Genomic DNA, 69,113 nt, shown 5'->3' on the forward strand with positions numbered 1-69,113 from the left:
ACATTCTATGAGAAACTTCCTGGATTTAATGATGTTTGCTGAACATGGATCACAGGTAGCCTCCACAGATAGAGAGAGAGTGATTCACCAGTGGACTCTCCACACACAGAGGCAAAAACAAACAGCAACACTAGTTGTCGCTGATCTGTAGCGCCCCCTTCTGGATGAGATGACTTGTGAAAATGTTCAACATGTTCACATTCAGGAAGAAGTGGTAGATAATGGATGAATGCTCACATTCCTTCTCTTGCAAGAGCATTGTGGTCAAGTGTCAACTAAGTGCCACTTCTCAAAAATGTGTATTTAATGTTTTTATAGTTTGTGAAATGATCATGTGGATAAAAGACATGACCTGCTGGCTGGCCACTGCTGAGCTTAGCAAATGTTTGGAGGTGAGAAAGCACTACAGTCCTCTATGGCCAGTTTCTGCCGCCTGGTGCCTCCACAGCAGAGAAATGGTACAATTAAAAATGAAGTCTTTTTTTAAAGTGTTGTTTCTAGTTGACATTGTCGCTGGATACACATCAGATGGAGAATTGGCAATGTTTTTCGGATATCTTCCAATCATGTTTTCCGCCATGTTTCCAATCATTTTTTCCTTATTTGGATAGAACACACTTTTCTTCTTATCCTTGCAGCAATTATGTCAAGTTGGCGCAGTGGCAACTTTTTCCATTTTATGGGTATTAGAATGGTGGGCGTCTTTCTAAGTATTCTGTTTTTTCTTTACAATATCAGCATCTATTGCTTTTTGATCATGATGTAAAGCTTTATCACACCCTTGAGTGACTTTAATCACTTTCAACAAAATTAAATGTAATATAATAATCATATGCTGTTGAGCCCTGCTATCTTACAGCTGTATATATTGGCATATATTTATTGATTTGAATTCAGTTGTTTGTGCTTGAAAACTCTGTCAAATGGATCTGTCACTACCTGCTCCTCTGCTGAGGTGGAGAATTCCACTCACTCTGCCACGCCCCTCCACCACCCCCATCTGATCAGCTTTTATCATTTTTACCTGTTTCTCCCTTTTAGGCCTAATTAAGAAATTTCTGGACATTCATGCCTTGCCAGATTGTTATTGCTCCATGCCTGACTCTCCAGCACTTTGTTTGATCGGACTTATCAGTTTTGACCCTGCCTGCCTTGGACTTTTCCACCACGTCTCTGCCCTAGTAAATCTGACAACCTTCTGTCCCCGATTAAGAGTTTTGCCATGTGTGGACTTTTGCACACTTTTGTTCCATTTGCTGGTCCCTCCTCCAGCCTCCACCCACCCTGCTGATTGTCTGTCTTGACTCTCTCACCTGCTCTCATCTTCATTCTGCTTCATGTCTTCGTGGCCTGACAAGGCAAAATAAGACTCCTGGAGCCACGACGTTCTACACTGTAAGTGTTGCTTTTTTGGGGAAGGGAGATGGCAAATCATAACATTGTTTTTGCTCATATTTAAAAGTGTAATTTTAGAATGATGGCAATATAGCAATGCCAGGATGGACAAAACAGCCACAATATTTTGTTTTCCCTCTGTTATCAACATATAGACATACTATAGAAATGTTTACATATCAGTTTCAGCCAAAAATAACTCAGAAACAATATACTGCAGGTAATATTTTAGTGTCAGATTGACTAGGTCCTAGGATGACATGACTTCTTCCTGTGGAAAAAGTTCAAGCGGTACTGTTCTTCTGGGAAATCTTGGTTCCTGTCAGTCATATGGAAGTTCCTGTCACATTGCTTCTTGCTATTCTTTCAAATGGATTTCTGCATGTATTAAGGGAGAAGCAATTACAGGACAATAAAATTAGGCTTAAACTTACAACCAAAGTCAACTCCATCTGGTTGTACTATCTTGGTAATCCATTGTTGCTTTTAACAGTCCTATATATAAATACAATTTTTATGGATACAAACCTCCACTTAGTTTGTAAAAATATAAACAGTTGAGTGAGCATTTTCATCCAAAAATATATTTAAGTTTCTTTCTTTCTTTTTTTACTGTCATGAACTCTTGGTGTTGCAGGAGGAAAACTGTCCCATTGCAGAAATGCAGCATCAGTTGGGTGAGTATGGAACAGAGGCCAGTACCCCCTGCAGGTGCAATGTCTGAATAAATGTTAATCTCTCCCGTTTGTCATTTTCCATTTTCACAACAATGAATAAAATGGAAATTTGAATGTACTGGGCACATTTTTGAATTCTGAATTACCAGTTAATCAACAGCTGCCCCTTGATTAATCTTTTTCAAGATGTAAAAAGAATGGAATACCTTCCTTTTTCTATCTTAGAGCACAGCTGTGAACACAATTTTTTTAATGTAAACTGTGACTTATGACTTATGACTTATGTGTGTTTTGTTTTTCTTCTTTTGCAGCACAATTAATGTCAAAGAGACCAACCATGAATGACGTTTGGCCTGATGAGTGGGGTGTTTACATTTTAGACAATGAAAGTACTGCCACACGATTCATAGACAAGAAAATTAAAGAGCTTGACGCAATGGTGAGTGAATCTCTAGATTTAAGTTTAATATTAAAATGCAGTTTTCAAATGTGGGCTTTGCTTTACCAATTTAGGACAGTGAAGAACCTTTCCAGGTGCTGAATTTAGACACTCTGATCCAGATGCACCTGAAGTGGCTCTCCTACTTGCCTCGAGTCAAGCCTTTCTATGCTGTCAAGTGCAACAGCACAGAAACAGTCCTGAGGACGCTGAACGCTCTGGGAACTGGCTTTGACTGTGCAAGCAAGGTTCCCGAAAATATTTTACACAAATAAATGCTCTCTCCATTTGTCAACATTTCTTTTCAGTTTGCTTACCTGAAATATGTTTTCTTAACAGGGTGAGATCAGTCAGGTTCTGTCCCTTGGAGTAAAACCTGAAAACATCATCTATGCACATACAACAAAACCGCAGTCACACATTAAATATGCCTGCGCTCAGGGAGTTAATTTAATGACTTTTGACGATGAAGAGGAATTACAAAAAGTTTCCCGTTGTCACCCCAAGGCCAAGTAAGTGAAATAAATTGTCCAAAAACATTGTATGACAACCCTTTTTATTTGCATGTATTCAGATGATCTATTCACCTTTATTTACTGCAAGAATGGTTATTCTTTCATGATACTAAGCTACATGTTTTTTTATGGCCAAGTCTAAGCAAAAGGTGTAATATGTCACAATTGATAAATTGAATACACACAGGAAATGGGGTTTTGAATATATCATTCCAGACTAGTACTCCGGATTGCAGTGGATGACTCGTCATCCTTCTACAGACTTAGCTCAAAGTTTGGAGCAGGACTCAGCACAACTGGTAGGCTGCTGGAATGTGCTGCAGAGCTGGGCCTAGAAGTTGTTGGCGTGAGTTTTCATATTGGCTCGAAATGCAGTCAAAGTTTGGCTTTCAGACAAGCCATTGCTGATGCCCGAAGCGTTTTTGACACAGCGGTAAGTGATGTCAAGTTTTAAGTCTTAATTTCTCACTTAATGAGTTCTATTATGTATGAAATACAAGTGAAAGTGGGTAATTTGGTCTGGAGGTAGTATAAGGTATATTTGTATTTAATGTTAACCTATGTAAGAGGACATAATAGAAATGAATTAAACTCTTGCAACAAAACTAGGTCATCTTATAAATAGAAATTGCTCTTCATTACTACTGGCATCTTCTGTGTTACTTCCTTTTCTCTGTGTTCTCAAACAGAGTAGGAGTACTTTAGTCAAAGGTAACATAATTCTTTTAAGGCCTTTCATCCAAGAAGGGTTTTTCTAAAAACTAATGAGGACAATTAAAGAGTAAAGCTAATGCCATGTATTGTGTTCAAGGAAAAATATTGCTTGAATTGGTTTATATTTATTTAACATCACTTTTAAGATGTGTTATTCTTTATGAAATTGGAACAAGTCCATTGGAGTTTCACTGAAAGCTGTTGTAAGATGATGACATTTCCTTCAGAAACTGTTGGGCTTCCAGTTCAGTCTGTTGGACATTGGTGGAGGTTTCTCAGGGAAAGACTTTCCAGTGACACTTCAAGAGGTACAGAAAGATCCTGTTGATGTAGCTGGACATGGTCTTGGTCCTCGTGTCCAGGATATCTGATGAAATACCTGAAATATTTGGTGTTTTACCTTTCTAGTTTTCAGAAGTCATCAATGGAGCACTTGATGAATATTTCCCATTTGAAAGTGGAGTGCAGGTTATTGCAGAACCAGGTCGGTACTATGCGGAATCACCCTTCACACTTGCAGCCAACATCATTGCTAAAAGGATCATCATGGAGGATATGAGAACAGAGGGAGGTATGTTTTTAGTTGGCCTTTGAGCCAACCTAAACACGCTGCACATCATTATAATTGACTATACGAGTCTTCTTTTTTCTTTGCATTAGAATACAGTATATTTGTGCAGTTTAAGTTGGTCTTGTTGAATTGGCTTGCATTAAAGCCTTTATCAGTCACAAAACTATTCCCACTGTTCAGAAACATACAGTTATTGCCGCCGCATTAAAAAAGAGCCCCAATCAAGCGCTTAGACTTCAACAGCTCAGTGGGTTTTACTCTGGATATTTTCTCATCCCAAATAAAGGTGACAGTCTGCTTCCAATCTTGGACTTAGGGTGGATGAATGTGTTTTTGAAGGTTCTGCTGTTCAAGGTGTTAAATACCCAGCAGGTTCAGAATACTATGGGTTAGCAGGCACAATGATCCTGTGTCTAAGCAATGTCTGGCACACTGGGTAGTTGACACCATTTCTCAGGCCTATGCTGGCTTTAGTCTCCAAATTCCAGATGATCTGGCAACACACTCCATCAGTAGTGTTACCTCATGGGCTGCATTGAGAGGTTTCTCTGCAGCTTCCTTTTGGGCTACATCATGCATGTCTGCACAATCCTACAGGGTCACTGTAGCACCACAAGCCCCCATGAGCTCAGGAGTACTCTGTGGCTGGCGGTGTTTAAGATAGTAGGCCCTTTGTCCCTTACGACACTGATGGTGTGACTCATCTAAGGTGCAGATCGTGTTGATGGTCTGAACAAGGTTCAAATAGATCAGGAGTTATAATTGTGGATCTATGAGACCGAATGATGATCATCACCATATTTTGTTGCTCTGAACAGGCTGAGGTATTCCATGCAAGAGGAGGTGGCTTGGTCACATTGGTGCTTATGTACACAGAGGGCAAAGTCCTGTCACCGGGCACATGACTATGTTGCCATAGGTCTTGGGGATAGGCAGAAAGATGGCATCGTTCAATGTGTAGACCATAGTGACGGTCATTATTCGATCTCAAAGACCTATAATTATGTGCATAACTTACATTCATTGAACTAACCTGTGGCAAATTCCAAACATGCTAGGAATGTATACGTGGAAAACAATGTTTAAGATATTTGTTGGTTTCTCCCAAAAAAAGAAGTTCCTGAGAGACTGATGATGTACTACCTGAGTGACGGTGTGTATGGCTCCCTAAATTTTCTTCTAAGAGATGTGCAAGTTTCCCCCTACCTTCACAGAGTAAGACTAAATAATTTCTCTATGTAAAGAGTAACCACATTTGTTATCTTGTTTAATAATATTGCCTTTAATGATAACTAAATACATGCCAGTTGTGCCAAAATTTATTTAATTATTTCATTTAGGATTACACTTTTACCTCTTGAAAAAAGTCAGTTGTGATAGTACTTTTGTGTTGGTGACTCTTAAAACCCATCTATCATTCCTTGCAAGTTCTTAAAACAAAACGAAACAGCTAAATTATCACATGATTCCCTTTTTATTTCTTTGATGTGAGCAGGCTGTGGAGAGCAGTGAGAAGAGATACAGGTCAGTCATCTGGGGTCCGACCTGCGACTACATTGACAAAATCGTTGACAACTACTTGGTTCCTGAGCTACATGTTGGAGACTGGCTTCTTATTGACAACATAGGTGCTTACGGCATTTCCATAAGCACTGAATTCAATGGATTTAAAAGATCAAGTATTTACTCTGTTGTCACAAATGAGACTTGGCACACCCTCAACCTTTCCTCACAGTAACAGCTCATTGCTACAGTATCCTAAAAATGTTTCTATCGACATATTAATATAGCTATTTTCCAGATGATTTATTAATTTCTATTTTGACAGATTATAGCAGTTAGTATATTGTAACTTCATCTCTCCCCCTAAGGGCTGGTGTGGGGAGTCTCATCCTTGTCTTGATGTTTGATCCTTGATGTTTCAGATTCTTCACACTAACCTCCATCTTTTTCTTTTTTAACTAAAGTACTGATAGATATTACTTGGATAAAAATGTGTGTGGGTTAACCCTCCTTAACAGTTCACAAATAAGACTTGGCACACCGTCATCCTTTCCTCACAGTAACTGCTCATTGCTATAGTATCCTAAAAAAAAATCTATCAATATCTTAACACAGCTATGAAGGCTTTTAATTTACAGCAATTAATATATTGTACCTTTTAATTCTACATCTCTACATCTGGGAGGTTTTCTTATCCTTATATAAATGCGTGATGGTTTTAGACTCTTGTAAACATCTTGTTTGTTTTTTTACTTAGACTGGTGGTAATCACTATGTGTGGGTTAATCCAAGAGTTTTTCCAGATATGTTTGATGGCAAACATATATGATGTCTGTTGGCTGACAGAGCTATTCATCTGTTCTTCACATGATAGAAAAACATCATCTGAACGTTTGTCCGGCTCTTTTTGACTGTAACTTCATGATTCAACATTTAACTGTGAACAGACAGTTACATTAAACTTGTTTCACCTTTAACATAAAGCGTTTGTCTATTGCTAGTTCTGGTGAAATGTATTCACAATTCCACTGTATATACAATAAACTTTGAATATAAAGTAACGTTTCCAGAAACTCAGGCTAACTGCACAGACTTGCTTTGATTTCTTTGTAATGTAAAAGGGTTAAACTGCCTTTATTTGTGTCCCTTGACATCGACATTGGTTGGTATGTTTTTGTCTGTCTCTCGACAGGCTTGGTACTGCCACACGATTCATAGACAAGAAAATTAAAGCCCACTTCACAACACAACTTATAATATAACCAAGATGGGTGAGTGGGTGTAACACATATATACACTTTTTTGCATGTACCCACAAGCCTGAATTCTTGTTCATAGTGAAGACTTCATAGCTGTTCAAATTAGAGTTGCATTCATAAGAATTTGCACTCACTTTATAGACTTTTTTAGATACAGACTCACATATAAGCAAACCTAATGGGAACAATTTCTCAGACTAGTGTATATGATACAATATATATCTCAGGAAAATCAAAGGGCCAGATTCACCAATATGTTCTTAAGAATCTTCTTTCTTAAGTTGTCCTTAAGAAGTTTTTTAAGAAAACCCTACGTCGGATTCATCAACGCGTTCGTAAGCCCCAGAATTGTTCGCAGCTGTGTTCTTAGATTGATGAATGCCATCTGTTCGTAAGTTGAAAGCGCGTGCCAGGTGAGTCTAATTAACATATGATTAGCATAAGTCACCGCCCACTGATGCCCATAAAAGGAACTGCAGCAGGAACCTGTAGACAGAGCAAAAAGCAGCCAAATGCCCAAAGCGAAATGCCCAAAGCTTGCCTCTCCACGCCTGATTTCTGACGCCGTGTTGCACAATCAAGAAAGGATGGCTAACACGCTTGATAAAATTGCCTCAACCCTGATGACTATAGCCAACACGCTTAAAGAAATCAACGAGAATGTAAAAAAAAAGAAGAATGTAAAAAAAATAAACGTGTAAAAGCTGTGCTCGGATTGTGACAATAATGCATTTTATTCACAAACGGGCAATTAATCGCGCTCAAACGTGAACCGCGTGCCTGCAGTCTGGCCCCATCATTGCGTCAGGACGCACATCCTCACGGGGTTGTGGCTCTGTGTCCAAACACATCCAGCGCCCCTTTAACATGCCGATGGTGCCTTCAATGGTGGAGCGACTGCGCGCATGCATCTGATTGAATAAAACTCCTGTGGAGTCTGAGGGTTGGTCAGTGGTGTCAACAACCAGGGAGCCAGGGCATATCCTCGATCCCCTAATAAAATAAATCAATAAATTGGCATGGTTTCCAATTTGGTTGATTAATGTTAAGTCATTGGCACATTTACGTAATTTTAAAATTCTCCGTAAATCACCAAAAATAGGAAATAAACAAATAAATCAATAAATATGACAGAATTATCATTGTAATATTGAATTTTATTGAACTGCACAAGAGAAGAAAACACAACCATGCCAACATGTCGGCACTGAAATGTGCGCAAGAGTACTCCTGAGTGTTCGTAGGATTTGTTCTTACCTACGAATAAATCCAGGATAAGAAGAAATTGGTGAATGCCACAATCTTCGTAAACTGTTCGTAAATGGGACTTAAGAACAAATTTGTTCGTAAGAACGTTTCGTGAATCTGGCCCAAAGTCTGCACGATGGTCCTTTTAATGTGAGCCTGGTCCTGCTGAAGGTTTCTTCTCTCCTGTTCACTTCTCTTCATTCACATTTTAATGCTTATTCATGGACTTGAAACACAAACATTGAGATTAGGAATTTATTTATTGTATGGGAACAGATTTGCAAGTCACTGTACATCATACATTCCTTATTGACAACACAAGCCAATCAATCTCAATTTTGGTCTAAAAAAAACCCCCACTACTATTTCATTAATAGTACAGTTTAAGGTTTCTTCCCAATCTACATGGACTTTAAATATCCGAGGAAACTGTTAAGGAGGGTTAACCCACACACATTTGTTATCCAAGCATTATTTATCAGTACTTTAGTTAAAAAAGAAAAAGATGGAGGTTAGTGTGAAGAATCTGAAACATCAAGGATCAAACATCAAGACAAGGATGAGACTCCCCACACCAGCCCTTAGGGGGAGAGATGAAGTTACAATATACTAACTGCAATAATCTGTCAAAATAGATATTAATAAATCATCTGGAAATAGCTATATTAATATGTCGATAGAAACATTTTTAGGATACTGTAGCAATGAGCTGTTACTGTGAGGAAAGGTTGAGAGTGTGCCAAGTCTCATTTGTGACAACAGAGTAAATACTTGATCTTTTAAATCCATTGAATTCAGTGCTTATGGAAATGCCGTAAGCACCTATGTTGTCAATAAGAAGCCAGTCTCCAACATGTAGCTCGGTAATCAAGTAGTTGTCAACGATTTTGTCAATGTTGTGGCAGGTCGGACCCCAGATGACTGACCTGTATCTCTTCTCATCGTTGTCCACAGCCTGCTCACGTCACCAAAAACAAAAAAGTACTCTCACAAATTATTTTTCTCAGGTGGCAATACTGTAATACTAAATAAAATCCTAAATTAAGTTCGCCGGAACTAAGTCACGCATTGTTATACTTTTAAAAGCACTAATATCAAAGACAACAAATTTGAATATTTTTTACTTAGTGATTTTTTGTTATACTTACCCTGTGAAGGTAGGGTGTAACTTCATTCTTGTCTGTAAATTTCAGCACAGAATTTAGGGAGCCAAACACACCATCACTCAGGTAGTACATCATCAGTTTCTCAGGACTTTCTTTCTCTGGAAGACACCAATACATCTCTTAAAAATCATTTTCCACCCGTAGATTCCAAGTATGTTTGGACCACGTCACAGGTCAGTGCAAAACAAAACAAAATTCTCTGACATTTCCATTTTGCTGACAATGTTAGACAGTTTGTACTCAGAAATTAGGATTGCACTTATACTAGGCCTGTTCAAAGGTTTCTTATATTTAAATCTGCCATACATGTACAGTGGTGGACAAGAGAATTGGAAGATATAAAATAAGGATGAAAATATAAACCTTTTTGCATCCAAAACATGATTTCATGTCATGATGTTCATGAAATCTGCAGATGTTTGCTCTAAAGATGAAATATGTCCAATGCAAGAATGTTTTTGTTAATGGCAAAGTCAACAAAATGAAACCGTTTGTATACACTTTATTCTAATTTAATAATACAGTAATGCATATAAAAACACAATTCAACAAGACCAACTTAAACTGCACAAATATACTGTATTCTAATGCAAAAAAAAAGAAGACTTGTATAGTCAATTATAATGATGTGCAGCGTGTTTAGGTTGGCTCAAAGGCCAACTAAAAACATACCTCCCTCTGTTCTCATATCCTCCATGATGACCCTTTTAGCAATGACGTTGGCTGCAAGTGTGAAGGTTGATTCCGCATAGTACCGGCCTGGTTCTGCAATAACCTGCACTCCACTTTCAAATGGGAAATATTCATCAAGTGCTCCATTGATGACTTCTGAAAACTAAAAAGGTAAAACACCAAATATTTCAGTATTTCATCAGATATCCTGGACACGAGGACCAAGACCATGTCCAGCTACATCAACAGGATCTTTCTGTACCTCTTGAAGAGTCACTGGAAAGTCTTTCCCTGAGAAACCTCCACCAATGTCCAACAGACTGAACTGGAAGCCCAACAGTTTCTGAAGGAAATGTCATCATCTTACAACAGCTTTCAGTGAAACTCCAATGGACTTGTTCCAATTTCATAAAGAATAACACATCTTAAAAGTGATGTTAAATAAATATAAACCAATTAAATAAATATAAACCAATTCAAGCAATTTTTTTCCTTGAACACAATACATGGCATTAGCTTTACTCTTTAATTGTCCTCATTAGTTTTTAGAAAAACCCTTCTTGTTGAAAGGACTTGAATTGTTACATTTGACTAAAGTACTCCTACTCTGTTCGAGAACACAGAGAAAAGGAAGTAACACAGAAGATGCCAGTAGTAATGAAGAGCAATTTTTATTTATAAGATGACCTAGTGTTGTTGCAAGAGTTTAATTCATTTCGATCATGTCCTCTTACATAGATTAACATTAAATACAAATATACCTTATACTACCTCCAGACCAAATTACCCACTTTCACTTGTATTTCATACATAATGGAACTCATTATGTGAGAAATTAAGACTTAAAACTTGACATCACTTACCGCTGTGTCAAAAACGCTTCGGGCATCAGCAATGGCTTGTCTGAAAGCCAAACTTTGACTGCATTTCGAGCCAATATGAAAACTCACGCCAACAACTTCTAGGCCCAGCTCTGCAGCACATTCCAGCAGCCTACCAGTTGTGCTGAGTCCTGCTCCAAACTTTGAGCTAAGTCTGTAGAAGGATGACGAGTCATCCACTGCAATTCGGAGTACTAGTCTGGAATGATATATTCAAAACTCCATTTCCTGTGTGTTTTCAATTTATCAATTGTGACATATTACACCTTTTGCTTAGACTTGGCCATAAAAAAACATGTAGCTTAGTATCATGAAAGAATAACCATTCTTGCAGAAATTTAAGGTGAAGAAATCATCTGAATCTATACATATGTGTAAATAAAAAATGCCACTCTTAGTAGACACAATTTGGGACTCCCAAAGTAGACACATTGAAACTATTTCAAATGCATGCATGGGATGGGACATTCCTGTATCTTCCCTAGTGTCTCCCAAACTCTACTCTGGACCTCAGCGAAAAAGAAATAAAGAAATTATTTTGTGAAGCAGCTCATCCTTTCAATTTCAAAGAACAGTAAACTTACCTCCAGGTAGTTTATCACAAGAGAAATGTGTGTGTGTGTGTGTGTGTGTGTGTGTGTGTGTGTGTGTGTGTGTGTAACCCAGAAGGTGTAGCCCATGCTAGAGCCAGGTCAGCCCCAACAATAGAAACTCTTCCCTCATCCAGCAGCATAGGCCTCACCCCTTGAGTGTCGACAAATTTGCAAATGCAACTTTTGAAACAAAATTTTTTGTTGTTATTTTAGTTATTTTACTGATAGAAAATGTTCTTATCACCTGATATACTGGGCTTAATTTGGTACTTTGTTCTGTAGATGAAAAGATCAAGCCGGGAGATTTAGATTTACCATTTGCATTTAGATTTAATATTTATGTGGAAAATTTAATATTTACATGTAAGAATTAACTAATATATTTTTAACATGGGAAATTATATTATAATTGTCAAATAAGTAACTTAAAGTAACTTAACAAATTCACACTGCTGTTTTGAAATTGTTTTGAGGCTAAATGTGACAAAATGCTGCTCTTATTTCTTGAATGAGCCACTTTACAAATGGCACCCTGTATGTTGTTTAACAACGTTTATAGACTACACTTTATTTCACTTACTTGGCCTTGGGGTGACAACGGGAAACTTTTTGTAATTCCTCTTCATCGTCAAAAGTCATTAAATTAACTCCCTGAGCGCAGGCATATTTAATGTGTGACTGCGGTTTTGTTGTATGTGCATAGATGATGTTTTCAGGTTTTACTCCAAGGGACAGAACCTGACTGATCTCACCCTGTTAAGAAAACATATTTCAGGTAAGCAAACTGAAAAGAAATGTTGACAAATGGAGAGAGCATTTATTTGTGTAAAATATTTTCGGGAACCTTGCTTGCACAGTCAAAGCCAGTTCCCAGAGCGTTCAGCGTCCTCAGGACTGTTTCTGTGCTGTTGCACTTGACAGCATAGAAAGGCTTGACTCGAGGCAAGTAGGAGAGCCACTTCAGGTGCATCTGGATCAGAGTGTCTAAATTCAGCACCTGGAAAGGTTCTTCACTGTCCTAAATTGGTAAAGCAAAGCCCACATTTGAAAACTGCATTTTAATATTAAACTTAAATCTAGAGATTCACTCACCATTGAGTCAAGCTCTTTAATTTTCTTGTCTATGAATCGTGTGGCAGTACTTTCATTGTCTAAAATGTAAACACCACACTTATCAGGCCAAACGTCATTCATGGTTGGTCTCTTTGACATTAATTGTGCTGCAAAAGAAGAAAAACAAAACACACATAAGTAGATTAAGTCACAGTTTACATTGGAAAAAAAAACTGTGTTCACAGCTGTGCTCTAAGATAGAAAAAGGAAGGTATTCCATTCTTTTTACATCTTGAAAAAGATTAATCAAGGGGCAGCTGTTGATTAACTGTGAATTCAGAATTCAAAAATGTGCCCAGTACATTCAGATTTCCCTTATTCAGTGTTGTGAAAATCGAAAATGACAAAAGGGAGAGATTAACATTTATCCAGGTACTGCACTTGAAGTTGATGCTCTGACTAAGTACACACTATGTACTTTTTATTTCTTGATTCTTTGTTTTTCTTGAACTCAAAGCCATCAAATGTGCCAGTAGGTTCTTCTTGGTTTTTTTTCTACACATGTTCAGCTCCACTGTGCTACAACACTGATAAATATAGTAGTGCTAGAAATCATCCTGTGTTAATGTATTCCTTTTGACATTCCAGAATTTGAGCAAGTGCACATTTGTGTTTGTGCACTGGATACCCCCAAACCACTGGGTTGTTGGTGTGAGTCTCTTATTCATCTCTATCCCTTTTTATTGTCTGATTGAAAGAAGTTCCAAACTATAAACCCTCTCATCATATTTGATGGCCTGATTTTAAAACACCATGTTGGACAATGAGATTGACACTCTGCACATCTGCCATAGTGCACGTGAACCAGTGGTGCTCCACTTAAAATTGAACATGCATCTGCTTATAACAAGCTGGGGCATAATCCTTCACCAGTTGACCATTTAAAGGAGCAATGCAGCCAACAATGTCGTGCAATTCACTCATCAGGGGTACTGGCCTCTGTTCCATACTCACCCAAATGATGCTGCATGTCTGCAGTGGGACAGTTTCCCTCCTGCAACACAGAAAGTTAATGACTCAATAAAAAAGAGAGTCAAGAGTTAAAAGGACTGTAAAAAACAAAGCAAGCCTTTAACTCAATGGATTGCCCTTGGCTGTATTCTTAGCCTTATGTATATTGGGCTATGATAGGACATAAACCTCAATTTTCAGAACCATGCTATCGTTTTACCCATTTTGACTTTGCTGTCTCATTCTGTTTGTATACAAAAAGGAAATATTATTTCATAAAGAAATTCATTGTCATGCAATCGCCAGAAATAAAAGCAAAAAAAATGTGATACCTCTGATGAGGCATATTATGTGTGTTGGGTTGAAGATGGGATATGGCAGTAAGCAAATGGGATAAACCAGTCAGCTCACGCTCTCTCTTTCGCTGTTGCTAAACTACCAACATAGTGTCCTAAGAACCAAGTGACAAAGGATGAACGCACAAGCACAGGTGGGCCAACAAAAAATGTGTATGAATAGGTTAAACCACGGCACACTAAAAGATCTTAATGAAGCTAGGTCTGTGTTTACATGAATGGGGATGAATTAACTGTGTGTTATTCAGACCTATATGTGAACACTTTGTGCATATAGAAAAGGTGTACATATTTTCTTGTGCAGAATTTTTTTCTTTGTCCAGATTAAGCACATGATAACATCAGTTTCTAGTTACCACCAGCCTATTACTGCTTTACACCGAATCACTGTGTTTAAGAGCAAAGATTTACGAATAGCAGAAACACATTCAGTGTGGAAAAAATACGATGACTCCTTGACCACAGCTTAGCTAAGTTTAAACCACACAGGCGCTGGAGGTATTCTTACTTGGATGGAGTTGAGGTGGGCAAACACGTTGGAAGGCTTATGATGTCTTGAGGCGTTGAGCAACGTGGTCGCTGGGACAGGAGTAGCGTTGTTAAGGCAGTGATGCGGGGTCACGGCGTCGCCAGGTCCTGGTCTGAGCTCTGCTCACTCTCTTGGTCTTTTATTTCCCAAACCCTCCACCAGGCTGCAGTGTCATGTACCTGGTGCATTTCCATTGGTTGCGCCTCCCAAGGGGCATCAGGTTAACATGTGATTGGTCATGGGTAACACATGAGTTTGAGGTCCAAGTCTCTCATATGTGACTTTAGTAACAGATGGGTAACTCTCTCTAGTCACTGGAATAGGAACAGAATGCTCTTGAAATTGCAAGCAGACATTACAGCACCCATTACACAAATGATTCTCTCCCTCAGGAGGTGAGAATAGATGTCATAAACCCGTTCTCCTCTTCCCTAGAAAGATGGTCAATTAATTAATTTTGAAAAAGGAAAATTATGCAAGTTTAGGAATATGGAACGTCACCCACCTGGAAGCAGCTGTTTATTTGTCCAATATCAATATTTCATAAAAATTTTATGAAAATGCATTTCAAGTTATTATGCAAAAAGCCTGACAAACAGCCACCAGCTGTCACATGACTTCCTCCCTTGGCGGAGGTAACAAGCCTTTTCATGTATTCTTAGGCTGATGTTTGCTGGTATTTATGACAACTTTGCCTTAAATGCCTCCAGCAGCAGAAGCCCAGTGAGGAAGCAATCCAATCAGGAACATAACAGAGTGATGTGACAGCCCATAAGCAGGTCGCTGGCATAGTTTACAAGAATGGCAAAAACCACAAAATGGGGTAGTGTGAGATTTTTGAAATTTTTTTTACCAATTGTTTTTTACTTGTTTACTCAAATCTGGTTTTGTGGCAGGGCACATTTTCCTGCTAAAATCCTAATTTTATTTCATCTATCCTGCCATTGCTGTCCTGGCATGGGGGAGCCCACATATGACCATAATTCTAAAACCACACATTTAAATGCTTTTAAAACATGATTCACCAGCTTCCTTTCCAACAAAGCAAGACATCATGACCCAAGTTTTATAAACTTATTTTGCCTTTTTTTTTTTTTTTTTTTATCTCCAATTGATGTGATATTGCCATGAAAAAGTTATGGTACATCCATGAACCAGCATGGATGCTAAAATAGAGAGTCAAATAAACACACACCAACAGGTATGAAGAGACAGTTTTTATGAATACAACACACACTCATCCCACAGCAACTTCATCACCTTGAGTTAAATACTTCATACTACATGCACCACCTGCATGACATTGAAAGGAACAACAATATGTTCTTATGAATCTTCTTAGATTGAAGTTGTTATTAAGAAGTTTCTTAAGAAAACCCTACGTCAGATTCATCAACGCGTTCGTAAGCCCCAGAATTGTTCGCAGCTGTGTTCTTAGATTGATGAATGCCATCTGTTCGTAAGTTGAAAGCGCGTGCCAGGTGAGTTTAATTAACATACGATTAGCATAAGTCACCGCCCACTAATGCCCATAAAAGGAACTGCAGCAGGACCCTGTAGACAGAGCAAAATGCAGCAAAATGCCCAAAGCGAAATGCCCAAAGTTTGCCTCTCCACGCCTGATTTCTGACGCCATGTTGAACAATCAAGAAAGGATGGCTAACACGCTTGATAAAATTGCCTCAACCCTGATGACTATAGCCAACACGCTTAAAGAAATAAACGAGAATGTAAAAAAAATAAACGTGTAAAAGCTGAAACCGGTCTCTCTTATTTTTTTCTTTTTGAAGTGAATCAAGACTGTTAGACTGAAATTGTGACAATAATGCATTTTATTCACAAACGGGCAATTAATCGCGCTCGAACGTGAACCGCGTGCCTGCAGTCTGGCCCCATCATTGCGTCAGTCCTCTTGCGCACTGAAATGTGCGCAAGAGGACTCCCAAGTGTTCGTAGGATTTGTTCTTACCTACGCATAAATCCAGGATAAGAAGAAATTGGTGAATGCCACAATGGGCCCGATTCACCAATATGTTCTTACGAATCTTCTTAGATTCTTTCTTAAGTTGTCCTTAAGAAGTTTTTTAAGAAAACCCTACGTCGGATTCATCAACGCGTTCGTAAGCCCCAGAATTGTTCGCAGCTGTGTTCTTAGATTGATGAATGCCATCTGTTCGTAAGTTGTAAAGCGCGTGCCAGGTGAGTCTAATTAACATACGATTAGCATAAGTCACCGCCCACTAATGCCCATAAAAGGAACTGCAGCAGGACCCTGTAGACAGAGCAAAAAGCAGCCAAATGCCCAAAGCGAAATGCCCAAAGCTTGCCTCTCCACGCCTGATTTCTGACGCCGTGTTGCACAATCAAGAAAGGATGGCTAACACGCTTGATAAAATTGCCTCAACCCTGATGACTATAGCCAACACGCTTAAAGAAATCAACGAGAATGTAAAAAAACAAGAATGTAAAAAAAAAATAAACGTGTAAAAGCTGTGCTCGGATTGTGACAATAATGCATTTTATTCACAAACGGGCAATTAATCGCGCTCGAACGTGAACCGCGTGCCTGCAGTCTGGCCCCATCATTGCGTCAGGACACACATCCTCACGGGGTTGTGGCTCTGTGTCCAAACACATCCAGCGCCCCTTTAACATGCCGATGGTGCGTTCATTGGTGGAGCGACTGCGCGCATGCATCTGATTGAATAAAACTCCTGTGGAGTCTGAGGGTTGGTCAGTGGTGTCAACAACCAGGGCATATCCTCGATCCCCTAATAAAATAAATCAAGATAAAATCAAATAAAAAGACAGTTTTGGCATGGTTTCCAATTTGGTTGATTAATGTTAAGTCATTGGCACATTTACGTAATTTTAAAATTCTCCGTAAATCACCAAAAATAGGAAATAAACAAATAAATAAATAAATATGACAGAATTATCATTGTAATATTGAATTTTATTGAACTGCACAAGAGAAGAAAACCCAGCCATACCAACATGTCGGCACTGAAATGTGCGCAAGAGTACTCCTGAGTGTTCGTAGGATTTGTTCTTACCTACGAATAAATCCAGGATAAGAAGAAATTGGTGAATGCCACAATCTTCGTCAACTGTTCGTAAGTGGGACTTAAGAACAAATTTGTTCGTAAGAACGCTTCGTGAATCTGGCCCAATCTTCGTAAAATGTTCGTAAGTGGGACTTAAGAACAAATTTGTTCGTAAGAACGTTTCGTGAATCCGGCCCATTGACGTCTTAAAAGACCGGGGTTAACTCTGCGCAATGTGCCACAAAATCATTTGTGGTGATTTCAACAGCGACCTTCTAAATCTTAATAACCATAATGAGACAGAACAATTTATCAAAGCACCGTATAGTATTGGCCTACATCCCAAAATCACCAATCCAAACAGGATATCTATGGTACTCAGCTTGGGGGTTACTGCCCGTAGTGTCCCAATCACTACTGGGACCACTGTTGCCTTCATGCCCCACATTCGCTCTATCTCCTCCTTCAGCTTCTCGTGTTCCTTCTTCCTGATGTTGCTATCACTCAGGATTGCTACATCTATCACCACCACTGTCTTCTGGTGTTTATCCACCACCACTATGTCAGGCTGGTTGGCCACCACCATCTTGTGAGTCTGGATCTGGAAGTCCCACAGGATCTTGGCCTGCTCGTTCTCCACCACTTTCGTGGGTGTCTCCCACCTGGACCCTGGGACCTCCAGTCCATACTCAGTGCAGATGTTCCTGTACACTATGCCAGCCACCTGGTTATGCCTCGCCATGTATGCCTTGCCTGCCAGCATCTTGCACCCTGCTGTGATGTGTTGGACTGTCTCAGGGGCATCTCCACACAGTCTGCACCTGGGGTCTTGTCTACTATGGTAGACCCTGGCCTCTGTTGCTCTGGTGCTCAGGGCCTGTTCTTGTGCAGCCATGATTAGTGCCTCTGTGCTGTCTTTCAGCCCGGCCTTTTTCAGCCACTGGTGGTTTTTCTCAATATTTTCACTCCACCTCAATTTGTCGGTGGTGCATTCCATGCATGGGCTTGTCCTTCCATGATAGCCCCTCAGGTTCCTCCTCCTTGGTGGGCTTTTGTTGCCTGAGGTATTCACCCAGCAGTTGGTCAGTGGGGGCCATCATCTTGATATATTCTTGGAGGCTTGTTGTTTCCTCCTGGACAGTAGTTCGGACACTTACTAGTCCTCGGCCCCCTTCCTTTCACTTTGTGTACAGCCTCAGGACACTGGAGGTAGGGTGAAACCCTCCGTGCATGGTGAGGAGGTCCCTACATGCAAAAAAGGCATCTAGTACTATTTGTTCTTATTTATCTCTCACGTCTCTTGTCTTCATTTGCACTTTCATGTTCAAAATAATTTAAAAAAATCATATCTTATCTCATCACATCATATATGTGATATGTTAATAGCTACAAAACTAATATCATAATTTCCCAGTGGAACTTGTTGAATGGCAAATTAAATACTTTTCAATAAAATGGTGAACAACAATTTAATTGACTCAAAAAGATAAAAACTGATTCAGCAAATACAAAAGCATAAACTGGTACAATAAAATATGTTTGTAGATACTCTGCTGTGGCCTGCCGTCAACATTTTCTAAAATTTTAGTTCAAATCCATCCATAACTTCAAGTTAATGTGTTGACACACACAACAAAACAATGTTGCAAGCTGCCCACTGCTGGACATAATGGAATATTTTGAATTCTGAGAGCCTGATGTGACTTTGACAGCTCACTAACAAAGTAGGCAATAAAATGACGTCAGGATTTAATTGCAGATTAAAACAAGCCCAGAAACATTTCACCACATAAATGAACCGTGTTAAAATGGGACATACTGTACTGGCTTGTACTTCTACTTCTTTTTTAGAAGTAATTTATTTCATGTAATTGGTGACCCTGAATAGCTGATATTAGCCCATTGATTGCCACCAGTCCCAGTGATGGCACCCGAGTTTCATTAATGTATAAATTATCATTTTTAAGCAAATGCATAAATGCATTTGAATACTGACGTTTCATGGGAGGGTGACGATATGGCTTCCGAGTTAGTTGAAACGAACATCTTTATAACAGACTGACTGGATTAGATGATTAATTAAAACAAAAGTTCTCTAAATTATGTTCAAATGTGTCATATTTATTAAATAATGAGTACTGAAATACAGGTATAGACATACAAGTATTCTCTTGAGTAAGGAGGTAAAGCACAAGATCCTGGGTCCTCCAATCCCTGATTTAATCTTATGTACAGAAGAGCATTGCATCAGCAACCCCGTTTTCAAATGGCAAAAGGAGGAGAATGATGTAAAAGTGAATTCCTTCTACAGATTTTAAAAGCCAGACTTCACTTGAAATGATTCTTTGAATTTACCATTTCATAGTAAGCCTGAAAACAAATCGGGACCAAAGTTCAACACAGACATTGTGCTGCTCTAATAGATGGGTTGTCATTGTCTAACTGAAATATCGTTGCTTTGTTGGATTTTCATTTGAAATGACACCGTTTTGCAATAACATATTCTGTCTATTTTACATTATATGGAAACAGATGTGTAGCTGTGCTTCAGTAAAGACACTCTGAGTGGAGCAACTGTTGATTCCTCATAAGCTCATTCAACTTTGGGAGCTTTCATTAATAAACAACTGGATTTTATATCATAAAATCATTACACATTTAAGTAAGGAAATATTTTCTGTCCGTTTGTTCCTGATGTGGAGGAGGTGAAGAAGCTACTAAAGCGCTCTTCTTCACCAAGTTCAGGTTTGTGTAACTGACACTAATGGGGTTCATGGCTCAGGTTTATATGAGGACGGGGGATTAGTCCCCATGGGGGACTGCTCAGCGGCTGGAGACTCTGGCTGGGCAGCGGGACTGGCTGCAGCTGGCTCTTTCTGCACCAGCTCAGGCTCGTCCTGGCCTGCCTGTGGTGGGTGGACGAGAACCAGATCAATGAGACCAAAATCCTGCGCTTCCATAGGGCTCAGGTATCGATCCCTCTCCATTACACTCTCTTAAAAAGAATAATAAATAATGCCATTAGTATCTATAGAAAAGAAAACAAAGCACAAAAAACTCATAATAGGTCATTTTTTAATGTCTTAGTATTTTTACTATACCATAAACTGGCTAAAATATTAATTATTAAATGGTAATAAGACAGAAGTCATTGTTTTTGGGCATTCAAAGTGACCAGGATTACTCGCTGTTTTTGTGGGACTTGACAACCTGTTGATATTTAAGCCTAGGTGTCACTTTTGACTGCTTTTAAATTTGACAGAGAGCTTAGCTGCACTGTAAAAAGTCTTTTTCAATTAAGGTAACAGGCTAACGTGAAATCATATCTCTCCACCGAGGACCTAGAGAGAGTCTCACACTTTTATGACATCCAGGCTGGGCTCTTGTAGTTCTATGTGGGCTGAAGTCCTCATTGCAAAGACTGCAGCTATAGCAAAATACTGCTGCTTGGCTGCTCACTGGTACTAAAATATGACACCAGTTCTGTCCTCCCTGCACTGGCTTCCAGTCCCCCTTCTAGATTTATTTGACTCGTATTGCATAGTTTTTGCCCCCCCAGATATGTATTGCTACCTTGTCCTGTACAGCACTTTGGTGTACAGGTTATTTTTAAATGTTCTCTTTAAAATAAATGCAACTTTTGCATTTACATTAGTAGGCCATTTTTCCAAGGACATTGCAGGCACACACAAAAACATTAAAAAACACATGAGCATTGGCAATACATGTCTTAAAACGCACAAACTTATAAAAACCTACCAATTGTTTCCAGAGGCTGCCCAGTGTGTTTAGCGTAGATGTTATTAATTTGTCTCTTTAATTTCAGGATCTCTTCAGCCTGGATTGCGATATCTGTGGCCTGACCCTGCATGTACAGGAGTATTGAGAGAAAAATTGGTTGTTGTTTTTTCATCTCACACGCTTCACTTGAAATTGATCTATGAAGTCTACGTTACCCTGGCGCCCCCTGATGGCTGGTGGATCATGACACGTGCATTGGGCAGCGAATGCCTCATGCCTGCTGTTCCTGCTGCCAAGAGCAAGCTGCCCATGCTGGCTGCCTGGCCAACACACCAAGTAGAGATGGGATTTAAGATGTACTGCATGGTGTCATAGATGGCCAAACCTGCTGTCACCACACCGCCTGTGGGGAGAGAGTTTTTGTTAATGAAGTTAGGAGTTCCTGACATCTAAGAATTTGAACAAAGAAAATTAACAGAAACTTGGCAAATATTCATTTTGTGCAGCAAAAAGTTTACTCACTGACTAATTTGCATTTTTCTGTTGGCTCTGGTGCATTTGCCCTGTCTAATCCTGACTAACGCTGTCTCATAATATGACGGCCTAATGTTGATGTATTGCGCACTGAAATGCAAATATTGCACAAACCTGCTTGTTTCAAATTCCATAATCAACAAAGATTAAAAACAATTGAAAGAACAATTAAAATATCCTAAAGAGATTAATTAAGGAATTAGAGGATAAATGATCAAAACTACTATTTATGAAGAAGCTTAAAAAAAATAAACAAAAAAAAGATGTGTAGTTTTTTTTCCCCCCCAAGTACCATCTCACCAGGGCTGTTGATGTACATGTGAATGGGTTTGTTGTTACTTTCTGACTGAAGAAAGAGCAGCTGAGCAATAACCAGACTGGCTACAGAGTCATCAATCTAAGAGAGAAAAACACAATATAACAGAATATGTATGGATATACAATATAACATATGTCACTGGAATAGGAATAGAATTTTCATGAAATTCAGAGCAGACACTTACAGGACCCATTACACAAACGATTCTCTCCCTCAGGAGGCGAGAATAGATGTCATATGCCCGTTCTCCTCTCCCCTAAAAAGACAGTCATAATTAAAATAAGTAAAACAGTAATTTTATAAAAACAAACTACACAAGTTTGGGAGAGCAAATAGAGGAAAGACTTTTATGAAGAGGAGGAAGTGCAATTATTAGAATGAATGAAAACAGGCCATAAACGGATGAATGGAGCTATTATGTCAGGAGAAACCAGGGTACATACAGTATGTTCACTGTACAGTCACACTAAAATATCATTTATATACAAGACCTCTTTTTTTTTAATGTGAAACACATTTCTATATGAAAAGTGAAATGTCTGTAGGTCATTGTTCACATATTGCCTTATAGGCAGTATGGGAACAATGACATATTGACATTGTACCCTGGTTTCTCCTTTGAGCATAAGAGCTTTCCATCATGGTTCCTGCACAACGTCCACCTCAAAGTAGTAGGAGATGATATTTCGATGGGTTAAATCCAATATCTGCAAAACCATACTTGTGAATTCAGTGAGTGAGGGTTTTTCCCCCACTATATGTCTGATCTAAAAGAAAAAGCTATTGATAAAAGAGACACAGTGAACATTGTTGGATTAAGAGTGACAGTTAGGCTTATTTAATTCTCGGGTGTGTTTTGGACCTTTGTCCTTTAGATCATACATGAGAATTCCCTGATCTAATGTTTCTCAGTGCATTCCAGTAAGTCAGGTCTCACACTGTGAGAAACCCAATGGGCTTGCGGAAGGAGTTTGTAAATAGTCATAGTAAATAGAGCTTTAAATCCACGCAGCAATAGTTTTCATTGAAATACTTACTGTCTGCTCCACAACTATGGGTACAAGAGGGCTTCTCCATACAGGACTGTGGTGGATCAACCTGCTGTGTTTCAGTGTCAACCCTCCGATATGCAACACCCTCTGAAAAGATATGCAATGTTTTACTTCTGTTTGATTCAAGTTACAGAAAATATCCCCGGGAATAAGAGTTAGATACTGTGATTCAAACGTGATAAATGCTTACTTCGTTACAGAAATAATGAATTTTGAATCCATCGTGCGCAAGTGCTATTAAGTCCGAGTTTTAACTGATCAATGTAGCCTAACAACAAAGTTGATAAGAACTGATCAGACTAAGCAGGAACATTAGTTGACTGCAATCACTGTCCGTCTAGTTTTCTCCCCTATTTTCTCTTAGCTGATTAATGTCTATCATGTCTATGTTAACATAACACCACTCTTACCAAACCCGTAACCGTATGTTTTAGAGGTGATGCTGCCAAGAATTGTAAGACGCTGTTCGCAAACATGTTACACAAGTGACGCGGACTACAGTAATTCGTGTAGATAAAACGGTGACAACAGACACAAATGCGGGTTTAAACAGATTCGAACTCACTCGTAACAGCATTTTCAGTCGTATTGAGTTTACACTCTCTCACGAAATGACCCCAGACTACACCGGAAGTAATTCTAACAGCGCCACGCTTCTTCTTCGCTGATTTGATAAAAGATGCCCTAAATCTGAAGTGTACATTTCTGCCCCCTGGTGGGAGAAATAAGCACAAGCTTTAAAAATCGATTTCCAGTATTTACCCATGTTTATGAAATATCAGAGGTCTCCCCTAACTTATTTTGTACTGCCTTTTCGTAAACATTCTCACATTTAGCAGTTTCATACAAATGTTAGTTTAATTTCTTCGCACATTTATGTGAATGTATTTTCAGAATCCAAAAGACACCAAAATAGATTTCCGATATCCCGGCAAATAAGAAAAAGCAAAACCATTAATTCAGTGACTATAGTTTAAATCCGTTTCATGCAATTTAAAATAAAATCACTGTTCTACCACAATCATCCTCGCTAACGAACTTTTTCAACTTAAAAAGAAAATACTGATTTATTATTTATTAGGATTACATTTCAAATCAAATCAAATCAAATCAATCTTTATTTATATGGCACTTTTCATACGCTAGGTAGCACAAAGTGCCTCACAAAGGATAAAAACAGCAAAGAAAACAACAGAATTAAGAAAAGGACAGACACACACACATGCATACAACACACTTACACACACACCCACACACATAAGCAAGCTGAGGCAAGCTGAGACATGGCTGGGCACCGAGACCTGAGGCGAAGGAGACGCCACCTTTGGAGGCCCACCAGGCCGAGGGAGGTCACGGTCCGCGACCACAGGTGGTACCGCCACAAAGACCACCCCGACCCGGACAGACCGGAGGCTTCACACCAAAGCACAGAGCCCCCTAACCACCCAGGCCAGGGTCGACAATGGGACAGCACCTCCAGCGGTAGACCGGAAACATCTCCCAGTTTTTGTTTAAAGTCATATGTTTTGAAACTGTTACGGGGAGAAAGTATTTGCAAATCTCGAATTTGAGTAGGCTACTTTTAGGTCTGCGGATGAACGTCGGGTGGATAAAAGTGACTTTTATTTTTAACGATCCCACCGGAAGTTGTTATTCTCGAACCCTGGCGCTCTGGAGCTGGTGCGACTGGGTTCTCAGTAAACTTTCTCTCCGGAGTCAGTCATGTCCAACAACAGCGCCGCCACCAGCAGCCTAGCAATTGCCCAGAAGACCGTAAAACAGCTTCGTCTGGAGGCCAGTGTCCGGCGGATAAAGGTGGGTTTGACTTCCAACTTAAGACGCGTCATTCATCCAAATCAAAGCTGTCACCGCATGTGCGCATCACTTGTCAATCAAATATACTAACGCCCTTTACCTTGTAAAGCGGTATCCCGTGTATATCAATCAACATGTGAAAAGTGGTCGAGGTTTTGTTAAGAACATAATGCGCAATTCCAAATCATTCTTGTTTCAACTTCGGGCTTCATGACACTTAATTCTTGTAACTTCGGGTCTCCAGCTAGAAGTCATTAGAAAAGCATGTGAGTGTGATTTCGTGGTGAAACGGCAGCAAACAGAGTTTTCCTGTGCCCACAGGGCGGGCTTTGTTGATTGTGCTGCTGCTGTGTGACTGCTGGGATTGTTTGAGGATCTACTTTTAGATCAGACAGACCCGCAGCTTCAGCTGTGTTTTTCTGCGTTAACTACGAGGGTCTGTGTGTGTCACTGGTTATGTGTGGGTTTAGTTAGAATGTTCACTTTCTCTTATCTTCAACATCCAAGTCAGGTTTTTTTTGGAGCTGTATTGTACATTTACTCAACTGTGGCCTTGAGCTGAAGTCCCAATTTCCAGTTTATGATATACTTGATCCTAAATAATAAAGTGAATGTATTCTATTGTTTTTAACATCCATCACTGTATAGAGGACATTATGTGAATGTTTGTTTCCAATATGATTTTAATTGAACCCTGGATACATTGAGGGTGTCCATCATTGTCCGTCAGCACTGTGAGAAGCTGCTAGTGTCTTGCAGCATTTGTCAGAATATGAGCAGAGTATAGAAAAACAGTTCTCATTTGGTATTTAACTTCCATCTATAATTACATCATCAGTACTCTTCACGGATTTTGATCCATGAACACAAGCATTTCCTTCTATTTTTCTCTGTCTCTAACAAGACGCATCTGTCTTATTGAGGTGTTAATTAACAGTCTGATCTGACCCTCCATCACCAGTGATTTATACGCTGCTGGAAAATCTGTGTTTGCGCCCATGAAGCAGGTGACTGACCGGCATATTTCCCTCCCCTCCCTGAGTCTTCTTTGCTTTCATATTGTTGTGTGGTTCTGTGATCATCCCTTTTTAATATATTCTGTGTTCTAATTGTGGCCCCAGGATTTCCCCCATTTAGCTGAAGAGTTCATGTAAAATGTGGGATATTACACAGGTTTCCCAAGCTGCTGCAGATCTGAAGACCTTCTGTTTGCAAAATGCCCACAAAGACCCCCTGCTCACTGGGGTCCCCTCCAGTGATAACCCTTTCAGGCCTCCGAAGTCATGCGTCCTTCTCTGAGGTGAGATCAGGAAAGTCACTGTTCGTGTGCTTGAATTCCCAGAAGCCTCCAATCTATCTTTCACATTTTCAGGGCTAAGAAGGAGCAGCGCGCAAGCACCCATGTGATTGTTCCTGTCTGGAGTCCCGTCATGTGCTTCACGCCTCGAAACAACATCTTTTAGATTTGAAATTGTCCTAGATGACCCTGAACATGCAGTCAGTTTCATGATATGTGAATGTTATCCAAAAACAATTATTTGCTTTGTAATTCTGAAAGCCCCTATGCAATCACTCCTGCTCGCCTCTACTGCATTTCTAAATCATCATGCATTTATGCATTTTTAGCTAAAGATGAAGACAAAGAAAACAATTTTATATCAAGGTCAAGGCAAAGAGTCAAAGAAGTAATTTCCTAACAAGTTGTTCACTCTTTTGTCTTTGTAATTATCATGCGCTGCCTGATCACCACGTTTTTTCCCCCTTCAGCTTTGGAAATTCCCATTTCTCTTTTGACTGATTGGTAATCATGAAAATGGCTTTAACTTTTAAAGATATTTAACTGACGTGTGATGTATAAAAGGAGAGAAATTTGAAGAAAGCTGTTCCCATAAGTTCGAAAATAAGATAATTATCTTAAAGCTGTTTTTTAGAATCTGTGAATTTGTTTCTGCTGTTAAAAATAAACGATCTTTAATTACAGTTACTTTTTACGTTATTTTTAGTTAATTCGTTATTCTTTAGGTTATCTCCTTTTTTCAAAATTGCCCGATAATTGTACCTGTCGAGGTTTTTTTCCACCCCAATTAATGACTTAAACGAAATCATGACGTCAGCCGCCCGTGTTTACGCGATGGCGCCTCTGGCCACCAGGCGGCGCTGCCGCAGCGGCTTATCTCGCTGATGCCGAGCCTCCTTCCAGCATAGTGAGCAGTGGGTGGTTGGATGTGAGCGTCACCGACCTGTCTCTATTTCCACATCGAACATGGCGGTGTCGGTGTTCCCCGGCGTGCGGCTCCTGTCCATCGGAGACGCAAATGGAGACATACAGCGACACTCAGAGCAGCAGCCACTGCGGTTAGAAGTTAAGAGCACACAAGATGCCGCCCTCATCAATCTCTCCAATGGTGAGTTGAGCTTATCGTGGCGCTCGGCCTGTTTTAACTACTAGTGCTAATGCTATGCAGTGCTAACTCTCGTGCGGCTAATTTGTACCATATGTAGCGTTAGCCGCCAACAAGCTAAGCGAGCTGGGGAGACCACGTCGCCTCCCCCTGCTCAACACGAGGGAGCTCTTAAAAGTCCAAATTTCCGCCGCCGTGATGGGATGCGATAGCAGCTAATCCCAATTTAAGCCACATCTGTCGCTTTGTGCGCGATAGCAGAGAAGAGAAAGGACCCAACGCCACGAACACAGCGTATTTCGCTAGTGATAAACAGGACAGCGGAGCAACGTTAGTGTGCAGCTCTGTGATAGTTAAACAATGCCCGAAGCCGGGCAATGATGCGCCAAATGGGCACCAACACTCGTGTTACATCGCCGGCAGTAATTTAACCACAGAAAAATAAAAATAAAAACACATTTCTGTGTTTTACTTAACGCTCGCGCGTGTTCCCACGAGACGCGCATCATTTGTTTGCTGCGCGTGGAGCCTGTGATTTAGCTCACTTCGGGCTGTTGCGGAGCCGCGCGCGGCATGTTTTGTGCCCCGCCGCTGTGCAGCGTAGTCTGAAATATACCCAAACTTTGTTCCTATTTTTTTTTAGGGGGGTGGGGGGGGGGGGATCGATGCTGGGATGGTGGCCGATGCAGCTCCGCTGGGCCATTATTACTTATGCATTCATCTTTGTTCTCATTGGAACAATAGCCGGGCCCCCGCCGCCCCCTTCCCTCCTCCGTGGGGGGCAGCATCAGAGCCGCTCCGCAGCTTTTCTTATTCAATTGGACGTCCCAGCAGCGAGAGGCCTGAGCAGCACCAGCAGGAGCAGCACCAGCAGGAGCAGCAGCCTCCTTTGGGGGGGGGGGGGTTCAAAGCAAAGCCCACATCTATGAGACCACTGCTTATATTATCCCTGCAGATTAACACATCTGTGGGGCTGCAGCGTGCGTCAAAGGGGGGCAGACATTATAGGTGCAGATTGGTTTTAAAACGAGCACTTTGCTAATGGAAATCAGAAGGTGACCGCAGCGTGATGGTAAAGATGTTCCATTATATTAGCGCTGTCAGGAGAACATTCATTTATCCGTGCACGTGATGTAAGGCGCTCGCGCCACAGACGCGTTTTCTCACGGGACCAGGCCTCTGATGAAATACTAAGACTTTTTGATTTGCTCAGCTGGAAAAATGAGGCGTCTGGTTGTGAATTGTGCCTTTATTGCTCAAAACAAGACTGCTAAATATAGTTCCCTTTTATTTTAACACCACACGTTTATATGGAAACGCGTCACGCTTACAAAATTTTCAATGGTTTGAAAATGAATAATAAATGAGGTGAGTTCCCCCCCCCCCCCCCCCAGCTGAGAGTGCAGATACAGAAGCTGCGTGCACATGTGTACACTTACTGTAACAAGATCCTTCAAGTGAAGGGTGGTATTCTTTCACAGTGCAGTGGCACTTCTGCACACCACTTATTTCCTCCTCAAGGACCTCAGACACAACGGAGTGACTTTGCAGAGACACATCTGTCCAGATACTTCTGAACTACCACGGCTGGGGGGGTATTTTGGACATAAAGGACCTTTTTTAACCCCACAAATGTCAGCTGAAGGGTGGCAGTTCACATCTTGATCGTTTAGATGACATATAGAGTTTAGATGGCGGGAGAAATATTTGGGGACTTCACATTGTTGTGCATCTGCGAGTGCTGTGCACATGGCTGAAACAACCTTATCATATCAAATACTTTTGGAACGCAAAGGTCAGCATCTCTGCTGAAATCTTACCGTTTGACTGTGACTCAGTATGTTGGGATGATTCCAGAATTTCCGTATTCACCAAGGTGCCTTTTTAGCAGCACATTCTTCTGACTGTTCTGACCCGCATTCCTCCATACACACACACACACACACACACAGTGAAAGATGTGTGACATCAGCTGAACCACACTGGGGGAGGAACAGATGACTGGTGACAGGTGGCCGAGTCCACAACAACAGATGACGTGCAGCTCCACCGAAGTACATTTTTCTGTGACGTGTGAGATATTAGATGAGCGTACAGGCTGCAGCAGGTGCACGAGGTGGAGGGTGGACGTAAGGCACACTACAAATTAGATTCAACAGAATTTATGAGGGAATAGGGGGGGAAACAAGTTTTTTTTACACAAGAGCTGAAGAAAAGCAAAGCTTTTAAGGTGGATTACTGTTGTTCTACTTCCGTGTCTTTAAAAATAGTTCCAGTGCTTATTTTTACATACTGGGCAGCTTTTCTAGCTGCACCCACTATTGGAAGCAATATTTTCTTATTGTGTCTAGTGTCTTTTACATTTGTGCTGCAGAAAATCCCATGAGATCCAACCGGCTTTGTAGCAATCGCCTCACATTTCCACAGGCGTGACCCGGGCGTTTGGGAATTATTCGGCATCTGGTCACATAAACCAAACTTCATGGATGTAGTTTGCTCTCCAAGAGGCTCGTCGTGCTGCCTTGGTAGCGAAAAGAGTTTGTCAGCAGTTTTAGAGAGAAGATAATTGATTATTAAAACGGCAGGAAGTTCAGCTTCTGGGAAAAGGTCAACAAAGATAAGTGAATTTATAGATAAGAGGCTAAAAACTCATCAGAATTGCTAAAGCATCTGGAATAGGTTCTTAATTATTATCAATCTTTAGTTTTTATGCTTCCTTGCACTCCAGAGGTGAGCTTACAGTTTTAAAACCAAATTATTATGTACTCATGCAAATATTTAATGCCACGAGTTCTGCTGGTTTTATGGTACCTAACTTTTAGCGGTGTCCATTTGAGATCCCCTGGGGTGATTCCATCCACGCCGTTTACACCGTGTTAATGTCAATAACTTAAGGTTATTCTCCGGGAGCGATTTCACTCACACGATCCTGTAAAAACCCTTTCACCTCGGATCAGCTCTACATTGCCGCAGGTACGTGCTCTCGCTTCACGGTCAATCGCCTTTTATTGGCGGATTAAAAACTTTGGATACGAGTGTCGGATAAATTTACTCTGATAAGAAGGGAAGTGTAATTATAGGCGAAAGGTCGAGAAGTGTCCTTAAATAAATGGCCGGTCAGATGGTCCGGGTCATCTGTGTTTTGTCCTGATGTCACTTAAGTGTTACTGATGGTATCTCTTTAAATGAAAGGCGCTGCTCTTAATCTCTTGATGTATGCCGGATTAGCTCCACGGCCTTTGTAAGTCGTTCGGCAGTCTGTTGCTAGAAGCCGTTCCAGGCCTTTAAAAGCGTTGGCACGCCCGCGTGCACACACACTCCCTGTGTGTTAGACTCCAACTCCCACTTGTTCATCATGACAGATGTTTCATTTCTCTGCCTCGGTTTTTAAAATAACAGCTTTCTTCTCTCTAGATGATCAGAAAAGATGACTACAGCAAGTTTATTGATGTTTTGAAACCCGTGTTCCTCTTTACTGCACACGTCAGCACAAAGTCACTGTTTATTTTTGCACCGTGTGGAAACCGGCTTCCAGTCCTTGGTGTGCTCTCGTTACAGTGGTCTGTTTTATTTTACACCCTCAGTTACCCCTCCGGGCAAAAAGTTAACAAAACATAGGATTCAGTGAAATAGGAAGGAAAACGGTGAACCATTATCATTGGTATATTATTTCTGTATCTTATATATGGTAAGGGACTATTAGGTGTACAGCTTTCACTGTGATGTCACGTCAATGCTTGAGAATTGTGGGTTGAATGTAATTTGTGTCAAGCTTTGAGCTGCGTTTTTGTTTAAATCTTTGACAAAAACGCTTGGAAACGCAGGTGAAACGTCACCGTTGAAATGTGAACTCGCCACATCTGTTTTGGGGAATTTACACACATGTTTTGTGTTGTCCTAACTCTTCCCACATTCTTTATCTGTCTTTCCAGGAGAGGAGGCGAGTGTGTTCAAGTGTTCCGTTTCCAGGGAGACCGAGTGCAGCCGTGTTGGGAAGCAGTCGTTCATCATCACATTAGGCTGCAACAGCGTCCTGCTGCAGTTCTCCTCACCTGCAGGTATGTCTCACACCTCAGCACAGCGAGAGTGTAACATGCAGCGCCACAGAAGCCACAGAGACGTTCCCGTGTGCATGCACGAGCCAGTTCTGCACCCATGCTGAGTGATGCCCTTGGACAAATGGAAAGAAACCTGCTCCATATTTGACAAAATGGAAGAATTTTTCCTTCTAGGTAACACTAAAAGGTTGAGATGCTGTGCCAGTCTTTCAAATCAGATCAATCTTTATTTATATAGCGTCTTTTACAATCAAAATTGTTTCAAGGCGCTTTCCAGAATCCCAGGGCCTGACCCCAGACAAGCAACAGTGGCAAGGAAAAACTCCCCTTTAACAGGAAGAAACCTTGAGCAGGACCAAGCTCATGTAGGGGGACCCTCCTGCTGATGGGGGACTGGGTAGAGAGAGGAGAGGAGAGGAGAGGAGAGGAGAGGAGAGGAGAGGAGAGGATGGGCACAGAGTATAGAAATACATAGCAAAAATACATAATATTGAATAAGCTGCCGGTTGAGTGGGTCAGCGGGGTCAGAGGTCAGTATGCTGGTCTGAAGGCGGTGATACCTGTAAATGAATACAGAAGGGGGGGGGCAGAAAAACTACACAAGAAATAGCATCACTAGTCTACTTGATGAGGAGAGGAGAGGAGAGCATGGCCCAGTGGGGTGGTCTTTGACAGGACACTTATTTTAACTAGTAGGTTGCTCCAGCAACCTACTAGTTTTTCTTTTTCAATGGTGGCCACGAGAGCTCGATACGCTCCTGTAAAGAAATGTGCAGATTGAAACACTTGTCATATTGGGCGACGTGTTCTGCAGACAGCCTCATCACAACCAAAGCAGAGATGGTGCTTGTAGCATGCACGAGGACATGGGGGTCTCGGTGCACAGCAGACAGCTCCAGAGAATCGGCTGCGTAACTGTCAGGGTTTTGGTTATCCTGAGGTTTTCTTTCCACATGTTTCGTCCTGTGTTTGCAGCACTCGTGTTGTGAATTATACATTACAATACGTATTGCAATATTTATTATATTACACGATATATTGAGCTCAATCAGTCGCTGTTTTTTTTTGTGAGCCAGCAGGAGAGCGTTCTGTGAGCACAGTCTGTGCCTACCACACAATGTCTGGAGTGTGAAGTTGGCGCAATGAAGCAAATGATTTCATTTCTTACAAATGTTTTATGTTGTATTTATGTCCACATTTCAGTGTCCAATCTCACCCCCGTGACTACAAATAAAAACATTAATTATTCCAAGTTGAGTTAGTCAAACCTGTTGTTACGGTCCAGTCTGGTTCTCTGGTTTTAAAGTAATGGTGCAACATCAATGCATTCCGTGATGGAGACCACAGTTAGTGATCCCCGACTGTGGAGTCAATTCTGTTTTTAACTTACTTTTAACTGCGTGTTCCTAAATTCAAAGTGTGCATGTTTTTGTCTCACCAGACTTCCAGTCCTTTTATAACATCCTGAAAAACTGCCGTGGGCACCATGGTGAGCGCTCGGTCTTCAGTGACCGGACAGAAGAGTCCTCTGCTGTACAGTACTTCCAGGTGAGAGGCGCACACACACACACACGCACACACACAGAACTGGATAGAAAATCAATGGAAGTACTTTCATTAGATGTCGGAGTCATTTATATTTAGTTTTGAGATGAGCAGATTGAAATGAAGTGCAGTAAAATCTGTGTCTGCTCTGTGTGTGTGTTGATACCATGAATAATTAGTATTCGTCATTTCTTTTCCTTCTCCCCGCAGTTTTATGGCTACCTCTCCCAGCAACAGAACATGATGCAGGACTACGTTCGGACAGGAACTTACCAGCGAGCAATTCTTCAGAACCACGGTGACTTCAAGGACAAGGTAAAATTATAACCGTGCTGTTGATTATGGATATAATTTGAGTCGCGTTTAGACTTGAATAATGATCTTTAGTTGGATTTGCTTTTACCTTTCCTTGAATAAAGTTCAGCATTTTTAAAAATGTTTATAGAATAAACATGTGCAAACATGCTGTCTTATGATCACTATTCAGGCTTGTGTTCTGAGGACTCTGCAGCATCTCAGCTGTGGTTTGGGCAGAGATTTCAAATATTGTTCCCGGAATCCCCCTTAAACCCTCCTTCAGTTTGGGGGGGGGGGGGGGGGGGGTCACAGCCTTGTATGAACTCATCCCCACTTTTCCTCTATCGTGGGTTTTTAGTTTTTTTTAGTTTTCCTAACTTTACTTGCTGTTTCTTCCTCATATTGCTAACACATGGGATGACTTCATCTACCATCACTGCGTTCCCAGTGCACCAATACTTGTCTGGTTAGCCACCAGCCCTTCTATCAGTAGTTAGAATGGATCATTTCTCCCTAACAATGTGAATCCAACTTGAGCTTTTTAGCTCATTGTTTTCAGGACAGTGTAAAGCACGAAAAAAGATTGTTTAGGACCTTTGACTGCAAAAGATTTAAACTAGTTTTGTTAGTTTTGGCCAAGGTTGGCCATCAGTTTGTTTTTGTTTTTGTAATAATCCAGAAGATTTTGTTTTTTTTAATAAAAATCATGCTTGTGAAAGCTCAACACACGATTTTGGATGATAAGAAACATGCATTATTTGTGTCAGCTCTCAAAGAAATGAAAGCTGCATTAGTCAATGTTAGCAAAGTGTTTAACGGCTGGAAAAGTCATTAAAACATTATATTAACTTCTGAAATTTTATATAGAAAGTGAAGCTAAGAGTGTGTTTCCACTCATCTTTTCCAGGTGGTTCTGGATGTGGGTTGCGGCTCAGGGATCCTCTCTTTCTTCGCAGTCCAAGCTGGTGCACGGAAAGTCTATGCTGTAGAGGCTAGCACCATGGCTCAACACGCCGAGGTATACACCCTAAAAACAGTTTTAACTGAAACCTTATCTTACGCACTGCACTGACAGGTGAATTTATGGTTACTTTTTATGTCTGCATAACAACAATCCCTTTTCTCAAGAGAACAGACAAAGGAAAATGTCTAAATTTAGCAGTGAGACGGCTGACAATTTTTTAATTGGAAAGTGCTATTTTTTGATTTTATATGTATTGCTGATGGGACATTTTCAAGATAAGGAAATAAAATACCAATTTCAAGTCAAGGATCAGACGACATTTGTTGCTCGACTGGCGTGCGGACTTCCCGTCTTCAAAGGAGATGGCAGCAGCCAGATTATGGGGGAAGTCAAGCCACCGCTGCCCGCGCTCGCAGAGCCCATTTGCGTGTGAATTTCTGCTCTCTGTACCAGTTTGTGAGCCATATTCTGCATGCATTACAATTTAGTGCGCTGTGTAATGCACACGTGAGTTATGGCAGTGATCCAACTGCATAGAAATTTAGCATATGTGCTGACCCCATAGGCCAGCTCGCTGTCCACTCGCTTAAGTGGACTCAGCTGAGCTATGAGGGTGGTAGTCCAACTACAATGGACCACTCTGGGTAGTTGAGCTGTGGCGTCCAGGTGCATTTTATGTAACCGAACTATTGCAGGAGTTTGATTTACTTGCATGTAAAGACGGGTTTTGTTTGAAGCGATTGCGATCATGACGATTTCCAGGGTGACCTGATTTCCCCCTTTGACCGTAACTCTTGTTCTTTGTTTTAAGGACTGAAAATGTTCTGAAAAGCTGTCCAACCGGTTTTATTCCACTAGAGCCTCAATTGTGTCTACGTCAACCTTCATTATTGGCAGCCCTACTCATTTGCTCTATCTTGCAGGTGCTTGTGAACAGTAATCGTCTTGGAGAGCGCGTGGCCGTCATTCCAGGGAAGGTGGAGGAGGTGACGCTACCGGAGCAGGTCGATATCATCATCTCAGAGCCTATGGGCTACATGCTGTTCAACGAGCGCATGCTGGAGAGCTACCTGCATGCCAAGAAGTTCCTTAAACCCAATGGTGAGGAGGGTCACACAAGGCACTGCAACCTAGCAACCGCATTTTAAATTTTTAGGGTTTATAGTCTGCCTCAGACTTTGCTTTACATTTTTTAATGCATTGGCATTTGTGTTTTCATAATGGGTTCGTGCCTGTGTGTTTCAGGTAAAATGTTCCCAACTATCGGGGACGTCCACTTGGCCCCCTTCACAGACGAGCAGCTCTACATGGAGCAGTTCACCAAGGCAAACTTCTGGTAAGCTTTGATTCCACCCAGAACAAGCTGGCGAAAACATTTGCAGCATTGCCACAATCAAAACAAGATACACAGCCCTACACATTTAGGCCATTTCTGATTGTTCTAAGAGCTCACAGCACAGCCCACTTCCTGTAAGGTTTAAATTGCATCCCATGGAAGCTGTGGGGGGGGGGGTTGAGCTTGAATATTAACACTAATGATTCCCAGATCAATTGTGGATTAATTAATGATTCTAAATATGGTTCTCTTTGCTTCACTGCAGGTACCAGCCCTCCTTCCATGGTGTTGACCTTTCTGCCCTCCGGGGGGCAGCTGTGGATGAGTATTTCCGTCAACCAATTGTGGTACGTTGACCAGATTTTTCTTTAATGAACAGGACTCCCCATGTTCAGCATTGTTGGTAAAGCAAGCACAAGTATTAAGATAAAGAATTGTCAGTATAGCTATACACATGCATGCTTTGCTGTGACCTTAAATGTACTTTTTGGGCACTGATCAGATCTGATCTCTCTGCAGGACACATTTGATATACGTATTTTAATGGCCAAGTCAGTCAAACACACAGTTAACTTCCTGGAGACCAAAGAAGATGATCTTTACAGGTTTGGTGGTGTACTGACGATGGTCCAATACAGTTAGTGAACCATAATTGAATCTAATCTAATGAATATACCTGCTTCTGTCTGTTCCAGGATAGAGATTCCCTTTAAGTTCCACATGATGCACTCAGGTTTGGTGCATGGTCTTGCTTTCTGGTTCGATGTGGCGTTCATGGGATCAGCGTGAGTCACCAATCAAACCTATCTGCCTTTAAGAGCGAACCGAATCTGTCGTTCATTAATTGGCCTTGACAGCTCCTCACAGCAGCACTGCTCTTGCGTTACAGGATGACAATATGGCTGTCCACGGCCCCCACGGAGCCCCTCACCCACTGGTACCAGGTACGCTGTCTGCTGCAGTCTCCTCTCTTCACCAAGGCTGGGGACACGCTGTCTGGCACTGCGCTGCTGGTGGCCAACCGGAGGTATGGACTTTTAGAATGCAGTGTTATACTAGCATCTGTTTTTACTGTGATTTAATTACCTCATCCTTTATATGCAGTTATTTTTACCGCGTAGATTAGATGTCGTCTATCTGCACTTATAAATCAACAATGTCATTTTGTATTTATGGGTCTGAAACTTTATATATAATGATATAAGCATGAATGGAATGATGGACTTTCAGTGTTGTAAAATATAAGTGCTAAGTGAATAAAAAGCATTACAAAGGAAAACAATAGGGTTTCGGGACGTTTTGGGAAAAAAATCATCACTTGATTATGAGGAAATAGTGACCAGTGTGTTTTTAAAAGGCTCATTGTGCTGTAACTGATGTTTCCATGTGCAAGGCTGATCGAAGTAATTAAAAATATCTTCATTTCTGCTCATCCTCCCAACAGACAAAGCTATGACATCAGTATTGTTGCCCAGGTGGATCAGACAGGATCAAAGTCCAGTAATCTCCTGGACTTGAAGAATCCCTTTTTCAGGTGAGCATATTTTTCTGATTAAAGGTCAGTTTTGAATGTGGATTATGACACTTGAGGTAGCGACCACTGCTGTGTAATATTCACTGAGTGTGATATGCTTGCAGGTACACAGGCTCCACTCCAAATCCCCCTCCTGGCTCACACTACACCTCCCCATCTGAGAACATGTGGAACACAGGTTCTGGCTACAATATGAGTCAGGGGATGGCTGTATCAGGTGAACGCACACGTAATCATCGGTAGCTGAAATGCTCCCACGTGGCGTTAAAAGCAGCCATGTTTAGCACCAGCTCAGCACATAGGAATTTTGTCTTCAGAGACTCCCCGAGTCAAGGCGAGAGTACAGAAGGCTAAACACACAGCATCTATAGTATTACAGATGTTCCACAGCCAGTAAAGATTTCATAAGTCTATGAAAGTCTAATCCAGCCGTATTAGTTGTTATTGGAAGATGAATTAACCGTAATTCCAAAGTGGGATGGAATGTTTGCACTTGATCTCTTCAGGGAAAATTACTCAACGTCCTGATCTTCACTTTTTGTTTGAGCTTTTTTTAATTGCCAGATATCTTCTATCAGTGGGAGTCACGTTAGCATTGTCATGGAGCTGTATGCTAGGATTTATCTGGGCTGCAGGTCCCCTCTGAACCCCTCTGCATTGTTCCCCCTGTGGGTTGATAGCCAAGGCTTTGGGCGTGCGAGAAATTACCCACAATGTTTGTGTCTATGGAGGCCGCTGTGGTCTCATGGTATACTGGTCACTCGTGTGATCAGAAGGCAGTTTAAACTCTTTTCTCATTTCCTTTCATGTCAACCACATGTTACTGTTGTGTACGTTACACCCTGAGCTACAGTGTTCATAGGATGACATGGTTGGACAACTTTTAATCAAATCTGCTCACTTTTCATCCTATTTTGGTGAATGTGGATCAGAATTCCTGCAGCTTTCCTTTGTAATATTCAGTCTTTTTAATGGTGGTGATACTATTTTTTGTTTCCTTGTGTGGCTCTTTCAGGGATGCCTGCAGCTTATGACCTGAGCACAGTCATCGGCAGCGGGCAGTCAGCATCTCACAACAACCTCATCCCGCTGGGTAGGAATCACAAATACTGCTGTTATTTCATAGGTTGTGTTAGACGGGACCAAAGTTGCAATGGCTTGCAAAGTTGCAAAAATGGACCGTGGCAGCCACTACCAAAGGGAAAAATAGGAAATGTTTTGTCCATTTCCTATTTTGTCTTGACTCTTCCTTATGGTTTTCTAAATAATCGGGAATAGTTTGCCTGTGGTACAGTGGCACATAATTCTATTGCTGTCCTGCTGTTGCTCTTAGTGAACACAGGAATTGTAAACCACACTCACTCCAGGATGGGCTCCATCATGAGTACAGGAATTGTCCAAGGTAGGTCCTCCACTATAAAAAGCCAAACTCTGCTGTCCATTTATATTGAACTTTACATGCTGTAGCTCTAACCTGGCCCAAGTGCCTCAGGCGCCCTCTTGCGGTAGGATATTTGATCAACCCTCCATTATTAGGCCTAAAGGATCACTTCAGATACAGTTTTGCTGATGGCTTCTGTTATCTTATATAGTTTAAATGCCAAATCATTTTTACAGCATTTATTAACGATGTGATTTTTAAAAAAGCGGTGAAATTACAAACTCCAACTCGATTAAGTTGATTAATACAGAACATCTCTTACCTATTTCTACAACCTCAGTACCTTGGCTACCACTAAGAGTTATTTTTATCATTTATTGAGCTATGTTAATCTTTTTCTACATTGATATGCATATATAAAGCTAAGATTTTAATTTGATATTATTCCGCAACCCTGTTTGTCCCCTTCTTTCCAGGATCCACCACTGGCCAATCGGGCAGCAGCGGTTCATATTATCCGGTCACCAACCAGTTCAGCATGGGCGGCGCTGCCATTTCCATGGCCTCGCCGATGGTTATCCCCAGCAACACCGTACATTACGGCAGTTAAGACGAAGACCTTGTAAAGACCTCTTCGTCTTCCACCCACCTGCATGACAGACATCCCCTTACTGCCCCTTGCTCCAGACTTTCCCACCAGCCAAATCCAATATACCAAAACCAGTACTGTGCTGGCACTTGTCCCCTTCTTCGCCCCCCCGCTCTGTTTAATGAACAGTGGAACACTCATATCCGTCCAGACTCTTGTTTTGCTGAGGAAAGTTCCTTTACTGCTCTTTGGATCCATTGGGATTGTAACACTTTTGCAGCCAAGATGCACTGCGGTTATCATCACCCCTCCTCTTCATCATGTATCTCAGTCCCTCCAGTGCCCCTCCTCTCCCTCCTCTGAATGTTTCTTCACGCCCGTCTTTGCTGTCAGATACCAGCATCAGTCCGTTTCCTCACCTCTTCATGAGTGCAGTAGGACACTATTATTAACAGTGCTAAGTCTTGGCTCTTCATATCCGATCCAGTCTTCGAGGCCCTACTTCAGTGACTGTCTCCACTGACACCACAGGTTCACTTCACAGTGGAACAACCCCCCCCCCCCCCCCCCCCCGCCTCCCCTGCTTTCCATTAGCCAGTCTGCTGATGAACATTTTGGATTTAAGCAGAGGAAGATATATCAGAAAATCTAAGCTGCTTCATGCGTGAGCACTGTTATCGATGTATGACTCTGTCGACCTGACCCTGCTTGTTATCTAATGTTATAAGATATCGACCCTTTCACTGGTTCACCTACATGACATCATGGCAGATTCCTGGTCACCTTCTACAATGAGTCTAAAAATAGAAATTAAAAGACGCCACAATCGCATGCCTGCTGGATGTTGTGGGTTTTGATCATGTTTGCTAATATGTATTTCAGTATTGACTTTAAATCTTAAGAGGTTTATCAAATGATATTTAGGGTCACATATTGGGTATTTATAATCTTAAAAGCTAAATGACTTCTTTTTTTTTTTTTTTTTTACAGGTAATGAGATAATCTAAAAATTGACTTTAGCTGCTACATGCTTCACTCTGTTCACAAATGCGTCTGAACTTGAACCATCTGTTATTAATTTGGCAGCTTTTTTTTTTGATACTTGCTGAAAATGGCTCACGCAGATACTGGAAACAAGGCTGATCATGCTAAAACTGAGCCATTTCCTTTCATTGTTCCTATTTTCACAAAGGACTCTTGATTATCATGATCCATCTGAAGTATTTGCACAGATTTGAACACAGTTTGAAGCAAATTTACATGTAGTTAGCATAGCTTAGCTTTGCTCAACTATTAGAAGCAGCAATACCAGCTCTTCCTATTTTATAGGTGAAATTAAATCATACATTGTTCTAAAGTTGTTTTAATGAAACTTGAGTCAAAAATAAAAGAAACAAAAAATTATTTGAAGTTCGAGCAAAAAAAAAAGAAATAAGTGAAATGATGTGCTACTTAAAATAAACGATTTATACAGTAAAAAGTCCCATTTGTAGTTGGGTTTTAGTTTCAGCGTAGTTCACTGAAATGATCTGAAAGACTTAACATCAGGTGTGAAGGGTTTATACCTGTAAATGGCCTCAGATGTCAGTGTCTTGGTCACTTACAGTCTTTGTAGTCCAAATACAACATCTCATATTTTTCTCTTCTGAAGCACTTTAAGTGTGTAAAAACAAAAACAAAGCAAACGTGTACATTCATAAATCCCGGTGCCACGTGTCTCTATTGCACAGTCTTCAGCGTTTAGCCAGCCCAGACTCCAGTCTGTGCGTCCCACGCTGTGTTTTTGACACTCATTGCAGAAGGTGACAGTGCCATTTTTCTGAAGTCTTAAACAGAGTCTGTGCTGCTCCCCAGTCCACACGCAGCAGCTTCTGCCCAGTCGGTCCGCTCCAGCACGGGCTGACAACGGACATTGGACACACACCAGTTTGGACCAGTGAGCCAGGTGGCGGCCATCTGGCTGCCGGGATGCGAGTGCTGGATTTGGAGCGTCCTTGTTTACATCCACCCCACCTCCCCCATTTGAGACTGAGAGACTGTTGCAAAGAGACTTGTCGAGGTGTGGTAGGCGGTGCCACCTCCCTCACCGCTCTTCACCATTTTTGACCACCTACATATCACAGCCCCTTACACCCGGTGTCCTCGTCCCCCTGTATCTGTCAAGGAGAGAAAGACTGACATATGCATTGCTTCCAGTTATTGCACTCAGTTCATTTGGAATTTATGAGTTAGCATTGTTAAGAGAGCTGAGGGGAAAAAAATATTTCTTTGTAGGATTAATCTTTTGTTGTCTTTGTCTTTTTCTTTTCTTAAAAAAAAAAACAGTGGAAAAATAGGACAAATTAAATGTGGTGGAGCTATCCTAGACCATCATGGAACCGGCTGTTGTAGTATGTCAATTTGTTCCTCTCTAGGTTCCTAAATAGATTGTGTACACAGCAGATGTTTACCATTTGGTAGCCAGCTTTAGCGATATCCCTTCTCTGTCATGGAACTGTTGTTCTGTGTAGTCAGTAGTGGCTCCCACCTCTGTCACGTGTATGAGGAAGACTGTGTGTCATGTTCTGTCATTTCTGTGTGTTAACCAACCAGTAATAACTTCTTTCTCACTGTCTGATATTGACTCGTCTGCTCCACATTCGGTCAGAGAAATGAGAGTCCAGTGAGGCTTTATAGGCTACGTTCGATAAGATTCATTTGTGTTTTTAAAAATATTCTATCTGCAATGATGTGGAGTTCATTTTACCTTTTGAATGTTCTTACTGCAGATTCCCGGTAGTCATGTGAAAACGGATAATGGCAGAAATAACTGCCCTTCCACGGCCCTCTCCAGCTGGCGCTCTACTGGAAAAGCTGCTTTCATCTCTCTTAAAGATGATGTTTATCAGTGCAGTGAACTCGGTCTGCTGACTCCTCTGGTCCGGGAGACTGGCGTTTGTTTGAGACGCGGATGCTACAACGAGAAAGTCCAAGTGGATCCGGGCGACAAAACAACAGTGTAACTGTATTATTGGGTTAAATCAGCCAGTAAGCTCACTTTTTGAATCCTGGGTCAAGAGGTCAACGGCAGTACTGCTGACTTTGCCAATGAATGATCACAAAACAGGTTATTGAGAATTAAACCTTGTACAGAGGGGAAAAGGGCTTTAAGTAGATTAAGGAAATTAATGATATAAGCTGATTGTCTCAAAACTCAGAGAAAATGAATCGTGAGCCAGATGTTTGACTCTTGGTGCAGGTAAATGTAGATAAGGCAACATAAACCACAGTTTTTGGTTTGAGTATGACCTTTTTAATTGAACATCCTGTCCTCTGTGGTCCTGTCACCATGAAGATGACACAATAACAAACAGTCCCCAGGTCATGTGACCTGAACACTGAGTGAGGTCATTAAAGCCCAGGGACAAGAACTCGGCATCAAAAGGTGGTTTATTATTTATGTTAATGTAGCCTGAGGCTGAATGAAGGAGCATATCAATGCAGCCGGCCTGGTTTAGGGTTCTCAACGAGGTTGCGTGTAGTGTTGGAACACTTCAAATCCGCTTCCTTTTTTCAAAGGGATTCATTTGGTTTGGATCCTCAGGAGAGGCCCTGCAGCCCAACCCTGGATAAGTGGGGAATAAACTTCTCATCATAATCCACTGCTCTTGTTCAGCTTAAACAAGTATTACCGGTAAAACTAACCTACTTGACAACGTGGATAAAACTTTATATGTAGCAGAAGCAAATTTCAAGTATTTAGAGAGCAGAAAGTTAAAAGGGATTCATTCATATAAGAGCTGATATTCCTTCATAATTTAACAAATAGAGGCTGTAAAACATGACTTCTAGCTTATAGTAGGTATTTAAAGAGAGAAATATGTAGAATAACACTGGTTGAGGAGGTTTGAGTGCCAATGCTGAGTTACAGCTCCATTTTAATGGGAGGTTGTTGCTGATTTGTTTACTCTGACTACTCCCATGGATGGTTTGGATCACTGTTGAATCAGGCCAGTGACTTAAAATATCGATCTTTATTCAGTATTCATGAAATTGTAGGCTTTTTAATGCCCTGCCCAGCACAACGCAATGGCCTTCATATCCCAGGATTCATCTGATTTCCTTTTGCGGTACCGGAGGAAGTAGTGACGCAGTATTCAAAGTAAAATGCATCAATTGTGCATTTCTTAAATTTTTGCCGTGAAATCTTTTTGCAGCAATTAAAAAAAATTGAGCAGAGACGGCAAAAATGTTAGTTATCAATTTTATTTAAAATAAAAAAGCCCTCAACAGCAACATAAGTTATAAATAGTCCAAACACTCCTTCCATGAAATCACACACAAACCCAATAGATTTACAGTGTGACGCACTGACGCCGTACGAGGAGGTTTGGTGCTTCAGCAGGTGTTAGTTCAACATTATTTGACTTTTGACTGGCATCTGAAACTGATCCAGGATCAGATCTGAGCATCTGTAAATGGAGCGGCATTATCCAGGACCCTGCTCCAAGTGGCTCAACCCCAAATTTCAACCATTCCTCAGAAGATCAAATTAAATAACGAGCCTCTTTTAATGAAACACACAAACCTAAATTTCCTGACAATACACAGAGCCTGTGATCATGATCACTGGTTTAGAACACCTGGCTTTATACGGAAATAAGACAAAATAAACACCATATACCCCAACACAGTCAGAATTCTTATAGTGGAGTTTAAAGATTGCAACTATTATTACCCCCAACGTATAATGTCTGTCCAAGCTCACTTCTGATTGATGTGGCAATAATTTCAACACTTTGTAGATGTGACTTAAAGTTTTAGGGAAACCAAAATTTGCTATAAAATGGCACCTCGGCTGGGTAAAGCCGTGATGATCTCAGCTGGAACCTTCTGCCACCGTCCATCTTGTAAGGACGAGCCACGTGGTTTTGTGTTCGCGTCTCATCGATTTTGGAGCCTTTGTGATGGTGACACGAGGGGATTCGTGGTGTAAACAAAGCCATGCTACAATACAACTCCTGAAATATCACAGCGTGTGTGTACGATAGCTGCAGTGCAGAAAGTGCTACAGTCACAGTAAAGTCAGGCTCATTCAAACAGGCAAGTTCCCGACCCAGGAGTTCATCAGGAGGCTGCTGAACTCATCACATGGACACGAATCCCTCACAGCCCAACTGTGTATGGCGTTAATGAGGTGACCCCTGAATATAAGCCCTTCCTGTGGTCAGTGGCGTTTGGTCGTCAATGTTGTGTGAACTGGGGGGGATGTGGGAACCGGTCCCAATGTGGCGACCGCTGTCTGGAAGAAGTACAGCTGAAAGAGAAGGAGGCAGTTTAGTGTTCAGCTTGTGGCCTGCTGGCACGAGGCAACCCGTGGAGCTCCCTCACCCACCTTGCAGCCGATAGCCAGCAGCGTGTGCAGAAGCACGATGGTCGCAAGCGTAGCCATGGCCACCACCTTGGTGTCGTCACGGACAACGGGCCAGAAGGTGAGCACCAATACTGAGCCTGAGATCAGGATGGCAATTACGATCAGCGTCCAGTGCAACCATTCAAACGGAATTATCCACAGAACCTGCAGAGGAAGAGATTAAAAATGAGGTCTTTGGTAAAGTCCGTTTTAGTACATTAGACTTCAGTTTAAGCTAGGTTGACAGACTCACCGAGGTGGGAATGTAGATGAAGAGCGAGTATCCATAGACGCACATCGTCTCCAGAAAGGAGTAGCCTCCAATCTGCCTCTCAGCCCCTTGACGCCAGGTCAGGAAACCCCATAAACAAACTGGGACCAGCCAGGCATACAGGAAGATGACTACCGCAGCTATCGACACTGTTGGGTAGAGAAGAGCATGACTCGGCACGACCGGAACAAACCAAGAGCTGTTAATCTGAGTCGGGGTAAGACAGACCTCTGTGAAACTGTGGTCTGTAGTGGTACGAAGGGTTCCCCCTTTCACTGAGGAATGTGGACAGGTTCCCCCCGATGGCGACTGAGAAAACCAAGGTCACGCAAATCCAGAATGGACCTACGCAGATGCATATTTGATGCTGTTTGATGGGATTTTTTTTTAAATTGAAGCCATGTTATCATAGCCAGTATTGATCACAATGTGTTTTTGTAATTCCTAAGAGACACTGTGGCCTTCCCATGACAGGACGCCACGCTGAGCCACCAAGAGATCGGTACTGCTGGATGATGTTACAGGCTACCAAGCGGTCACCGCGGCGTCTCCGTGCCCTTTCCTGCCGGTCACATGTGTGCAGGATGAACCTGCTCTCATCCATCAACAGCACAGTGCATCAGGGACAGACCTGACAAATCTGATATTGTCTGACGCAGCACAGTCCTCCGCTGTGAGCAACGGTCGGACCAAAGGGCATCGAGAGCTTGGACGACTCTTCCGGTTTCTGGTTTCTAAATGAGCGTGTCAATAGCTTGAAGGTCATTTGGCTGGCTCCTGGTAACTCTGCTCTTGAGACTGTACTGAGACACAAACTCTTCAGAGGCCTCCAACTACCAGAGGTGGCTGAAGACACCTTTGTCTTATAGTTGCCAGGCTCTTAACTTTCCTTGGATTCTATTGTCAATTAAATTTGCTATAAAGGAAATTAAAACTAATATGAAACTACATTTTGTTTCTACACGGAAAGATTCATATCCTTGTTGGTGCCATATTATGACAAGATCTATGGGCAAACAGGTCTTAAAATTTGAAAACAGCCGTCTCACCATATAGATCTGGATTATTCCTAAGGTGGTGTTTAACAAAGTTTCTTCCAGGTAATGGCATCATGGAGCCCTTGACTCGGTCCAGGACCTGCGTCACATGGCCAGAAAAAGAATGGGGGTTGTTTCATTTGCAATAAATCACCAAATTCCAAGATTAAAATAAAATCCAGACTGTCATACTTGGACTGTGTCCACGTCGAAGAAAGACTGATAATACTCAAAAGTCCAAAAGCTGCCAGTTGGTTTCTGTCCTCCTAAAAGCTGGAATTATAAACACCTTTTAGTTTTAGTCCACTAAAACATCTCAACCCGGGTTACCCCGGTAATACTTTAACATACCTCTGAACTCTCCTCCTGACCCTCCTCATTGTCTGAAAGGTCCAGTCTGACATCCTGTACCCCTGGTGTAATGGGCGAGGCAGACATGGAGAGGGTTGAGGCTCCCGGGTCTGCAGACAACAGCTCTGCCGCTTCATCAAACTCTACAGTCACAGGGAGTAAGCAATGACCCAGTGAATGGAAGAGGAGCAAAACCTGGACACAGGCTTAAGAACAATCCTGTTTATTGTCCTGACTTTATTTAATGAGACAGAATGGTTTTGAACCGAGAGTGTGTGTCATAGTTCTTCCTACTCAGAATATATCTACTGTGTGCCTACAACCTTGCAAGATCTACACAATGCAAAATTGCACCACCTAATAATATACTGGACAAAATCGAAACCAATAACAAGACGTACATTTGTAAACAAATTGGGTTTAAATATTGTAGTTTTACCTTGTGATTACATCAATGCATATGCTCGCCGTCAGAGGGCGCTGTTTCTCCGATGCAGCGTGTTCAACTCAGATATCTTGTCATTCATTTCCCCTTTAGGTTACAAAACCCTAACTTTGAAACTCTCTGCCTGATTAATCCAGTAAGAGGAATTTATTAAATAAAGAATATATAAAGATTATTAGCATCGTAGCATTGACACTGGGAGACGGATTAGGTACACAAATACAAACATAAACACGGCATTTAAATTTCATTTTTTTAATTTACCTTGAAACTGTAGATCATTTGGGCCCGACATTGCTTCGGTCAACAAACGGCAACCTCATGCAACTCCTAGACGGGATGAACACTGGGAGGTAAGGTAACATCTGGTGTTTCACATAGCATGCTAGCCACGCAAGAATATAATTTCATTACAAAGAAAACCGAAGCTACGTTAGTTTGAAGTTATCGAGTCTGGGACATTACGTGGCTGTTATGTCCGTAGCATACCTGACCAGAAATTATTAGTTTTTAAACTAACATAGACCAGATATACCTGAAATGATAAAACAAACCTGCCCAAAATGCTGTACCTAAATGAAATTAAAGAAGTGCAAGTTAAGGGTCCGGGTTCTCAAATGTGTTCGAAGTCAACGTAAATGTACAGCAACCCGAAACATCTACATTTTAGTAGCTGGCGCAAAATAACAGTAATCCGCTAATGGCTTTCCTACCTGCCAAACGAAGCTGCTGTCAGAAGTGCAGTTCGCAGTGCTTCCGGTACACGTCACCCCGTAAACAAAGAAGTCACGTGAGGACTCTTTAAAAAGGTAATTTCAGTCATAAAGTTATACAGTCACTCAGTCAAATATACATGAAATTTAGCTTAATTAAAAACAAATTATATCAGTAGAATTTTGTTATCCTTTTCGCCTATTTAAGCGATAGCACTCGAACGCTTCACCGGCATGACTGTCGGAAGTTTAAAAGCTTGAAGAGGGTCACTTCCGGTCGCCATTTTGGCTCAATGTGAGTCCCTGGTTTGACAAGCGTGATGTTTCTTGCATGAAGGTGACCGTAATTGCGATTAAACTCTGCCAAAATGGCTTCGCTGCGTGTAATAAGGAGGATGCTCTGTTCAGCGGCAGAAACCGCGGCTGCTCCAGTCTCAGCCAGTAGATGGGAACGATTAAAAAACAGCAAAGCGGGTGAGGACAGTAGTAAATTGACGTTTGTAAGGTAGCCTAGCAGTTAGCAGATACACTCTTAGCTTTATGCAACTCGTATTCAGAAGAAATGTAAGACTTTAAAGAATAGACGCGATTTAAATATTTCCATCACCGACACAGTTGCCGTGCTCACTAGTGTACATTTGGATTTTTCAGCTTCAATTAATAATCGGCTTTCTATAATCAGAATAACTGGGGGATCTCAGTCAAGCAAGTAATTTCTCCTCATGTTGTATTACACATATTACAATGTATATAGGAAGTAATAATAAAAGGTTATCCGATACAATAGGTTTATGACTATAGCACCATGACTTGACCTATTGTAAGTATTAGTCGGTCCGGAATCCAGACCATCAACAAAATTGAATCAGCTCTTCCTTGACCCAATGTCAACAGTTCCTGAAAATCATTAAAATCTGTTGATAACTTTGAGATCTTAAGCATCTGTCCAACTATTTCATAAGAGCAATCTCATATACACCATTGATATTTGTATGTAATTAGGCAGGGGTTTATAATGTAATGTTAACTCACTTCCACTTCCTTCCATTTTCATCTGCATATCTAGAGGACACCATCCTCTCCTCAATCCCAGGCAAGATGGGAAATATTCCACGGCATGTTCTGGGTCTGTTAACAAGACCACATTGAGTGGGAAAAACCAACATCAGTGTACAGTACCTAAAGGGTTACTGGCCCAGAGCCTGTGGCCGAGATGGGCTTGACCCAAAACAAGGACATGGGTACTTCCCCAAGTGGGCCCATCAATTAGAGGAAGATTCCTTTGTGGTTTGGGGCAGCAGAAGGTTATGGCCATGGATGTCCCAGCCTTTGCTGTTAAAGCTGGAGACTAAGATATTAAGAGTTTTTGAAGCTACCAGACTTTTTCTTTCCTATATGAAAGTCAGCAGTTGTAGGAAAAAATACAAAACAGTTCAAATATTTTCACAAGTTTGCTGTAGAAACTTTCTAGAAATGTTGTTGAAATAATGTATCTGCATATAAATAAATGCATGCACAACTAAAATAAGTGTAAAACAATAACCTGCTGTGTCTGTAGGTGTCTGGTGTCGGGGTCTGGCTTCTGACTACAAGGAGGCTTGTCGAGAGGTGGTAGTTGGTGCATGGGAGCGGCCACTTAAAGCCACTGTGTACGCTGCTCTGCTGGGCGGAGCCTGGGCTTGTTTCCACACCAACCCCGATCGGTTTTCTTTTGAAGCAGCCCTGCTAGAACGCTCAGGCCAACTTGGACTGTTATCTCCGTGGATCCGCAGCGCATCCTCTGATGGCCACACGCAGAGTCTTCTGAAGCTTCGTAACGAAGGCCGCCTTCGCCACCTCAGTCTCGGTGTCCTTACTCTGGTTTACCACGCGGACTTTGATCCAGATGTTTCACTGTACGAAGCCCAGTGCTCCAATCTGTCAGTGCCCTGGAGAGAGTTCCCTCAGCGCGTGCTGGATGTGGGATTTGCAGGTCGCTGGTGGATTCTTAACTCGAAGATGAAGGACTATGATGTGAACGAGGGAGAATTTCAGCACCTGCCAGCTAACATGCAGGCTACCAATCCACCTAGTGTTCAAGAGGTGGAAAAGAATGAGAGGTTGCACAAAGAGTCGTGGTTGGCAGTAACAATGGAGGAAGAGGTGGAGAAAGTAAAAAATGAGGACACAACAAATACAGTCAAACAGGAAGAGACTCAAAGCTGAGATGGTAGATTTTTAATTTGACAGGATAAAAAGCGACTCGGCGGGGCTCCTCTTCCAGCTCTTTAAGACAGAACATGGACCATTTTTTTAATCTGTCAAAAACATGGACGTCATGAACCATTAAAGAAAGCAAAATAGCTTTTCAAGGATTGTTTTATTTATGTCTGGTTTCCTCTTCATACATTTCATAACATAACAACCGATGGCATCAATAAAATTGGGAAGTATCTGACACTATTGTTTTTATTGACCATGAGCTTTGACAAAATTAGAATATGGGATCTAAAATAATCAGTGCTATATTTAAATACTTTATTGATGTTTTCAAATTAGTATATTACAAAGGCTAGAATTTTTCAGGTAGTATTTTTTTTTTACAATGTGTACTTGTGTGGTCAGGTACAAAGAAAAACTGCTTTTCACCCATATTTAAATACAGTATAAGACTTAAAAGTCATTAAATATTGAAAATATCCATATTGAATATCATATCAACACAACTGCCTTGTACTGGTGGGAAAACTGGAAAAAAGTTTAATTTTTTTAATAGTTTAATTTTAATAAGTTTAACTTATTTATGTACTTATAATAACATGTTGAGTACACCAAAATGTACTGGTGTTGTATTAAACCAGCAGCGCTCCATGACATTACATCTGTCATGATACAATAGATCTTAATGTAGAAACACCCTAAAGTTACTGTGGAACAGTATTTTAATCGAGGTGATCGTGTGATAGTCACCATATTTTGGTCTTTCAGATTCTTCACTGTTGAGCTTGTTAGTATTGACGACACAGTGAGCAAGTATGACCCAGACAAACAGGACATAACGATCAAAACTGATGTCAATAATTGTACTTGCTGGATGCAACTATCAGATGTCCTTAAGATTGAGTCAGAGGGTGATCTGTTCTTCTAAGCGCTGAGAAATGTTCCATTTAAACAGTGCTGTAGATTTAAGAGTCAACCACTTGAGGGCGCTATAACACCAACGTATTCATGGTTCCTGCAAAGCAGCTTCTTGTGAGTCGCTCATAAGAATGTTATGATATTATCAGTCTAGACTACATATATTTACACGTACGGGGTAGCTCCTTTAAACCTCCTTTTCAGTTATAATAAACCACAACTGAGAAAAATACATCTAGAAGTGGAAAATATGAGGAAACTCAATGAAGGAATGCAAAACACAAACACATGTTTGTGTCTATGTAGAACAAATGTACGCGAGAAACTATGAAACTGAATCATTTTAAAGTGACTGACAGTAATTTTAAAGCTGTAAAATACTAATACAGCTAAAGGAACACTTGACACTTGGTGTGTGGGATCTTCAGTCCTTCTGATAAACTTCAGCCTTCCACCACCTGACAGACATCATTTCTAACCTGCACATTCTTTTTATGCTTACATTACATCTATACAGTCATCTATGCAGACATGTAAGACACAATTCTATATTTATGTCTACAGTATATTCAATTATGGATAATACGAGCCTAAATCACAAATTTTGCCTGCAATGATGCCACTAATGGTAAGTACAGTATATCACAGTCTGGAACCGCTGCATCAGACAAATAAGAGAATCTCCGGTAGTCAGGACTCACCTAATGTGCACGAATGTGTAAATTGTCTATTGATCCGAGTGTTGAATCAATGACACACAGACTCTCTGTGGCGTCCTGATCTCAGCTGAGGTCCTAACCCCCCATATAAAGAATAATTGGAACAAAAGATAACGTTTTCTTTATTAGAAACCCCTGTTTTCTGCAGGTTTCCACTATGCTACAAGTGTATAACTACCAAAACCCCGTTGTCTTTGTCTCTGTTGCCTTCCTCCTCGTGCGCTGTATCCTTTTGAGCGTCCTCGGCGAGCATTTCCCTCTATCTTTGCCTTATGACCTCTATCGACCCTTGTGCTCCCATCCATCCTGCCCCCTCCCCCACACAGACAGCGAGTCTGTCAGCCGTAAGGGGTCAGTGAGTGCGGTTACTGTCAGGTGGTGTTTGAAAAACACGCTGCTTTGTGCTTTTTTGCCCCCTCCCTGTCTCAGAGACATTGCTGAAGAGATGAGTATCATCTGACCATCTTCAAATAACAATGTACAGCACATGTCCTTGATTTTAATGACTGCACTCAGAACCAGTGTTTGGACTCCCCATTATTTTGTCACTGTGATGTGAAATTAGAATGGAATCAGGGGGCACCATTTATTTTCTTTTCCAACTTAAAGATCATTTTGTCGGGGCAAGAGGAAGCTCGTGGTCTGATGTGATGATGTTTTCACATGCTGCTGTCAGCTACCAGGAGTTAAAGGTGTCACTCAGATGGTGATTTTACCCGCCTGTTCTCAGAAGGAGGTGAAAGAGGAGGCTTTTTTAAAAAAAAACAAAAAAAAAATGAAGGAGCAGGGGGTGGGGATGTCTGTCTGGCCACAGCGTTGACCTCATTGACCACAGCAGGACCAGACTCGCACGCGCGCACACACACACACACACACACACTTAGTGACCTAATCAATATGTAACTAAGGAAGGAGGAACTAAGGAGGAAGGATGATGGAGAGTGTGGGGGATACGCTGCGGGAGTTGGAGGAGGGCAAAGGAATGGTGTACGAGAAATGTAGGAAGAGACCGTGATATCAAAGAAATCACTCAATAAGTGACAAAACCCATCAGTCTTTAAAAGAACAGAAAATGGGATGGATTGGACCTCCATGAAACCAAACAAGTGGGATGTGTTTAAGTGTCAGAAGAGGTGCTCAGCTTTATTTTTAGCGCGGATAAAACTGCTTTTGACCACACAATTATGTTTAAGAGAGAAAAACATGGCTTGTGTGCGATTGTTTTGACTGCACTCATTGCTCTGCCCTTCACCCACAGCAAGGGCTCACCTCCTCAGGTCAGAGTTTATAGATTACAGTTGGAAACTAGATTACTGCCCTGCACTTCTTCCACAGACATTCTGGAAGTGTTAATTGCCCCAGTTCAATGACAAGTTCATGCAGAAAAAACCCCCCAAAAGGTTCTCACATCAGTGGTATGAATCCCCTCCCTGTCGGGTCAAGTTCTTCTTCTGTTGTTTTTATTTGTATTAAGTTTGCCTTTAAATGTATAAAATCTGAATTTCATTTGACTGACAGACTGCCATATTTAGATGGACAGCAAAAAGCAGAGGTATGTAGGGTGTAAACCAATTAGTTAAGAAACATGTGGCATAATTTACTTTACACATATATGGTCCTTTATTACTTTATTATTGGAGACTAAAATTGCACCCAGAGGTCAGTAGGACATGTGCAAAGATTTAAAATTAAGAAGTTATTGATGGATATTTTTAAAATTTAACTTGTGTTTTGACAACTTTCCTGTTAGATCATTAATTACAATCAGCCCATTTAGCTTCTGTGTCATTAGAACAGTTCATTCATGCTTTGTGTCCATTTTCTAACCTGCCCATTTTGACTGTGTGTCCCCGTATAACCAGTCCATTAATTCTTTGTCTCTCCATCTGTTTTCTGTTTAGAGCAGCTTTTTCCTGAGCGGGGTCTTAGATAGCGGGGGGCCTGTCCCAGTCAAGGGTGAGAGCACCCAGAACAGGTTGCCACACACTAGCCAAGACACACTCACTTCCACAACTCTCATATTCTCATAGTCCCAAATCAATCTAATGTTCATGTCTTTGGACAGAATACCTCCAAAAAACTGGACATATACCTGAAACTTTGACTAAGATGCCTCAGCGCTGTCTCTTCATCCCGACCAGTGCGTTTACCCTGTCTCACTTGTTCATTTATCCTTTGTGTCTCATTAAAACCAGTCATTTAGCCTCTGTCTTCCACTACACCCAGTCCACTTCCCCCTTTGTCATCAACTACAACCGGTCAGTGTGAATGAATCAGTGTGTCCCAGGGTAACCGGTCAGCTTGGTAATTATCCCATTAAGAGAGAGGTCAATCAGGATGCTTTACCTTGATTTGATGTTAAAGCCATAAATATGCAGGTAACCCAAAATGTACAGATTTAAAATTACACTTGAACTATACTGCACTGTACTGTCATGTGTTACCCCCCTATTACAACTCCAGTGGTTATTACTGATCAATAACTATGAGCAGAAAAATATGCCTAAAAGGGCTAGCAGTGTGGGAAAGTGTGGGAAAAAGAGAGAGAGAAAGAGGGAAAGAATGCAGGGCTACAATGTCAGTGAGTCTTGGAGTGCGAACATGTATGTAGACGGCAGCAGCGAAGGAGTGAGGATGAGGAGATAGTGAGGGGAAAAGCGAGAGAGAGGAGTGGAGGAGGGGTGTCTGCGAGGCAGACAGAAAGAGAGAGGAAGGGAAAGGGGAGCAAAGGAGGAGGGGGAAGGAAGACAAGCCAAGTGTGCACAATATTCATTCAAACTGACAGAGGCTGTGTGTGTCCTGGTTTACACTTCCCTTCGGTCCTCTCTCTCTCTGTTTCTCTCTCTCTCCTCTCTCTCTCTTTCTCTCTCTCTCTCTGTTTCTCTCTCTCTCTCTCTCTTTCTCTGTGTCTATCCAGACAGTCTGCAGTTTCCAGCAGCAGGATGAAGAAGACACAGGAGAGCGACTGGGGAGGGGAAAGAAAGGGGAAACTGTGATAAACACCAGACAGAGCGGAACAGAGAGAAAACAGGATGTACAGAGAGTGAAAGAGAGAGATAGGGGTGACTTGGCATTTCAGTCTGATCAGAAAAGAAGGAGCTGCAAAAAAACAACAGAGGAATGCAGAGAGAGAAACAGAGGCACTCCTGCGAAAGGGGATTTAGGGTGAGTCCCTTTGCGTCTTTAATTTCCTTTTTTTTTAAATGTTGGGTGTTCTATTCGTGGAATGGTGGTGTTGGTGTTGGGGGTTTCTCAACCCTGACATCTTTACTTTCCATTGTGGCTGCGCCAGAGAGCGCCTGCTTAGCTGGCAGACATTAACACGATGTGACAGTGTGTCAGCGTGTTTGCCGACACTGATGCGAACGCATGATGCAACGGCGGGGAGAAAGGAACGCCCAGAGAGGCAGAGGAAAGAGTGGCGAGCTGAGCGTGCGAGTGGAGTAAAGGACGCCAGAGGTTGCATGCACGCTAACGCAGCCGTGCACGCATCCGCGCACGCATCCGCGCAAAGAGGTTTTTCATTCATGCTTTTATTTACACGTGTACGCTGCAGCTGAGCATGTGGCTGCACATTGTTCACTTGTGTAGATATTCATGTTGCATGTGTGTGTGTGTGTGTGTGCGTGTGTGTGTGTGTGTGTGTGTGTCCCAGTGGAAGTGCATGTCGATTAGATTGAAGTATTGATCGAGTCTGGGCCAGGTAGAGAGATGCAGACTTGGTCACACACCCAGACGCAAAAGAAAGGGGGGAGGTGTTACACGCTCACACACGTACCCGTTTACACGTATTGTTTATCTAAGTGTACCTTGAACTTAAGAAAAACAAAAAAACACTTTGCGTCTAGTCTGTCAGACATGCTATCAATGAAAGTCTCACCAACATCAACTATCCCCCCCCCCCAACCACCACCACCACAACCACACACACCCGCACACACACACATATGTAGACACACATATGTAGACACATTAGTGCAGCAGTTTCCACAGAAATGGCGGTGCCTCCCTTGAACTCATTCACCGGGGGGTCATGGGTTCAAGTCCCGGGTGGGGGAGGGGCAGCAACTGTGTGGGAGAGTGAGTGAAAGAGGGAGGGAGGTATGGACGAAGGCCACTCACACACTTACTCGCCTTCCCCCCACCCTTATTCTGCCACCCTCTACGCCCCCCACTCCCCCATTATTTACCTCCCAGTCCTGCCACCGTAATCTGTCTTCTCCTTCAGACACACATGCATTCACGCGCAGCCATGCACATGCACTCATACACAGTAAGCGGTGTTAATTTAATAGATGGGACTTGGACAATTGCGTGGGATTTTGAGAGAGGGAGGGTGTATTAATGTACACACATGCATGTAACATCCCTTACACACTGTGTGCGTAGGTGTGTGTTTGTGTGACTACATTTTAAGAGATTACATTGCATTACATGCATTTGTCCACCACCATTACTGGGTGTGTGTTCAGGCATACAATTTGTGAAGTCACCTGTGTTCCGTACATGCTGATAGGACGTCCTTGCATGTACACGTGTGCGTGCGTGTTATCATCACAGAGCCGCGGGCAGCAACAGTTAAGGTGGAGCCGAATACAGACCGGCAGATTTTATCCCAGCAGCCATTGCAGTGGTGCAGCCTGGCATTATTTTTATCTTTCTGATGATACCCTTGAGCAAGACACTCAGCCACCTGCCTGCACAATCAGTGATTCAGCAAGGCACATTTTTAATGAATACCTCATCTGAACCTCGCAGGACGTGTCATGTGGTGCTCTACATTTCTTTACACGAGCCTTTACATGCCTCTTTCTCTTTATCAACAAATTTAAGAAACCAATTTTGACTGAGCGCAAGCACACACACACACACACACACACACACACACACACACACACACACACACACACACACACACACAGCCGTTCTTTCATAGGAAACAAGAGCAGCCGACCTTTGACCTTTACCATTCAGCCTGTCTGGAAAATACCAAGCCTGGAATCGATCAACGCTCCTCTCACCCAGACGGTCACCCGCCACCCCCACCACCACTCACCCTTCCTATTCTCTTCGCTCACCCTTGACCTCCCCACCCCACCCCATCCTCGCCAACAAGACGTTATGCTGTGAAATTCAATATTTAAAATGCAACCACTCCAGCCAGTGTCTCACTAAAAGGCTGCAGACAAACCACATGACCAGGGATATGTTTGCCGTGCCTTAAGCTTGCATTCAAAAATAACCGCCTGCATAAACCGTGCACGTTTGACTGGATACTTTTCTTGCAGTGGCTGTTTGGCAAGCGCTGTCGCAGAGGCGGTCTCAACTGACAACCCTGTGACGTGGCCGACAACAGAGAAGCGAACCCAGTTGAGTGATTGCCACGAGCTTTCCCACTGTATGACCAGTGGAGCTTTTGCTCTTTCTTTGCATTAGCAAAATGGAAATTGTGCCATTATTAGCATCCACTGTGAACTAAGAGAGAAAATAACCATAATCCTTTGTAGGCTTTGAAGTCATGATGCACTGACATTAATATTTGTGGAAAAAGCACCAAGAGCAGCACAATCTGATCATTTCAGATGCTCTGCTCGTCACACTGAGAGGCAAGCATAAATAGAACTTCTTCACAGCTGTCATTTGAGCATGGAATTGCAGGATAATCACAGGTGCTCCAAATGAATTAAGGTTGTGATCCAGTCAGAAAAATGGATTCAAGGTGCTGTTCTTGTGCAGGATGTGTCTTCAGGAAGGCCCCGACGCTCTAAATGGAGCCTTCATATAATTTGTGACAGTATTACACCTGCCTTTACCTGCGATCTCTCAATATTGTGACTGTGGTGTAAAAGGTCTGTTATGCTTTAAGTTTTTTATATACATTTTTAATGTGCTGCATGAAGGCTCGGGAGTAGCTGATTTGAAGATTTTAAAGATACTAAGCATTTAATTGAATAAACTCATTGCTCTTGGACATTTCATAGAGCACTACATGATATGTGTGTGTATGTAATACAAAACAGCACTTATAATAAGTGTATAACGATCATTTGTCAAAGTCAATCCATGTGAAGTGATGTGATTAGTGGAGATCATTACGAAGGGCAATTCGTCACTGCTTCCTACCAGAACTGTGAAAAAACTGAAGTCAGAGAGACGGTCCGGCCATCGTGCACTGGTGACATCATCTCAAATCAACAGGACAGCAACTGTGGAATTGTTCAGCTGTCAGTCAGGCTGCGCTCACGTCAACATGATTACAGGGCAAGTACCTAAATGGGATCTCAGCTGGGATCACTTGTAAATGTAAGCTTCTTTAGTAGGGTTTGCAGCTGTTTTGGTACAATCCTGTCAGGAAAAAAGGTGCACAAAGTAAAAAATGGAGAAATTAAAAAATGCCAACCAGAGAAACAAGTCCAGCTGAGTCCTGCACAATGAGGCACCCGCCCCCCTCCTGAAAAAGCAGAAAAAAACAACTTGACACAGCATCCTGTGGCACGGCGAAGGTGCAGCTGAGCCAAATTATAGTGATCAACAACAGGAAGTTGGCAGATCTTATCTGGTTGATGTTGATGACCGTCACGACTAATGCATCATTTTTAAAATTGGATTGGAGCGTGCTCTGCTGCTGTGCTCCACCAGAGCAGCTGCTTCGGTGTCCACCGCAGCTCCGGCTGAAGCGTGCGTGCACCTGCAGAGCTGCCGTCTCTCCCTGTTTCAGCATCCTTCAGCCTGCGTGACAGCTGGCTGTCGACACGACTTTGTCAAGTCTTTGGGGAACATTCAACGCTGTCGGTGAGTTTTGTCTCCGAAAAACCATCGACTGTTGAGTGTACCCTGACACTTGAGCTCCCTTCAGAACAGCCACATGTGTCAGTGCACATTTCTGAAGACATAACACTATTTCATATTTTGTACCATATCATGTGTAAGAACGCGTGTTTCCCTAACTTGTGTTTCTTCCACACAGCATCGATATTAGGACCTTCATCGTGTTTTTCTGGGGAACAAAAAAAGGGCTTGACAGCATGATGTATTAACACGTTTACTGAATTCTTTGGCAGTTCTGAACAAAACTGGCAGCTCTACTGGCTTTAGAGGTACAGTTTAAATGACAACTGTGGCAGTTTGAAGTTATGGTAAATGAAGAGTCGTGAATAGAATCTACCGCCTGAAAACTTGGTTAGTTTTCAGGAACATTCAAGGTCATCTTCCAATGGGATTTCAAGGTGTTGCAATTTTACCATTTAAAACCTGCTCTCAATACTTTCCGCAGGACTTGATTACTGGGACTCGTTCGTTCTATCACAGGAACATCTTAATGACTAATTTCTGCAACAAAGAGAAACTCGAAAGAGCTTTTTCTCGAAGAACTCGAGGCAATTAGACCCATCTTCTCATATACAGTAGCTTTCAGCGACTAAGTAAATTCATTGTTTTCTTTTTTCGTCTTAAATCCGTTGAATATTTTTTGTATTTTTAATAGTGAAAGGGGCTGGCTGCTCACATAGCAGCCCATGTCACAATCGTTTCTTCCGATCATTCAGGAAAGCTCACTAAGAAGCTTTGGAGGGTCACATATCTATTTCAAGATTTCTCCAGCCTTTAAATGGAGATAGTTTATTTAAAACTCATTAGACTGTATCAGCATCAATGTGTAAAGTTCAAATCAAAAAGCTAGTGTTAATGTTAGCAGCTAGCACCTTCTCGATGTTTTGTTTTATTTTATTTTTTTTCATATTTTGCACTGACAAAGTCCATGTTAGTGTGTGATCTTTGGGGTCAAAGAGAGGGAAGCTCATCTGCAACATGAAGTGGACTGCAGGCTAAATATAGCGAACAACAGTGTTTGCCTCTGCCTGTGTTGAACCAGCAAAAAGAGAAAACAGATGTGGCATTAAAATGCCATCAGTATAAAACCTCAGCTCATGGAAGTCCACTTATCCATATGTTATTTCGTCCTGATAATGTCTGCTCCTGTAACTGGAGAAGCTCACATGGAATACAGCTCAGCAGGATTCCGGTTCACATTCATCGCTGTCGGTGGGTTGGTGGTGCTGTCAACTCGCCGGTCGATGAATGACCACCGTGTCTGTGCACCGCTACGCTTCTTCTGATGCCGCCTCCATTATTGCCATCAGCCGCACGCTTCGTTTGTGTTGCATGTGTCAGTTGTGTGCAGAATGATGGTGTTCAATGAGGAATTGCATTGTCAAATAAAGAAAAGATATTAATAACGCTGTGGGACACTTAATTGACTGAAAATTGACACCATTCAACAAACAAAAAGTGAGTACGTGCAGGCAGTGAAAGAGGATATTAATTAGGTAGATGGGAAAAACAAGAACCCGATAGAACAGAAAAATTGGAGATAAAATAAGACAAGAAAGAAACGTGTGTGGGTGTGTTGGCTGCCATCTCTTTAACAAGGTCAATGATGAAGAGGCACATTTCATATAAACTCACTTTTCAATGATAAATTCCTCTGACATTGACTGAGGACAGAGTGAGTGAAACTGAGTATAAACCATGGCCAGGTAATAACTGGTGCATCCAACAAACGTGGCATACCAAGAATGATGAATAGAATAACCACAAATATGTTGGAACGATACAATTAGGACTCTACAAACACAAAGGCAGATTAAAAAGGCTGTGCAGAGAAGCACAAAGAACGGGAGAGAGAAAGAAAGAAAGCTTAAGAATTAATGTTAACATTCCTATCGGGACCCCTCTGAACCCTCTTGAAAAATATCTACAGCTACATACTGTATGTTGGTCAACAAAACAAGTGATTCAGTTTTGGACTGGATAATACTTACAGGACAGGCTAGTTATGATAATAAATGAATAAAGGTGATGGTTGTTTTGCTATGTCCTTTAGCAAACAACAGAGGGCGCAGTTGTGTGTAATATTCCTGTCTCTTTACTGACTATATTTATAATAAATGTGCAATAGTATTGGACTATATCACAGCTACAGCCCAGACTGACCTTTATTTTCATCATTGTCAGTTTTCAGGTCTATTGGTTACAATTAAGTGTATTAATTAATATTTAAGAATTTCACATCTCATCTTCGCCATCCCTTTTGGAGTCACAGAGGGTCCACAATGGGCACGTCCTCCCCTGGATGAGTCGCCAGTTCATCGCAGGACCTATATGAGCATTTGTGGGTTTGGTCCCTTGCTCAAGGGTACCTCAGCAATACTCTGAAGGTGTTCTGGCCCAGTTCCTGACAGACTGAGTTACCAGCGGAATATGTAAGAATTTGTATCAATCAAATTACATTCCTTTGTTGGAATAATGGCCATTAAGCTGCTCAAATCACAGTTTTGACTGTAAAGCGAACAGAAGATGTGTTGATGCGTTGCGCTTGGATGCCCGAGAAACATGTGGGGACACCGCTAATGTAGGACAGGAAAGGGGGCAACAGCAAGAGGATCTGTCATGATGACGATGATGATGATGGTGATGATGATGATGATGGTGATGATGATGATGGTGATGATGATGGTGCTGATGATGATGATGATGATGATGATGATGATGGTGATGATGATGATGGTGATGATGGTGATGATGATGGTGCTGATTAAAAGGTAAAGTAATAGTAAAGTAAAGACATACAGTATATGTCATCCTCTTCCTCAGTTCTTCCAGACCAGAATACCAAAGATGCAGATGATGATTAACTGTATTAGGACATTTAATACAAAATTCAAATAGCAATATGACAGAAATTGGCTAAGCAATAAAGTATTTAACATTTAACACACACACACACACACACACACACACACACACACACACACACACACACACACACACACACACACGCGTCCTTCAATCGTTGTGCGGACATTCGTAGATATAAAACATTCCTCAGCTCCTTCTCTAAACTAACCCCCTGATCATAATTGTAACCTTAACCTAAACTTCAACCTTAAAACCACGTCTCGAGCCTGAAACACTCCTTTGAATTCGTCCGAATCAGCCAAAATGTCCTCACTTCGCAAAAATGTCCCCAGTTTGCTAGTAGAATGCAGAGTTTGAAAGCGCAGCAACACACTCTCTTGCTCTTTGAGGTCACGATACCATAAACGCAGACTGACCTCTAGCGTCTTATTCCTGTAACTGCTGTCAATTTTAAACAATTAAAGACATTGAAATGATAATTTAGGATTTATGAGCCGTTCAGAGCTTTTACAAGAAATTTTGCTGATAAAGAGTTATAGCTGGAGGGAATCAATGAGGAGAAATAAAAGAAAGATAAATCTCTAACACTTATACCCTGAATTATTAATGTGATCTCCGGATCTCAGTTTAGAATAGGAGGAAAGGAATATTTTACTAATACTACTACAACATATTTCTATTTCTGTACTAAAATTCTACAGGCAGTGTCTTTCTTGCCCCTAGTCTGAAGACATTTATTAAATTGCCTAAAGATTTACCTGGCAGATTTAAAAATATCGACACTTTTTGCATATAAAGCCACTGGCTTTCATTTGGATGTTTAATAGGTCTGTCTACTGTTTCAACCTGTTCCAAATCCTTTATATATTGATCTCCAACTCCCAAAGTCCTTCCCTCCAACCGAGGTCACGTCACCCTGTTTTCTATTTAAACTTCCATAGATAGATCTTCAACAATGAAAAAACAAAATATCAATTCTGTCAACGGCTTCATTCTTCATCATTCAGGTTGTGGCAACACTCCAATGTGGAATAATTTAGACAGACATTCAGGCTTAAGTTAAATGAACTTGTCAAATAGCAAAAGAGACACAGACACTGTTGACAGCAGCTGCCATGTAGAGCTTTTATATGTTTCTGTCCAAAAACGGAAAAATATCTGACCAAAATACTGTAGAATGTAGTTAAGATTTTAACATCTGTCTTTAACATCTGTGGAAGTGCCGTGCTGTCTGGTGATGCTGCTGGAAGGACCAGGTTAGACACCCTCCCTTCATTTATCAACGTATTAAAAATCCTTAAACAATGTGTCGATCAAGCCTTAAATGAACTCTCCACTAACAATTACACACAGGAATCATTTGGTGTGAGAGTTGTCCGTATTGAAGTTTTTACTCTGTTCTAAGCTGGAAACTTCCTTCAACGTGCAGATGTTCGCATGCAGTTGCTCACCTTGGTATGCGCGCGACAGGTTCCTTGCACTGATTGTTACAATGGTTTTATCTGAGAATTCTGAAAGATTCCAGACTTATCTGAGCAGTCCACAGTGGATGTCTGTGTGTGTGTGTGTGTGTGTGTGTGTGTGTGTGTGTGTGTGTGTGTGTGTGTCTTCAGCACTCTCGCAGGGCCTGTTATCTTCCACCAAACAGGCTTTCAGCGTGAAGCACTCCTGTCCGCCCCCTTGTCTTCAGAATTCTTCTGCATGTTGAAAAGCAGTGAGAGTTTAATTTTTTCCAACATCTCTCAACATCTTCCAGACTCTATTTACAGCCATGGTGCTTCTCTCTGTACAGCAAGTCCACATATTTTAACACTCTATCTTGATTTTCATTAAAACAGTGGTTTGCATCAGATTTTCTCTTATGTTTAGGTCAGGCTCATGCACTAGCAGCAATCATCTGGGGTTCTTCTTCACCTTCTTCCCGTACAGCCTGTTGATACTTGGTCTTGGGAAGAGCATTACTAATCAGCCAAGCTGCTGATCAGTAATTGATCAGCAGCAGAATTGATGTTAAGGATAAGGATAAAAGACTTTATTGATCCCCCATCGGGGAAATTGCACATTACAGCGGTAGCCCATAGTGTACAATACAGAAAGAAAAAAAAAAGAGACTGTTCTATTATGTACAGTGCTATGTACATCGTACAGTATATACAGAAATGAAAAATTATGTACAGGAGTGTGTGAAGAAAATATTATATTATATTATTATAAAAGAAAATATTATTATTATTATTAACCCACTCTATTCACTAAAGAAGCGTGAAACCTCAGCCACAGTTTTTCTCCTTTGGCAGCAGCACCTCAAAATGTGCAAAACATTGTTGGTTATTATAGATGGAACTTATCCAGTCCACATTTTTGTTGACGGTTGACCGCCAGAAAAGGAAAGATCCCTGCTGTTTGGTTTCTGGCTTTGCTTTGGTCCGGCACCCCTCTGGGTACCCCAGTGGAGCACATGCAAACCACCGTTTGGGTTCCATCTTGTTCCCGTTCCTCTTAAATCTCTTTCTTCACTGACGTTGAGACGGCCAGCCCTTATTGGTTCTCCCCACCTTTGTAGTCAGACTTCTGTCTTTATCTGGTGGTGCAGCTTTCTTCCAGTCTGAGTGATGGATCCACGACTCCCTTTACGCACTCTTTACAGCCGTTGCCGTTGGCAGCAGAACGTTTTCTCGATGACCGTGGTGAAATCCCAGTCTCCTGGTCTCAGTTGTGAGTCGGCGACCTCAATGGTTTCTGCTGGAATAGAATAAAACATTTCATAGATGTCAATTCTGTGTTAGTTGGCATTATGTGTGGGCTCAGTGATAAAGAGGACATGCAATTCTTTCCTGTATCATCCATTGCCTTCTTAGTTTAGATTTTATTCTGCCATTGTATCTTTCTGCCGGTCCCGTTTTAGTTCTGTCTGCAGGTGTTTAGCTATTAGGGAAAGTACATTATACACAAAGTGGCCCATTGTCACTCTCTGAAGCTGGAAATGATCTCATTTATCAATGCTTTGGCTACTGTTGCTGCATCCTGGTGAACACAGGAAAATACTTCCATCCATCTTTGTGTCTTTGATTATTACGCAATTTTTCTTCCCGTCACACTTATTTTTCTGGATGAAATCTGTACAGTCATATAGAAATGGATATTGTGGTTTTGGAAATTAGCCACACACATTTTTCTCAATAAGCTGTGAATGTTTTCTTTATTGTTGTTTATTATTGTTGTTGCTGATTATGTTGTTATTGTGGTTGTGTTGATTGATCAATAATTAATAATTAATTCATTTTTTCGAGACGCTGCATTGCCAATGGCTCAATATAGCTGCACACCTGAACAGAGTTTTGGGGAGGATTAGCTTGTGCTGTGGTCATTTGTAGATGTGATTTTCATTCTTGTTTAATCACATTTGCTGGTCTGATTTCATAGAATTCTGCTGCATACTTCACAAAATGCCGTCATCAGTGTGTCGTCTCTTCTATCACTGTGTATATTGGTCTGCATCTCTTGCTGTCTGATCAGCGTTTGTGTCGCCATTAGATACTTGATGTGTATAATTTGTGTGTGCAGCACAGTCCAGCTATGGCAGCCGGGAGTTGTACCAGCCACCAAAGCTAGAATCCAATATTTGTGGTTCATATCTTTCCCAGTCAATGTCACCATGCCGCTGTACTTCCATGTGGAAAATGCCCATTTGCTATGAGCACATAATAAGCACCTAATCTGTATGCTTCTGTTAGGGCATTTAGCTCTGCTGCTTGGCCAGAGTAATGTTCAGGTCTTTGTAGCACTTGCTCACTGATGGATTTCAGACAATGGTGATTGGTGGTGCAACATTCATTGGTTAAATGTGAGACTGTAGCGCCGTCCTGCATGAAAGGCATCGTGCTGGCAGTTTATTTTGGGTTAGAATAACAGCTACGGCATGTGACACCCGCAAAGTGATTGAAAGAAATCTCACTTACTGGAGGAACATCTTTCATCAGTTCCTCCTCTTGTCCTCCTCCGTCAAAAATATATCTACTCAAGGTTGATTGTAAGTCTTCTGGGGTCTCTTCAGCTGTCTGGTTGAATGGTTGTGCATGTGCCTGTACACTAGGTGACTTACCCCATGCTTTGGCACTCCCCAATTATTTGTATTGTCACACCTTCCTGAATCTTCCTGCATCTTCCCAATTAGTACCCCGTCGTTTTTGTGAGGGACACATGTGGAGAGGTTTGTTTCTGGAACAGCTCTTCTTGATCAGGTGTTAAATTGCACGCTGTTTTGTCCCAATGGAAATGTGTCAGGTAGGCACTGGTGAATGGAAGAAATATTCCGCATATCTGTGATCAGGACCAGTTTATGGTTGTAAAACATGGTGCAGTGCAGGTGTTAGTTGGTTACTTTTTGAGCCTGGGCCTGTGGTTGTAAGCTTGTAGCTGTACCGATAATTCACAGAATTAACAGTCGTTCCTTCTTCAAAAGGAATCCCTCCAATTCCCAGAGTCAGCATTAAATCTCTTCCCAGTAGATTCATTGGTGATTCAATGTCAATATGTTCCGACATCGTTTCTTAATGCATTTTTCATTTGCAGACACAAAAATAGATCCAGTGGAGAGAATGATGCTGAGTACCATTTTTGTGGCTCTGAAGTCACACAAAAATGTTCCGCTGTGTCTGTTTACAGTCAAAGTAACTCCATCTTTCACACCATAGTTAAGCTTAATTTTTAAATCAGGCAATTTCTTTCTTTCTATGGGTTGTAATGTAATTCTTTGATCACCCTGAGTGTGTTTATGTAGGTGTGTGCATGTCTGTGTGTGTGTGTGTGTTAGTGCATGTGCATCTGATCTCGGTCTAGTCATTTCAATGATCCTAGATGGTTAAAGTCAGTCTTTCTGCCCTCCTGTCTGTCACCCCTGTTTCCTGCAGTCTCTTAACAGTGTCCTACTTCACCACACTTGAAGGACGCATTGCTGTGCAGGCCCCCACCTCTTTCCCCGCCTCGTCGTCATCCTCGCCGTCTGCATTGTGATTCTGCTTGAAAGAACTCAGTCCCTTCTTCCCCATTATCTTCCAATTCGCATGTCCTACGGCACGGTCGGTAAACTAATGTGGTGGGATTTTGTAAGGTGCCAAATGGGTTTGGAAACTTGGTCATTGGAAAAATGTCTGCACGTCCCACAATTTGTGTTGACTTTTACGTTTGTTACATTCCAAACTTGTCCTGTGTTCCCATGTCTCAATTCTTGTCCTTCAGTCCCTTTAGTTAACGTCAGGGACACCCGGTGTTTCAGGAAGGTTGAAGTCGGCCAAATTTGGATAAAGGGAAATAGTCAGAGGAGGCTGGATAGGATAAGGAGGAGGTTTGAGCATTGGTCCGTATAAATCATGTGCCTGTCTTCTTGTTGTGATATTGTCATCTTCTTGGTCAGTCAATGCGAGTGTTTCTCAGCTTCTCTTCTGTGCTTCTCTGTCGCCCCTTCCATCATCATTCAGCTTCTGCCAACCAAACTTGCTATTTCATACCCACATGACTGTTTTTGGATTATTTTACTGTGAATATCAGGTACCAATTTTGCGCAACCTCCCGAATTCAGTTTACCATTAAAACCAAAATCATGCTTCCATTTACCCAGATGTTTCACGTTCTCCTCATCGTTCAAGAACATGTGCTTTTATCACCTTCGTATTTAGGAGACATTCCTCCTTTTCAACATTTATTTCCCATTTTACCTTTTACTGGTAAGTCCCAGACTCGCCACTGATCTACAACTTATTCAACATATTTATTCGGATCTGGCATCTGGTTACAAATGCTGGCAAAATTTATTCTTTTCTTATTCTATTCTGATACATTCCAGACTTGTCTAACCCAAAAAAAGAATCAGGACAAAGATAATGAAGCCAAACTAAACACATGGTGCTGACAAATGAAGACTTGATGTGTCAGAAATCTTTAATAGTCATATTTGTATCTATTAAATCATTCTGTTTTATACTTAAAACCACTCCTACTGCTTTATTATAAAATCAGTAGAACACACATGGTTATACAAACACAGTGTAATGAGGCTTAAAAATGTAATGAGTGTAATGAGGCTATACTACATTTCTGGAACATGTTGATTCAAACATGGACAGCTAAATTCCCTCTATATGGAACTAAGAATTCTACAAGTGAACTATTTTTCTCAGTGAGATGATTTCATTATGATCTTTCGTTATCCCCCAAAGGGGATGATAATCGGAGTAAAGTGTGATACGAAAATAAGAAAAAAAAAGAGTTAACTAACTCCATTTCCTCTTAACAAACCAGTCACCACTTCCCAGGACGAAGGTCATCCATCCTCTGATCTATCTCTCAGCGGTCCTTTTCTGAAGTAGTGATTAACACCAAGCAAAAACTAAATCTGCCTGGGTTTGGGTAAAGTTACTAATCACTTCATTGGTCAATCAGTTAGAAAAGAAATCATCCAAAATCATACATGCGTAAGTAAATATGATCTAAGAAAGGGAAAAGTGATAAAAACTAAAAGTAAGAACACAATTGAACATTTATTTCTAGTAGTTGAGACAAAATGCAGTAAAAACCTATCCTTATTACAGTGTATTTGCATATTTTAAAACAGGAGCAATTCAATCATACAAGCATACAGTTTCAAGGGTTTCAAGCTTTTATTCTGAAACAAACTTTATGCGGACAGGAAAATAACTACTTCCGGTCGCGAGATAAAGGCGGAACTAACGGCCTTTTTGAGGGAACAAAGAGGGATAGTGTGAGTATACGTTAAAACTAACAGTCATATTATTTTGTTCTGTACTGATTCATGTTATCGAAACCAAACGTTTAATTTATATTCATGTAACCATAAAATACAGCTACAAGTAAAGTAGCACATTGCCTCCATATAAGAAGTAGCAACGCTAGCCTGCTTTGTCCTTTAGCCTGATACCGCAGGTTTATTGAAACACTGCCGACTTTTGACTCCTCTTCATATACGCAAGTGTGTTGATTTAGACCATTTATATTCTAAACGTTTGAATTGATGTAAATAAATAAACATGACCACGTGTTGTGTTATTTTGTCTTATTAAATCCGGCAGGGCCGCGTTGGCTAACATTAGCTGCTAATTCCCGAGAATTGGGAATTGTGTCATTCATTGTTGTTGTTTATTTTGCCGTCGATTATGCACATTTTTATGGCTAAATCAAGTAACGAGCTTGGGCGCATTTGCTCCTTTTTCCTCATCCAGGGGTTTCATTATGGCAGCAAAGTCCTCTCATTAAGCCAGTCTTCAGCAACGATGTCAAGTAAGTATATAAATAGTTCTGACTATGGTACTGTTGGTCAATAATAATAGATTACATTACATTATGATTTATTTATTTAATTAAATAAATGTAACAGCCGTAATGTCATCTTTAAAAGCAATTTGGGTATTCTGTTTTGTGTGTAATCAGTAGAAAGTCTGTTTTCACTAATCTGTTAAATTTTTTGTTGATCAAATCCACATTTACGGATAGTTATTAATATCTTTGGATTTCGTGTGAATTTGACTGTTGCAGAGGTTATCTTTATGAGTAGCCATTGTCATTTTTAAGTGTGCTCACCAAATTGTCTTTAGAATTGCAGCCATTTCGTGCAATATGCCAGGAAGACTTATAGTATTTTGGTAAATGACCACAATCACACCTACCAGTTGTGGTTGTATTGGCTTCAGTAACTCAAAAAGATGCTTTGTCCAGCTTATGTTTAGGTGCTATTATGATTCCTGAACACAGATTCATGTTAAATCTGTGCTGCTGCCACGATGTGGTGGGCCATTATCGTCTGTGCTGCAAGATACATGGCAAGAATGTCAACACAATTTCTACACTGTAGATTCCCCTGGATTCCACGTCCTTTCTCGCACGCTACTCCTATTAATGGCTCCTAAATCATGTCCTTGGGAAGTTATAATGAAATTTTAAGTAAAATTTGATAATGGGCCAACAAACAGGTGATTAAATTTTGGTTTTATATATTTATATTACACACACAACCTTGTAAACGTGTACAGTTATTAAGTTGAACATTATCCATTAAAAAAAGACAATTCAGATCTCTTTCCAGGTGCCTATTTGGTGGCTTTTCTAGCATTATACTTTGATATTATTTTCATAATGTCTGTAGATTTAAAAAAAATCTTATAAT

General features: G+C 41.3%; 8 protein-coding genes, 1 long non-coding RNA gene and 1 other non-coding gene across 15 annotated transcripts in view; 7 read left to right on the plus strand and 3 right to left on the minus strand.

The window, feature by feature from the left end:
• Positions 1-1,276: 1,276 nt before the first annotated feature.
• LOC105419493 (ornithine decarboxylase-like) lies at positions 1,277-6,791 on the plus strand. Its single transcript, XM_029835968.1, has 10 exons — positions 1,277-1,395; positions 2,033-2,072; positions 2,384-2,511; positions 2,586-2,759; positions 2,851-3,023; positions 3,243-3,459; positions 3,968-4,048; positions 4,149-4,311; positions 5,426-5,526; positions 5,807-6,791. Exons 2-10 carry the CDS (start codon positions 2,057-2,059, stop codon positions 6,047-6,049), a joined length of 1,296 nt encoding a protein of 431 aa, XP_029691828.1. The 5' UTR covers positions 1,277-1,395; positions 2,033-2,056; the 3' UTR covers positions 6,050-6,791.
• A 1,771-nt stretch (positions 6,792-8,562) lies between these two features.
• LOC101061317 (ornithine decarboxylase-like) lies at positions 8,563-14,731 on the minus strand. The gene is made up of 10 exons (XM_029836964.1): positions 14,562-14,731; positions 13,701-13,740; positions 12,726-12,853; positions 12,478-12,651; positions 12,214-12,386; positions 11,023-11,239; positions 10,422-10,502; positions 10,160-10,322; positions 9,470-9,585; positions 8,563-9,276 (listed from the first exon to the last, which is right to left on the minus strand). The coding sequence occupies exons 2-10, from the start codon at positions 13,714-13,716 to the stop codon at positions 9,034-9,036; spliced, it is 1,311 nt and encodes a 436-aa protein (XP_029692824.1). The 5' UTR covers positions 13,717-13,740; positions 14,562-14,731; the 3' UTR covers positions 8,563-9,033.
• A 4,998-nt stretch (positions 14,732-19,729) lies between these two features.
• Positions 19,730-23,947, minus strand: clpp (caseinolytic mitochondrial matrix peptidase proteolytic subunit). Its single transcript, XM_011603584.2, has 7 exons — positions 23,841-23,947; positions 23,261-23,362; positions 22,408-22,479; positions 22,205-22,301; positions 21,586-21,773; positions 21,389-21,494; positions 19,730-20,624 (listed from the first exon to the last, which is right to left on the minus strand). Exons 1-7 carry the CDS (start codon positions 23,850-23,852, stop codon positions 20,401-20,403), a joined length of 801 nt encoding a protein of 266 aa, XP_011601886.1. The 5' UTR covers positions 23,853-23,947; the 3' UTR covers positions 19,730-20,400.
• Positions 23,948-24,695: 748 nt separating this feature from the next.
• Positions 24,696-27,069, plus strand: LOC101074561 (guanine nucleotide-binding protein G(I)/G(S)/G(O) subunit gamma-5). The gene is made up of 3 exons (XM_003964265.3): positions 24,696-25,090; positions 26,264-26,390; positions 26,463-27,069. The coding sequence occupies exons 1-2, from the start codon at positions 24,998-25,000 to the stop codon at positions 26,387-26,389; spliced, it is 219 nt and encodes a 72-aa protein (XP_003964314.1). The 5' UTR covers positions 24,696-24,997; the 3' UTR covers position 26,390; positions 26,463-27,069.
• Positions 27,070-27,271: 202 nt separating this feature from the next.
• On the plus strand, positions 27,272-41,921 carry carm1 (coactivator-associated arginine methyltransferase 1). Of its 2 annotated transcripts, XM_011603585.2 has the most exons (16): positions 27,273-27,495; positions 31,425-31,550; positions 32,992-33,098; positions 33,306-33,410; positions 34,300-34,410; positions 35,280-35,457; positions 35,602-35,692; positions 35,958-36,039; positions 36,212-36,297; positions 36,388-36,477; positions 36,582-36,719; positions 37,137-37,226; positions 37,331-37,443; positions 38,242-38,319; positions 38,560-38,628; positions 39,084-41,921. In XM_011603585.2, exons 1-16 carry the CDS (start codon positions 27,354-27,356, stop codon positions 39,215-39,217), a joined length of 1,740 nt encoding a protein of 579 aa, XP_011601887.1. In that variant the 5' UTR covers positions 27,273-27,353; the 3' UTR covers positions 39,218-41,921. The 2 variants fall into 2 exon arrangements, with proteins under 2 accessions (XP_029691969.1, XP_011601887.1); XM_029836109.1 differs by lacking the exon at positions 38,560-38,628 and having other exon boundaries at positions 27,272-27,495.
• A 1,504-nt stretch (positions 41,922-43,425) lies between these two features.
• yipf2 (Yip1 domain family, member 2) lies at positions 43,426-47,478 on the minus strand. 4 transcript variants are annotated; one of them, XM_003964313.3, is made up of 9 exons: positions 47,406-47,478; positions 46,957-47,022; positions 46,248-46,390; positions 46,089-46,169; positions 45,909-45,996; positions 45,088-45,204; positions 44,842-45,008; positions 44,571-44,753; positions 43,426-44,492 (listed from the first exon to the last, which is right to left on the minus strand). In XM_003964313.3, exons 2-9 carry the CDS (start codon positions 46,985-46,987, stop codon positions 44,403-44,405), a joined length of 900 nt encoding a protein of 299 aa, XP_003964362.1. In that variant the 5' UTR covers positions 46,988-47,022; positions 47,406-47,478; the 3' UTR covers positions 43,426-44,402. The 4 variants fall into 4 exon arrangements, with proteins under 4 accessions (XP_003964362.1, XP_011601888.1, XP_011601889.1 ...); XM_011603586.2 differs by lacking the exon at positions 47,406-47,478 and adding an exon at positions 47,265-47,404; XM_011603587.2 differs by lacking the exon at positions 47,406-47,478 and adding an exon at positions 47,247-47,395.
• A 194-nt stretch (positions 47,479-47,672) lies between these two features.
• Positions 47,673-49,842, plus strand: timm29 (translocase of inner mitochondrial membrane 29). The gene is made up of 2 exons (XM_003964314.3): positions 47,673-47,879; positions 48,964-49,842. Exons 1-2 carry the CDS (start codon positions 47,774-47,776, stop codon positions 49,608-49,610), a joined length of 753 nt encoding a protein of 250 aa, XP_003964363.2. The 5' UTR covers positions 47,673-47,773; the 3' UTR covers positions 49,611-49,842.
• Positions 49,843-54,015: 4,173 nt separating this feature from the next.
• LOC115249870 (uncharacterized) lies at positions 54,016-57,235 on the plus strand. Its single transcript, XR_003888497.1, has 2 exons — positions 54,016-54,406; positions 56,530-57,235. It is a non-coding gene; the product is annotated as an uncharacterized lncRNA (long non-coding RNA).
• A 760-nt stretch (positions 57,236-57,995) lies between these two features.
• On the plus strand, positions 57,996-58,092 carry mir181a-2 (microRNA mir-181a-2). The gene has a single exon (NR_105404.1). It is a non-coding gene; the product is annotated as a microRNA mir-181a-2 (primary transcript).
• A 9,502-nt stretch (positions 58,093-67,594) lies between these two features.
• Positions 67,595-69,113, plus strand: part of smarce1 (SWI/SNF related BAF chromatin remodeling complex subunit E1) — an 8,687-nt gene continuing 7,168 nt past the window's right edge. For both annotated transcript variants that reach the window (XM_011603588.2, XM_003964315.3), the window contains exons 1-2: positions 67,595-67,694; positions 68,173-68,230. In XM_011603588.2, coding sequence (XP_011601890.1) covers positions 68,224-68,230 — 7 coding nt within the window. In that variant the 5' untranslated portion in view covers positions 67,595-67,694; positions 68,173-68,223. The remainder of the gene's footprint in view (positions 67,695-68,172; positions 68,231-69,113) is intronic.

This window comes from Takifugu rubripes, chromosome 5, assembly GCF_901000725.2.
Source record: "Takifugu rubripes chromosome 5, fTakRub1.2, whole genome shotgun sequence".
NCBI classification, from domain to species: domain Eukaryota; kingdom Metazoa; phylum Chordata; class Actinopteri; order Tetraodontiformes; family Tetraodontidae; genus Takifugu; species Takifugu rubripes.

Bases quoted from the DNA above. Each gene is read 5' to 3' on its own strand.
- timm29 (XM_003964314.3), top strand. From the start codon at position 47,774: ATGGCTTCGCTGCGTGTAATAAGGAGGATGCTCTGTTCAGCGGCAGAA. The intron at 47,880-48,963 runs GTGAGGACAGTA...CTGTGTCTGTAG, and splicing joins ATTAAAAAACAGCAAAGCGG to GTGTCTGGTGTCGGGGTCTG.
- yipf2 (XM_003964313.3), bottom strand. From the start codon at position 46,987: ATGTCGGGCCCAAATGATCTACAGTTTCAAG. The intron at 46,170-46,247 runs GTATGTTAAAGT...TTATAATTCCAG, and splicing joins GTCAGGAGGAGAGTTCAGAG to CTTTTAGGAGGACAGAAACC. The intron at 45,009-45,087 runs GTCTGTCTTACC...TCTACCCAACAG, and splicing joins CAGACCACAGTTTCACAGAG to TGTCGATAGCTGCGGTAGTC.
- clpp (XM_011603584.2), bottom strand. The intron at 22,302-22,407 runs GTAAGTGTCTGC...TTTCTCTCTTAG, and splicing joins TCGTTTGTGTAATGGGTCCT to ATTGATGACTCTGTAGCCAG. The intron at 21,495-21,585 runs GTAACGTAGACT...CTGTACATGCAG, and splicing joins AGCCATCAGGGGGCGCCAGG to GGTCAGGCCACAGATATCGC.
- carm1 (XM_011603585.2), top strand. From the start codon at position 27,354: ATGGCGGTGTCGGTGTTCCCCGGCGTGCGGCTCCTGTCCATCGGAGAC. The intron at 37,227-37,330 runs GTGAGCATATTT...ATATGCTTGCAG, and splicing joins TTGAAGAATCCCTTTTTCAG to GTACACAGGCTCCACTCCAA. The intron at 37,444-38,241 runs GTGAACGCACAC...TGGCTCTTTCAG, and splicing joins TCAGGGGATGGCTGTATCAG to GGATGCCTGCAGCTTATGAC.
- LOC105419493 (XM_029835968.1), top strand. The intron at 3,024-3,242 runs GTAAGTGAAATA...ATATCATTCCAG, and splicing joins CGTTGTCACCCCAAGGCCAA to ACTAGTACTCCGGATTGCAG. The intron at 5,527-5,806 runs GTAAGACTAAAT...TGATGTGAGCAG, and splicing joins TTTCCCCCTACCTTCACAGA to GCTGTGGAGAGCAGTGAGAA.
- LOC101061317 (XM_029836964.1), bottom strand. The intron at 12,387-12,477 runs GTTCCCGAAAAT...TTTTCTTAACAG, and splicing joins GCTTTGACTGTGCAAGCAAG to GGTGAGATCAGTCAGGTTCT. The intron at 9,586-10,159 runs GTATGTTTTTAG...GGTGTCTTCCAG, and splicing joins GGATATGAGAACAGAGGGAG to AGAAAGAAAGTCCTGAGAAA.
- LOC101074561 (XM_003964265.3), top strand. From the start codon at position 24,998: ATGTCCAACAACAGCGCCGCCACCAGCAGCCTAGCAATTGCCCAGAAG. The intron at 25,091-26,263 runs GTGGGTTTGACT...GATATTACACAG, and splicing joins CCAGTGTCCGGCGGATAAAG to GTTTCCCAAGCTGCTGCAGA.